At 35.9% G+C, this 58,193-nt stretch overlaps 2 protein-coding genes and 2 non-coding genes across 4 annotated transcripts; 3 read left to right on the top strand and 1 right to left on the bottom strand.

Annotated features, from left to right (window-relative positions):
* Positions 1–859: 859 nt before the first annotated feature.
* Positions 860–1,992, bottom strand: LOC133326716 (uncharacterized; the record flags this gene model as incomplete). The annotated part of the gene is made up of 3 exons (XM_061535333.1): positions 1,939–1,992; positions 986–1,858; positions 860–922 (listed from the first exon to the last, which is right to left on the bottom strand). Coding segments are annotated over exons 1-3 (990 nt in total), but the record flags the coding sequence as incomplete, so codon positions are not given.
* A 19,624-nt stretch (positions 1,993–21,616) lies between these two features.
* Positions 21,617–21,688, top strand: Trnag-ucc (transfer RNA glycine (anticodon UCC)). The gene has a single exon. It is a non-coding gene; the product is annotated as a tRNA-Gly (tRNA).
* Positions 21,689–22,004: 316 nt separating this feature from the next.
* Trnas-uga (transfer RNA serine (anticodon UGA)) lies at positions 22,005–22,086 on the top strand. Its single transcript has one exon. It is a non-coding gene; the product is annotated as a tRNA-Ser (tRNA).
* A 19,407-nt stretch (positions 22,087–41,493) lies between these two features.
* Positions 41,494–53,207, top strand: LOC133326710 (putative vitellogenin receptor). The gene is made up of 10 exons (XM_061535328.1): positions 41,494–41,788; positions 44,603–45,025; positions 45,240–45,884; positions 45,943–46,845; positions 48,583–48,727; positions 48,807–49,618; positions 49,683–49,952; positions 50,230–51,288; positions 51,696–52,789; positions 53,067–53,207. Exons 1-10 carry the CDS (start codon positions 41,494–41,496, stop codon positions 53,205–53,207), a joined length of 5,787 nt encoding a protein of 1,928 aa, XP_061391312.1.
* Positions 53,208–58,193: the final 4,986 nt, after the last annotated feature.

Genomic DNA, 58,193 nt, shown 5'->3' on the forward strand with positions numbered 1-58,193 from the left:
AAGCTCCGCTTACAGTTTGCAATGTTGGTGCCTTATACGAACCACTAGTTCCGCTTGAAGTTGAGGTGAATGTGGTTTTGGGTGCTGTATAGGATTGATAACTGTTATATGATTGGCCAGGGCCAGCTGAAGATTGTTGTTGGGCGCCACTGCTGGTGAAAGTGGTTTGTGGTGCTGAGTAGGCTTGTTGTGCCGATGTGGTGGTGTAGGTTTTCTGTACTGTGGGCGCTGAGTATGTTACCTTTTGGGTAGCCGGGGCGGTGTAGGATTGATAACTGTTATATGATTGACCAGGTCCTGCAATGGATTTTTGACCGTTACTGGAGCTGGTGAAGGTGGTTTGTTGTGCTGATGGAGCTGTGTAGGCTTGTTGGGTCGAGGTACTGGTATAGGTTTTCTGAATTGTGGGTGCTGAATATGTTACCTTTTGGGTAGCAGGTGCGGTGTAGGATTGATAACTGTTATATGATTGACCTGGTCCAGCAGAGGATTTTTGGCTGCTACTGGAGCTGCTGAAGGTGGTTTGTTGTGCTGCTGGAGCTGTGTAGGCTTGTTGTGTCGAGGTCGATGTATAGGTCTTTTGCACTGTGGGTGCTGTGTAGGTTACCTTTTGAGTGGCGGGTGCTGTATAGGATTGATAACTGTTGTAGGATTGACCAGGTCCAGCAATGGATTGTTGAGAGCCACTAGTATATGTAACCTTTTGGGTAGCAGGCGCTGTGTACGATTGGTAACTGTTATACGACTGACCAGGTGCCGAACTAGTTTTTTGGGAACTGCTGGTGTAGGTGACCTTTTGAGCGACAGGAGCTGTATACGACTGTTGCGATGAGGTGGATGTGTAGGTCTTTTGTACAGCTGGTGCTGTATAGGTTACCTTTTGTGGTGCCGGAGCAGTGTACGATTGATAACTGTTGTAAGACTGACCTGGACCAGCATTGGTTTGTTGGGAGTTACTAGTCGTATATGTAACCTTTTGGGTAGCTGGAGCAGTATAGGATTGATAGCTGTTATAGGATTTACCAGGTCCAGCAATGGTCTGTTGTGAGCTGCTACCTGATGTATAGGTGGTGGTCTTTTGTTGTATTACCGGTGCCGTATATGATTGGAAAGTCTTAGAGGCACCACCCGATGTTTGCTGAGAGCTAGTGTACGTAGTCTTCTGTGCAGCAGGAGCTGTATACGATTGATAGCTATTATATGATTGACCAGGTCCAGCTATAGTTTTCTGTACAGTTGGGGCAGTATAACTCTGCGATGTGGTTGTTGATTTATAGGTCTGCTGTTGGACAAGTGGAGCTAAATAGTTTTTGTCAACATTAGTAACGGATTTTTGAACACTAGAAGTGCTATAAGACTTTGGAGCGGTATAGGCTTGATAGCTGTTATATGATTTACCTGGAGCGGATATGGTTTGTTGGATGATGGGTGCTGCAGGGGCAGTGTAAGCCTGTTGAGCAGATTTACTCGAATAAGTTACAGTTTGTGCCGCTGGAGCTGTATAGGTTTTTTGATTTCCCGTCGATGAAGTATACGACTGATAACTATTATAAGATTTACCAGGTCCAGAAATGGTCTGTTGTACGCTGGGTGCTGTGTACGATTTTTGTGAACTGAACGTCTGTTGAACCACTGGGGCACTATAGGTCTTTTGCACAGTTTGTTTTACAACTGGAGCTGTAAATGTCTTTTGAACCACCGGAGCAGAGTAGGTTTGGGAAGTAAAAGTTTTTTGAACAGCTGGAGCACTATAGGCGGCCTGTTTAGTACCAGAAGAATAACCAGTATTACTATTATATGTTGTGGTAAACGATTGTTGAGCTGGGCCTGAACTGGATGAGGTGCCCGTTACTTGTTGCTGTTGTTGATAAGCACCTGAATTGTAACCTCGAGTAGCTGTAGAAGTAGAGTAGCCAGTATTTCCAGAGTTATAACCACGATTTGATGTTGATGTTGTGGTGGAGGAGGATGAGAAAGCAGTTTTGCCAGCATTCAAAGCACTGCCGCTTACTAAATTACCAGCCGTGTATCCAGATGATGGTGAAAATGAGACGGTACGCGATTGAGCTGATACCGAATGCGGTGGCAAATAAGTATTGCCGGCCAGGTGAGAGACATCAGCACTCACACAGGCAACCAAGGCGACTAGAGCTAGCACACATTTCTGTAAGAGAAAAGGAGGAATTTCAAAATTAGTACTAACAAAAGTTGATACAGAATACAATAAAAATTATAAAATATCGCTTCTTCCTCTTCAGATAACAAAGCCATACATTTGTATACCCTTCACCAACATGGCGAAATATTTGTCAACGGCCCCCGTAATTTATGGGTATTCTTGTTCAAGTTAAAATTCTACGTTGCCTTAGTCATGTCTGTTGATATCACGATAGAGATCGCAATATTTAAATTAAAGATTCACAATTCCGGAAATGAGATATATCGATCAACGTATTCCAATAGATCCCATAAATGGTCCCGCTCCATATCCGTTATTTTAGAGATTTTTATACATATTTCTTTGTGTATAATTTTCATTTCGATAAATATAAGTCCGCATTTTACCATAGCCACCACATCCACTGAAGTGGATGTAAATTGTCATTTAGGTCTTTTGGAGGATGATTAGGACTTCATTGAACTTCAAAATTTGTCTTTGATTCATCTTGCATTATAAAATATTTTTTGTAGCTGAGTATCTGCAGTTTGGTACTTAATTACCCCACTAGAATAGAAGACATAGTCCCAAACAAAAATGTCGACCCATTTAAGGGTACAAAAAATCGCCGTAATTAGAGTTAGGATCAAGAGCTACTTTTTATAAAAAAAAACTGTAAATTCTGTTGAATAGCGTGTGTAGGATTCCCAAAATAATTTGGCGGAAACGTATATATCGGTCGGACAATTCAATTCGGTTGAATAGCGTGTCTAAAATTACCAAATATGGCGGGATTACGGTCCACTAATTGGTGATTGGGACTTTCGAATGTATAATTTCTGTCAAAATGGTGTCGAAGAAATAAAAAAAATCGATTTCGATGCTTCAAAGGCGTTTATAGGATCATCAGTGGTCCCGAATCATGTACCTATACGTACGGTGATGAAACAAAACAACATTCTACCCGATAGGGTCTTCAAAGACGAGCCAAATCTTCGTCACCACAATTTGCTTGCCTGAGGTATTCAAAGCAATTCGAAAGACGAATAACTGAAGGTGAATCGCAGTACCACCCATAACAATGCGGGTTTTCACACATCGTCTCAAATCAGTACCTTTTTGGCCGGGCATAACATAGAATTGATGGGTTATCCGCAACACCAGTATTGACTCGACACATAATGATTTCTTTTCATTCCTCATCAGAAGATGGCGCTCTATCGTGATTTTACACGGACTCGAAATTATGAATAATATGTTTTACAAACATATTCTTAATTCGATTTTCTGCATGAAATTTTCTGGATGAAATTTGGCACAGCTCATTTGTTTGGCCCAAGGCCGAACCCTATTGAAAAATCCGTTCAGATTTAGATGTAGCTCCCATATATATTTTCGTCCGATTTTAGGTAAATGGTTTACCAAAGTCCGTATATATCTTTCGATTTGCACGAGATTTGGCACAACGTAATGAATTAGGTCTAGAATGATGTGTGTTAAGTTTCGTGAAAATCGGTTCAGATTTAGATATAGCTCCCATATATATTTTCATCCGATTTAAGGTAATTGGTGCACCAAAGACCCTATATATCTTTCGATTAGCACGAAATTTGGCATATTGTACTGAATTGTGGATATAATAAAGTGTGCTAAGTTTCATGAAAATCGGTTCAGATTTGGATATAGTTCTCGTATATAATTTCGCCTGTTTTTAGGTAAATGGTGCACCAAAGTCCCTGGAAATCATTCGATTTGCACGAAATTTGTCATAGCGTACAGAATTAAGGCTACAATGACATGTGCTAAGTTTCGTGAAAATCGGTTCAGATTTAGATATAGCTCCCATATTTATTTTTATCTGATTTTATGTAATTGGTACACCAAAGTCTCTGAAAATCATTCGATTTGCACGAAATTTGTCATAGCGTACAGAATTAAGGCTACAATAACATATGCCAAACGGTGGTGAAGGGTATCATATAGTCGGCCCAGTCCGACTTTACTACTTTCCTTACTGGTTTTTAAGATAGCGCTCTGACATTTTGCACAGTAGTCTTAGAAGTCTTAGGCCAATCGAAGTGGCTGGAATTCTCCCTACCAACAATTATTAATATTGACCCAAATTTCAGTGGATTCCTTATAAAACGATCCCCTCCCCAATATTGGTATTTCGACGTTTTTTTACAGTTTTTCCAAACGAATTGCCTTTAATTTGGTATTTCATTGTATACTACGTATCCGTACCAAACAATTACTAATATTAACACACGTTTCAGGATGTTCTCCATTTAACGATACATCCCCCCTTTCGGTATTCTGGGGATTTTGGACACGCTTTCCAACGAATTGGCTGTCATTTGGTATTTTGGGTTATCATTGGATGTCAAATCTCACTACCAAAAAATAGCAATATTGATCTCCGTCTTATTATAGCTTCATATAACGGTATCCCCATCTCATATTTTTCTCACGTATTCTTGCGAATGTTCAAGGTCCTATCATAACATGAGTTTTCTCTCAGGAGCCCCCATTAATTTTAGATGATTTGATTATCTCAAACTCCTTAAACCAAAAGGATCGATAGGCCGAGATTTTGCTGTCCCTGTGTGTACTGAACACCGAGATCAAGTCAGCATTTGCCCTTTTGCTCTATGTGTGGTTTCTGTCCGCACTGAGCTGGCCTAAATTTCCTAATCTTCTTGAACCGTATACAAGACGATGATTTTGACTTTCATGTCTGAACCTCACAGACATGAAATCGATATTTGAATGTTTTCATCGTCCTTTTCACTTTTACCCGATCATTGTCCTGAATACCTTTCAAATAAATTATTCCGTATCAAGAATTGTCGGAATCATCTGGATTGTTTACTATATATACTTCATTATACTAAACCCAGGGGATTTTCCAATACTTATCCAGATTTTTGTACAGGTTAAAATCAACCGATTAAACTTATCAATTGATATCTTTATTTTGTTCACCCCCTTTCCTGTGACCTCGCTTTTGTATTACAGTGTTATAGATCCGATTAGTGAAATGGATCAACTATTTTTTGTTTTTTAATTCCGGGAAGGCATGATTCGAAATAGTGGAAGTTATACTAAAATATTACAGTGGTCTGCATATTACTTTTTATCTAGCCATTAAATGTTAACCAGGCTCTCTAGAAATATCATCTTGGACAATGAAGGAGTAAAGTGGTTGAACACCTATGTATGCACTTTTAACATTATTTGAACACATTTTTAACATTTCATATAGTTATTATTTTAATCCACGGTAATTATATTTATCGGCATTCACATATTTTTGCCTTGATCCTTGTTACCACCACACACATAATTTATTCCATTTCATTAATAATTTTCTCACGTTTTTGCAAAACAAAAAACATAAATCCAAATAAAACATTTCCAAGGACACCAAAAACACATCATTTTGCCATATTCAAATTTATTATTCAACTTTAAGATTATTAATGTGGTCTGTGGCAATATTCGCGAGTGTCAAAAATATTTCGAAAAAAAATTTATAAAAATATATATTCACAAAACTACACTGACCATTTTGAATGGCACCTTTTGGTTTCCTCTGCTCCGTTTTTATGGTTAATAAATTGTTAGCTGAGATTTTTTCCGATTTCTTCACTTAATTCGCGTTTAATGTCGAGTTTTATTTCTTTTTTTCTTCTTTTGTAAATCTCAGGTAATTAACTACAAAAAATATGCAAATTAAACGAAACAACGAAGAAGATGAAGGTGTCGGAAATCCGCGCACAACTGTGGTTGCCGCTGGTACAATTAGAACTGTTTAGTGTTTGTCTGGCAGCGCACGCATTTATAGTTGAAACACAATTCAGAATAACTAGCCGAGCCATGGCAGATCGCAATTCAGTCAGACAGCCAGTCAGTCAATCGCCAAAAAGTTCACAGGCAAGATGCTCAAACGTTAGAAGATTATGACGTTAAAGCGTCAAAGAAGACAAAGAAGTAAGCCATACCGGCAAATGGGTTTGCGCTTCATTCCGCACCACACAACCCGTAATACCTTATTCGTAATGATAGACATATGTAAGACACAAAAATACCGGCTAGCCAAGTTCAGGCCAAAATAAACTGTCATACAACATGTATGTGTCGGCTGGCCAATAGATAGACGGGTGGAGTCTATACCCCCTCCACCCTCATGCCGCATTGCTGCTTCTTCTTAAGTGTTAAATCGACAAAAGCAATATTTTGATTATAAATCTGCGCCCACAATATTCAAGCAAAAAATAGCAGCAGCAACAGTAAATGAAATAGAAGTCTTCACAACCAGCACGGTAACACCGAGCTGGTTCGGAATAGTAAAAGACGCGATAATATCCATAAAATGGATGAGTTGTGCATGTAATCACTGACAAGCTCTATACATCTTTTCCATCATCATTACCCCTAGCCATTATCAAAGACATGAGTGTAAATGGCGTTGCCTCCATCACCCTAACCAATGCCACAATTTGACAACTAGAATTGCAATAGCATAGATTATTTACTTGTTGGATTATATTACACTTAGGATTGATTGATTCAACTTATTTAGGAATTTTAGAATTGTTGTTTGTCAGATTTCATGCACCGTACACTCAATCTGTCAGAAAATTGGAATATATCAAAAGTAAACTGGTTATCCCCTCAAGAACCCGAAGACCATATTACCCCTATATAAGGGCAGCGCCCCAAAATTGTCTACATAGATCCAAGTTAAATCTTAAACCGAATTTTTTATCGAAGTGTATATTATTTGGCTACTAAGATGAAAAACGCAGCGCATAGGGCAAATCTGCTAAGAGTAGCAACACGCAATGCAAGAGAGAATTATCGGGAGAAAAGGAGAGAGGTGAAACGTATTTTCAGAAAAAAAAGAAGAAAGAATAAGAAAAACGAGAGCGGGAGCATATCGAGATGTTTAGGAGTCTGAATAAGACCCGTAAATTTTATCAACGATTAAAACGCCAAACCGCAGGCTTTGGTGGCGGCACATCCTCCTGTAGATATGGAGATGGAAACCTGGTTACAGATGCAGATAGCGTGTTGAGGATTTGGAAGGAGCATTTTCCAAAGCTTCTAGTATCAAATAGTGTTGGTGAATAAGATACTCCAGAACCATTAAGAGATGGCGGTATAGATTATACACCACCTAGCCAAGATGAGGTCAGAATAACAATTAATCGGCTGAAGAACAATAAAGCAGCAGTTGCAGATGGATTACCAGCCGAACTATTCAACACTGGTCAGAAGAATGCACCAGCTGATTAGTGCAATTTGGCTAGATGAATGCATCCCGAATGATTGTAGCCTCAGCATTCTGTGGCCCGTGCACAACAAAGGAGACAAGACGATATGTGCCAACTATAGAGGTATAAGTCTCCCTTCCAGCGTACTGTGTGAACGACTGAAGCCAATGACATTATTTTACCCAACTAACGCCAGGCAAATCCACAATTTACCAGATTTTCACTCTGCGCCAAATCCTGGAAAATACCCACGAAAAACACATCGACGCATTTCACTCTTTCGTCGACTATAAACCAGTTCGGCATTCCTGCAAAATTAATACGGCTATACAGGATAGCTTTAACTGGAACAAGGTCAGCAGTTAAAATCGGAAAGGACCTCTTGAAACCCTTTAATGCCGAAAGACTGGCAGTAAATGGCAAAAAGATCAACCTGATGGTATCAACGCGCAAGACGTCCAATAGACTCGGACCAACTGTGAATCTTGAGAACTACAGCTTAGAGGTAGCCAATAATTTTATATACCTTGTTATCGCCATAAATAAAACTACCGACATCAATTTTGAAATTCGTAAAAGGATAGTTTTAGCCAACTGATGCTAATATGGTCTAAGTAAGCAATTTAAGAATACGGCCACCTCTCGCCAAACCAAACTCACACTCTACAAGACGCTGATACTATCCGTACTTTTGTATGGATCTGAAGCATGGGTACTAGCACAAGCAGATGAGGCAGCTCTTGGAGTGTTTGAAAGGAAAATGATCTGAAAGATTTAAAGGGCCTATCTGAGTCGAAGGTGAATATCGCCGTCGGATGAATCATAATATGTATCATATATTTTCGGACATCGGCATTGCCAGACGTATCGAGCTGCAGCGACTACATAGGCTAGGCCATGTTGTTAGAATGGATGAAGGTGCCCAACAGAAAAGGCATATAAAAACCAGTAAGGGAAGTAGTAAAGACGGACTGGGCTGACTATATGATACTCTTCACCGCTTTATGCATATTGTACATATGTATCCTAACAATTTCATGTCAATGTTCCCTCGAAGAAACATACACCTTTCTGCAACCTATGCTAAATTTAGTTTCAATCGGGCAGATTTATAATCGTTTGCGTACAATGGAACAAATTTATGGAAATCGATTGATACATGCTACTCAGTTTGCCGCACTGTTTAAAATATAGCCTCAATCAGACAAACGTTCGAAATATATATCGTATGTTGTGCAAAATTTCGTGTCAATACGACAAACAGGAATTTAGTGCACCATTTACTTAAAATCGGACGAAAATATGTATGTGGGACCTATATGTAAATGTGAACCGATATTCTCGAAACTAAACACACCTCATTCTAGACTCAATTCAGTACGCTATGCCAAATTTGATTGAAATCGAAAGATATATAGGGATGTTGGTGCAACATTTACATTAAATACGGCGAAAATATATTTGTGAGATATATCAAAATGTGAACCGATTTTCTGATTCATCATCATTCTATACTTAATTTAGTGCGCCGTGCCAAATTTCCTGAAAATCGAAAGAGGGCTTTGGTACACCATTTTCATTAAATCGGACAAAAATATATATGGGAGCTATTCCTAAATCTGAAGAGATTTTCTCGGAACTTAACTCACATCATTCCAGACTTAATTTAGTGCGCCATGCCAAATTTCGTGAAAATCGAAGAATATATAGGGACTTTGGAGCGATTTTCTGATTCATCATCATTCTATACTTAATTTAGTGCGCCGTGCCAAATTTCCTGAAAATCGAAAGAGGGCTTTGGTACACTATTTACATAAAATCGGACGAATATATATATGGGAGCTATATCTAACTTTAAACCGATTTTCACAAAACTTAGCACACAATATTCTGGACCTAATTCAGTACCCTATGCCGAATTTCGTGCAAATCGAAAGATATATGGGGACTTTGGTGGCCCATTTACCTTAAATGGGACGAAAATATATATGTGAGCTATATCTAAATCTGAACCGATTTTCTTTCTATATATGGGAGTTATATCTATATCTGAACCGATTTTCACGAAAATATATATGGGAGCTATATATATATATATCTGAACCGATTCTTACCAATTTCAATACCATTCGAAAATAACAGTTGAATAGAGTGCATACATTTTACAGAATGTAATAAAATAGCAAAGTTTATGATTTTTACAATATCGCGAGTGAAAGTTGTTTATGAAATTACTCTCCATAAGTTTACCCTTAATTAATGCCCAAAACAGACGAATAGATGAATCAATTGTTCTCAAGACTTGAAATATCTTAATCAATTTATTGCGTTGGTGTTAATTAGAATGAATACGTAATAAAAGCGATATAAATTGAAGTGGCGTAATAAATTATATAATAGTATGAGCGGAATAACTTCTTTCGTTGTATTTAAATAAATTATATTGTGTAAATATAAGGGATCGATATGTTATCTAAATATATTGTTCCTATATGTAATCTTTGATAGAGGTCAATGACCAGCTGCTGGTTTTTCATACATATATTTCAAAATTCAATTGAAATAGAATTCAAGTATACTTTTTTCGTCATTCTTAACATGTTAGGTATTGAAACCTGAGTGTACTGAAAATAACAATTTTATTATTACTTTATTTATCACAGATAATTAAGAATTTGCAAATATACGAATTCACATTTAAATGAAAAAAAATTAACAACCGAAATGCATAAAAACTAATGAGTAAAACACATGGCGATGACATAGATGGGTTGGGTCGCATCACAGGTACCCTTATCAATTTCATTATGAAATATTAATACTTATATTATACATGTGTTTATTATGAAATATTCATAACGAAGGTCAAGTGAAGAAGCTTTTTTATGAGGCCATTTTAAAGGGCATAACTCTAGTTCATCAAAAACGATCAGTTTTTCTGATTTTTTTTCTCCAGAGGTAGGTATTTTTAACCTAATTATGGGGATATATTTTCTTGGGGTCGTACCCTGTTACCCGGCTATTTGACCGGAAGTTCGGGTACGGGTACCCGGTTCCACGGATCCCTTTAATATAAAATTGATATAATTTTAAGGCTTATAAACATTCCTTTCCATTGAGTGATATGCAGGGGTTATCTCAAAGGGTCCACCCTACACTCAATCTGTCAGAAAATTTGACTATATCAAAAGTAAACATGTTATCCCTTCAAAAACCCGAAATACCATATTACCCATATAAAGGCAGCGCCCCAAAATTGTCTACATAGATCCAAGTTAAATCTTAAACCGAATTTTTCATCGAAGTGTATATTATTAGGCTACTAAGTTAAAAAACGCAGCGCATAGGGCAAACCTGCAAATAGTAGCAACACGCAAGAGAGAAACGGATAGAGGTGAAACGTATTTTCAGAAAAAAGAACAAGAAAAGAAAAAGAAAAACAAAGGGTCCATCATTAGAGTCAGGTTTGGAGAGGGCCATAATGGAACCAAATTCGACTCTTAGGGAGTTTTTAAAAAAATCGGGACCCAAACCCCAGTTTTTGAATGTATCTCCAAACAATTTAAGATAACAACTTCATATCACCACTCAATGGAAAGGTATTTTTATAAGCTGATAAAATGATAAATTTTATATTAACTGGATCCGTGGAACCGGGTATCTGTACCCTAACTTCCGGGTCAAATAACCGGGTAACCTGGTACGTCCCCCAAAAAATATATATCCCCATAAAAGGGTAAAAATACCTACCTGTAAAAAAATTCAAAAAATTCTGATCTTTTTAATTAAACTAGAGTTGTTCCGGGTTATATATGGGGCTATAATAAAACGGAGATCAATATTCATATTTTTCGGTAGTGATATTTGAAACAACCCTGAAACATGGGTCAATATTAATAATTTTTGGTGCGGATATGTGTTATTCAATGAGAACCCAAAATAGCAAAAATGTATATTTTTCAATCTCCTGACTGGTTTCTCATTTTCATCGAGCATTTATTTATCGGTTAATTAACGGGGGGATATACAAATTAGTCACGTCTGAATATATGTATCTTCAATTCATTATTTGTTCTAGTTCATGCAAATTATTTTCTTTCTACTTTTGGTTTATATGAACATTTGTGTTACCATTAATATAATATTATCGTTTTTTCTTCTAATGCATTTTATAACCATAACAAAAATGAAACAAAACAATTATCATTTACTCCGGCATCTATCAGCTACCACTGATGATGACAAATGTCTAGACATTGCTGAGTGATTGATTGATTATTTAATTAAGCGGAAGTCGTCACACAAAAAATATACTAAATATTTTAGTAGCTTCCGATTAATGTCTATTTAGTCGTATTTTGTTTAAACTGTTTTTCTTGAGTTATTTATAGCCTAAAGTTCATGGAGGTTATTGGCAGACTTTAAAACATACCAAGACATTAGGGGCTAATTTATCACAGTTCAGTTTTATGTGACAAATATGGGTGTATGTTGAAAAGAGGACCGATGTCTATGATTATTGGTAGGGATATTTATGGCAAGAAGACTTGCTACTCAAACTCGATTCTATGCGGTTGAAAAATGTGCTCAAAGTACCGAATATTTGGAGTAGACTATAACAAAGTGGGAACCAATATATCCCATTTTTAATACCAATGTAATAGTAGTTACAATGTATGTCCTTTTTGCAAAAAATTGTGATATCAACAAACGTATAGGGGCATCCGCGGAATGTTTTGGGATGTTGAATGACAAGTGACAAAAATAATTAGAATTGAAGAAATCTAATTTTATGTTGCACCATTATATTGGAACATTCCCAAAAGTGCCATAGCTCCATCTTTCAGTGAGTTTTTTTCCAATTCACACATAGTTCGAACTGTCAAATTAACTCTCAAGCATGATTTGTATACCCTCCACCATATGGTGGATCAGAAAAATCTTGTATGTCGATTTACAAATGTCCGTCTATAGAAATCACGATAGAGATCGCAATATTTAAGATAGAGCTTTGATATTTTGCACAGACATTACTAGTACTCCTAGTATGTTTTATATTGGTCAACGTTTTGTGGTAGCCCCATATAATTCCATTGGCTATCAAATCTCAATACCAAAAATATCAATATTAATCTTCGGTTTATTATGTCTCCACTTAACATTAGCCCCTCCATTAGATATTTTGAGAATTTCAATCATCTTTTTCTTACGCATTTTTATACCCTTCACCACTCTGTGGTACAGGGTATTATGTTTTCGTGCATATGTTTGTAACAGGCGAAAGGAATCGAGATAGACCCACGATTCCTTTTGAGAATGTACATAGAATCACTTTCTGAGTCGATTAATGCATGTCCGTCCATCTGTCCATGTATTCTTGTGAACAAAGTACAGGTCACTTATTTGGCCCATTGGACAAAATCGGTTCAGATTTAGATATAGCTCCTATATATAGTTCGGTCTAATTTTATGTAAAGGAGCTGTCAATATTGGTCCGATTGAGACAAAATTTTGCACAAAGTACTAAATTAGGTCTAGATTGATATATGCCAAGTTTAGTTGAAATCGATTCAAATTTAGATATAGCTCCCATATATAGTTTCATCCGATTTTATGTAAATGGAGCACCATACTGCCAATATTGGTCCGATTGAGACAAAGGTTGCACAGAGTTCTGACTTAGATCCAGTTTGAAATCGGTTCAGATGTAGATATAGCTCCCTTATATAGTTTCGTCCGATTTTATGTAAATGGTGCACCAAACAGCCAATATATAATTAGGTCGAGATTGATTTATGCGAAGTTTTGTTGGAATTAGTTCAGATTTAGATATAGCTTTCGTATATTGTTTCGTCCGTTTTAATGTAAATGGAGCACCAAAGGGTCAAACTTTGGCCGATTGGCACAAAATTTTTCACAGAGTACTGAACAAGGTCCATATAGATGTATGCGGAGTTTTGTTGGAATCGGTTCAGATGTAGATATTTTTCCCTTTTACATTTTTGTCCGATTTTATGCAAATAGTGGAAATGGAGGTGCCTATGTCTGTTCGCATTACATGAAATATTGCATAGGCGTTTCAGGTTCATTTTAGTCTTTGTGCATATGTTGGTAACAGGCAAAAGGAAACGAGATAGACACATGGTTCCTTTGAGAATATGCATAGGATAACTTTCTGAGTCGATTTACGCATGTCCGTCTGCCCGTCTGTCCATGTTAAATTGTAAAAACAGTACAGGTCGCATTTATGATCCGAATAGGATGAAATTTGGCATAGGTCACTTATTTGGCCCAAGGACGAACCCTATCGAAATTGAGAAAATCGGTTCAGATTTAGATAAAGCTCCCATGTATATTTTCGTCCGACTTAATGTAAATGGTGTACCAAGGTCCCTATATATCTTTCGATTTGCACGAAATTTGACACAGCGTACTGAATTAAGCCTAGAATGATGTGTGCTAAGTTTCAAGAAAATCGGTTCAGATTTATATATAGCTCCCATATATATTTTTGTCCGATTTAAGGTAAATGGTGCACCAATGTCCTTAAATATCTTTCGATTTGCACGAAATTTGGCACAGCGTACTGAATTAAGCCTAGAATGATGTGTGCTAAGTTTCGTAAAAATCGGTACAGATTTAGATACAGCTCCCATATATATTTAAGGTAAATAGTGCACCAAAGTCCCTAAATATCTTTCGATGTACACGAAATTTGGTATAGCGTACTGAATAAAGTCTAGAATGGTGTGTGTTAAGTTTCGTGAAAATCGGTTCCGATTTAGATATAGCCCCCATATATATTTTTGTCCGATTTTAGGTAAATGGTGAACCAGAGTCCCTATATATCTTTCGATTTACACGAAATTTGTCACAGCATAATGAATTGGGTCTAGAATGATGTTGTTTCCTGAAAATCGGTTCAGATTTAGATATAGCTCCCATATATATTTTCGTCCGATTAAGGAAAATGGTGTATCAGAGTCGCTATATATCTTTCGCTTTCCACGAAATTTGATACAGCGTACTGAGTGGAGTCTACAATGATGTGTGTTATGTTTCGTGAAAATCGGTTCAGATTTAGATATAGTTCCCATATATATTTAAATATAGTTCCCATATATATTTCGTCCGATTTAAGGTAAATGGTGCACCAAAGTCCCTAAATATCTTTCGATTTGCAAGAAATTTGACACAGCGTACTGAATTGAGCCTACAATTATATGTGCTATGTTTCGTAAAAATCGGATTTAGATATAGATATAAATGGTGCACCAAAGTGCACATATATATATTTCGTAATGAACTTAGTGTGACCTATAAATTAGATATAAATGCTGCATCTTATTCCCCAGGTGGGTCCGATTGGCACAAAATTTTGCACAACTTATTAAAGTTATTATGAGACGTTTTGTTAAATTGCTTCAGATTTAGATATAATTCCCAAATATAGTATCGTCTAATTTTAAGTTAAATGTGCACCAAAGACCCAGAGTTATATAGTTTATATAACCTTTATAAATGCGAAGTCTGTTAAGTTTCATCTGTTGAATATACCCAAAGTGGTGAAGGGTATCATATAGTCGGCCTCGTCCGACTTTAATACTTCCTTACTGGTTTTTGTATAGACTAGAATAGAATATCATCCTCCAAAAGCCGAAATACAAAACTTCGATGAGAAACTGAGCCTAAAACCTGAAGGAACATTTTGTTAAGCTTCTGGCATCAAATAGTAATGGTTAAAAAGATACACCATAATCAATAAGATATGACGGTATAGATTGTATACCACATAGCCAAGATGAGATCAGAATAGCAATTAATCGGCTGAAGAACAATAAAGCAACAGGTGCCGATAGATTACCAGCCGAACTATTCCAGATAAGAGGTCAGTCGCTGATCAGGAGCATGCACCAAATGATTATAATAATTTGGCTAGAGAAATTCATACCCAATTATTGGAACCTCAGCATCCTGTATCTCGTGCGAAAAAAGGAGACAGGACGATATGTGTCAACTATAGAGAAATTAATCTCCTTCCTGTCGCATAAAATTGCTATCCAGCGTGCTGTATGTACGACTGAAGCCAATGGTCAGTGATCTTATTGATCGTATCAATGCGGCTTCAGACCTTGTAAAACTTCGCCAGATCCTGGAAAAGACCTACCAAAAACACATTGACACATTTAATCTATTCGTCGACTATAAAGCCGCATTCGATAGCCCAATCCGCTCATAGGTGTTTAAAGTCTGCAGACTTAAGTTTAGAATAACTTTATCTGACACAAAGTCAGCAGTTAAAGTTTGGACATGAACTCTCCGAGCCCTTCAATACATCCTGCTGGAAAAGGTCATACGAGATGCAAATGTGAACAAAATGGTACACTGTACACCAAACAGCATATGTTACTCGCCCACGACATCGTCGTAATGGGTCGAACATTACGAGCGATAACAGCCACCATTGAACGAATTGAGAAGGAGTCTGCCAAAGTGGGACTGACAGTAAATACCGAGAAGATCATGTTGATGGTATCAACGCGTCCAGTAGACTCGGACCAATTGTAAAAACTACAGATTCGAGGTAGGTAGGTAACAAAACTAATAACATCAACTTTGAAATCCGGAGAAGTATAGTGTTGGCCAACATATGCTACCATGGTCTGAGTACGCAACTCTACAAGACGCTGATACTACCCGTGCTATTATAAGGATCTGAAGCCTACGAAACAGCTCTTGGGGTGTTCGAAAGAGAAATTCTTCGCCGATCTGGGTTGACGGTGAATATCACCATCGTATCAATCATGAATTGTACCATCTTTTCTCCGACATAGACATAGTCAGACGTATCGAGCTGCAGCGACAACCTTAGCTAGGTCATGTTGTGAGAATGGATGCGGATGCCCCAGCACAAAAGGCATATAAAAGCGAGCCAACTGATGGTTTACGCAGAAGAAGATGGTCGCGAATTCGATGGAAAGGTCAAGTGAAAGATAAAATTTCTAAAAACATGGTCTTTCAAATTGAAAGAGCTGAACAAAGGGCCGAGGTGCCTGGAAATCTATTTTAAGCTCGGCTTATGGAACAAATGTTCTGTTACAAGCCAAATTGGCAGTAATTTGTATTTTGGGTTCTCATAACGCTATCATCCCATCTCCGCACTAAAAATTATTAATATTGACACAAGACGGTATTTTTAAGGATTTTGGTCACGTTTTCCACCGAAATGGCTGCAATTTGGTGTTTTGTATTCTCACTGGCTGTCAAATCTCACTACCAAAAAAATATTAATATTGATCTTCGTTTTATTATAGCCCCATTAAAATATTTTACATTTGAGCCGATATTGTATTTTACAAATACAATCACTATGGCCTGCAGCAAATACAACCACATTACGCAGAAATGTATATTCATTCTCTCTTTAATTGTGACCCACAAGGCTCAGATTAACACTTATGTATGTATCAATTTGAAACATCTGCTACAACAATTAATCAAAATTCTTGGAATTATTTTAGCACTGGCCACGCATATTAAGAACACATGTTTTTTCTCGATTTTGGTTTTTGTTTTCAATGTCATTAATAAAACGTTCAGGCTAAAGGCGACGAAAACTGAAATTCCCGTTTCTATCTAGCCAAAAATTAATTATTTCCTTTTAACTCTCAAAATTAAAACCACATTTTTTATTTTATTAATTAATTAATCAACAAAATATTCCGGTCAATTTATTGAATTCTTTTTCAGTTATTTTCCTTAAGTAAAGTTATTAGTTCTATTCAGTTTGATGAACTTTTGTCATCACCATTTGAAGTTGATTGCATTAATTGGCAAATATTATAAATGTCTATTGCCATTTATTTTGAAATTTCAATAAAAATTATTTATTATTTAATAAGAGAAACACACATATAAAACAAGTTTTCGTTTATAATTTAATAACCCAAAACATAAAATGTGTAAAAATTGGCAATAAAATGATCGAATCCGTATTTCGTTTATTGTTCAACTAATAGTTGAAGACTAGAATACAATAAAAACGTTTGATGCGACTATATTGAAAATAAGAAGTGATTTTTATGTTTTGTATTATAGGAAAAAATAGTTGGCACATATAATCATAAATTTGATATACGATGAATAGAAGGCATATTAGTAGCCAAACAAGTCATAATATACAATTTTATTGCAGGTTCTTTTTATACCCTACACAACTATGTTGTCAGGGTATTATAGCTTTGTGCAGCCCCAAATGTTTGTAACGCCGCGAAATATTGGTCCTAGACCCACCTTTAAGTATACCGATCGTCATATCTCGACTAGCTGAGTCGATCTAGACATGTGTGTCCGTCCGTCCGTCTGTCCATTATAATTTGTAAACACGATACAGGCCACAGTTATGGACCAATCTTCACGAAATTTTGAATGTAGGATGGGTTCTGGCCAATGAAGACCCCTATTGTTTTTGGAAAAGATCGGTTAATATTTAGGGGATGAAATGGACCAAATACTAAATTTTTGTCGGTTTTTCTGGTCGCTCCAGAGGCCGTAATTATGGCCCAAACACCGCGAAATTTTGCATGGAGAAGGGGATCGGGCCAGAGAATAAGCATGCATGTTTTGATAAAGATCGGTCAATATTTAGCGGGTCAAATGGACACTGACTTTTGTGTGAAAAATGGCAAAATTTGTATTCTTTGGCATACATATTTACTCCTGGAGGATGTAGACCCCAGGAGTTGATAGCATATCCAAAAGGAGTGGTTGGCATTTAAATTGATACCAAATATAGTGATGTATCTACTCAGATGTGGGAGTTACAGTCAAATATTTACAGGTGCTTACGTATTCCGATATTATTTAGTAACCCATTACCACATTAGAGGGAGAAATATCGCGCTGATGGCTTTGAAATTTTTCATGAAGTTCCAGTTATAGTCAAGAACAACGTCTACAATTTTCGGTGATGATCAGGATACAATTTTGGGATGAAATGGACGGAAAACATAATTTTTTGTGTGTTTTCGAGTAGAGTATAATCCGAAAATAACAACACAACCCACCGTGAAGGTAATCTGGACAAGTAATTAGAAGGACTGTACTGAATATTCGAAAAAATTAAGAAAGAGGTGTTGTTGACCTCTAATCGGACAACAGGGGGCAAATATCACGAAATACTACTCAGACTCAGAATAAACATCCTCAGAAAGTTAGAGTTCGTGGTAGTTGTGTAGGGTATCGTATGGTCGGCCCCGTCCGACTATACTGCTCCGCTCACTGGTTTTATTTTGTATTGTTAGAAGTTATAAAATAATTTTAATTTTTTTTTTCTTTTAATAGTTCAATAATTACACTGTTCAACACAAAAAATAATTACCGGGAAATTCCAACAGATTACGAAAGAGGGGATAAAACCGGATAAAGTGATCTATACAATTAAATATACCTTAGGTATACGAAAAAAATTCAATCAGGGCGAACTGCCATGACTTAAGACCGATTTGCGAATTCTTATATAGTCTTTTATATGTCTGGTCACATTGACAACACAAATTATCTTCTGACGTCATTTGACAATTCTATTGGAAAGTTCGACATTTTCCAGTATAAACGTACTCCGTACAGTTTGACGTACGGCCATGTGTTGTGTTAGTTACAGTAATATGAAAAATGAATGTAAATTTACCAATAAACAATTCAGCCAATTCGTTTGCAAAATCTGTCCAAAATCTTCAAAAAAGACCGAGTATTGGGGTATACCGTTATATGGGGGCTGCCCTGAAACTTGGGTCTATAATAGTGTTTGGTACGGATATGTGCTATACAATGAGAACTCAAAATATCAAATTATAGCCCATTTGGTGGAAAAACGTTTCCAAAATCCCTAGAACGTCAAATATTTAGGGGTACTGTTGTGTGGAGGCAACCCTGTAACTTGGTTCAATACTAATAATTTTTATACCGATATGTGTTATTCAATGAGAACCCAAAATATCAAATTACAGCCAATTCAGTTGAAAGGGTGTCCAATATATCCAAAATACCGAATATTATAGGGGGGTACCGTTTAATGTGCGCTACCCTGCAACTTTGGTCAATATTAATAATTATACCCTCAGCCTTATGGCTAATGAGAGTATATATTTGATAGGGTGAAAATGTGCCTCATCGAAATATTGATTTTAAATCACATATTTCGTTGGGCCAAATCCGTTTCAGAAAATTTGGAGTCGGACGTGTATACCGTCCGTCCGTTGTCTGTCTGGCTGGTGCGCACAACAACTCTCGAAGGCAATAATCGATTTCATTCAAACTTTGCATATCTTAATATTTCTTCAAAGCATAGTTTAAGTTCGAAGATGGGGAATATCAGTCCACTCCTTGTGGTACCTTCCCCACAAAACGGTCAAAAATTTTCTAAAAATTAATTTTATAATAACATGCAAACGGACCATTCGATTTTAACGAAACTTTGTACAATCTATTATCTTTACAAAACCAAGAACAAGTAGGAAGATGTGACCCATTGGTCCACTCCTACTTGTACCTCCCCAAAAAAGAGTCAACATTTTCAATATTTATAAATTCAATATCAGGCTAATGGAGCGTCCGATTTGAATCAAACTTTATACAACATATTATGTTTATCAAGCCTAGATCAAGTCCGAAGATGGGACCCATCGGTCCACTCCTTCTCCCCCTCAAAGAGTCAAAATTTTTAATATTTATGAATCCAATATCCGGCGATTGGAATGTCCCATTTGAACCAAGTTTTTCAAAGCCTGTTATCTTTACCAACTCTAGATCAAGTCCGAAGATGGGACCACTCGTCCGAAAGCTGTTAAAATTTTTCCAGTGACACAAGCGCACAAAAGCATTTTGGTAAGAATTTTCCAAAAAAAAGTTATTCGTGATGGAACAGAAAGAAAATAGACTGAAAAGAGCTAAAGAGCATGGCCGAAAGTGGAGAACTGCCGAAGTTGATCGTGTTTACTTGCCAAAGAGGTCAGCTGAAAATGTGAACCTTCGGTTGGCGACCAGAACTCAAGCGCCGGCCATGGTGATGGTGTGGGCCGCCATAACAGCCGATGGTAGCTCTTCGCTCGTATTGATCGAATATCATCAGAATAAATGCTGAATATTATCGCGAAAATATTATGGAGGGTGTATTAAAGCCGTTGACCGCAGATCTTGGACATTCCAACAGGACCATCCTGAGTGGACGCGCCAACCAAGAATGGTTACAAAACGAGGTTCCTCTCTTCATTTCCAGCGCACAAAGGCGCCAAAATCTCCTGATATCCGTTGGACTATTGTGTCTGGAGTATTTTGGAAAGGAAGGTTGGAACTAAAAAAATGCCAAAGTGTCGATCATCTCAAGCAAGCGCTTCGCCGGGAATGCGCCAAAATACCGCAGAGCAACAATCGGGCAGCGTGTGATGATTTCATTGGCCGTTTGAAGGCCATAATTCGCTTCGAAGGTGACCAATTCGAACAAATCTAAACTTATTCTTAAGTTTTACGCTATTTCCGACATTTTTGCTTTCATTCAATAAAATTTAAAAAAAAGTGTAAAAATTATGGCGCTTGACTTTATTGCAGTTTTTTTATCTCTGTCGGCAACACCGACTGACACTTTTTTAATTGTTTTTAGTACAGATATGTGTTATTCAATGAGAACACAAAATACTAAATTACAGCCAATTTGGTTTGAAACCCTGTCCAAAATACAGGGTATTGGGGTGTACCGATATATGGGTCAATATTAATAATTTTTAGTACAGATATGTGTTATTCAATGAGAAACCAAAAACCAAATTACAGCCAATTCGGTTGGAACACCTGTCTAAAATCCCCAAAATATCGAATATTTGGGGGTGCCGTTATATGTGGGCTACACCATAATGTAGACCGATATATGCCATTTGCAATACCAAACATCCTTGGTGCACAAACAATGTCTGTGCAATCAAGAATAAATATTAGGGATGTTTACAAAAATCGCTGTAGGATTTTTTTGTGGCATCCTCTTTAAATTTAGAATTTTGTTCGATTTCGCATACTCAAAATCCAGTTAAGTTCGAACGTAAACCCTTGGTGAGATATGGGTCTATTAGTCCTATCCACTGTCACATTCCCTACATTGATTAAATTTTGAAAAGGGATATACACATAGGCGTCGGTGGTGTAATGGTCAGCATAGTTGCCTTCCAAGCAGTTGATCCGGGTTCGATTCCCGGCCGACGCACAATGTTTTGTTGTATTAAAATTATTTTTAAGAATAATTCTTTTAATTTAAATTAATATTTTAGTTTATTATTATTTATTTATTGTTTTATGTAAAAAAATTAATGCTGGCCTTTTGTTAAGGAACGGATTGTAATATTGTCGTTGTCTCACTAACAAGGATATGACACCATTTTATGAATACAAATTTAGCTTATTAATGGATTTTTAGTTAACTTTTAAGGGATGAATAGATTAAAGAGAGAGAGAGAGAGAGAGAGAGAAATAGAAAACGCATGAGGGTCTGCGTATTTAGATTTGTCACGCATAAGCCATCAGCTGCGGTGTCCGAGTGGTTAAGGAGATGGACTTGAAATCCATTGGGTTCTACCCGCACAGGTTCGAATCCTGTCCGCAGCGTAATTATTTTTGATTTATTTTATAGAAAAAAATACTTGAAGTGTGACGGAAATGTTGAAGAAAAACAAGTAATTCTTCAATTTATCGGCAATTAAATTCATTATTTCCCCACAAAATACAAATCTTGATCTAATAAATTAGAAGTAAGGTCGAGGGTTGTCATAGTCTTGTAAAATAATTTTTGAACGGATAAGTTAACGAGGACAACTCGCCAGCAATGAAAACAGCATATAATTTCGAGATTTATGATGATGATTCAAACAAACTACGTATCTACGATCAAAAACTATAGATGTCTTTCTTAATCCGAACCCACCCCTTTTATAAAAATACTACTTGTTCTTGAATTACAGTTCATAATAAAAGAAGAATGGGTCAAATTCCACACATTTAACGATCCCTATGGGTATAAAATATTAACATCAAATAATTTCTGATTTTATTAGATTAACTGTTTCTTTTTTTTAATTTACTGTAATTAAAAATCAAATTGTATTCAAGGTTTCCACTTTAGTTGGTGTTAATTACTTCAAACATATAATATTCAATATAAAAACAAAATTATAATACAATAGAAAATTATAAAAACTTCAAAATTGCCTATCAAAACAGCTTCCATATTGAACTGATACTCTCATAATTATTAAGTCATTAAATTTAATCTTCAAATTCACAATGCTATTATTTCTTTTTGTTATTTTTTGATTCAAAAAATCATCATCACCAAACTAAGAAAAAAAATAATATGAAGAAATCACAACAAACAATTTTTTTTTCAAAATAGGCATCTATTGTTGTAGGGTAAACATTAAAAACTAACCTAGCCCAAGCCATAAATAGTAAGCAAGACAAACAAGATCAAATTCATGAACAGTGGAGTGGAATGGAAAATATATTTGCACATGCTTTTTTTTTTGTAATTAAAATTATTCAAATATTCCATAGATGCGCCATAATGTACGTGTTCAAGTCCTTAAAATACCGAATATTAATGGGTAGCCTCCCAAAACTTGGGTCATTTTTAATAAGTATTAGCAATTTCAGAGCTTCAACTTAGATATTGCGATCTCTATCGTGATTTCAATAGGCGGACGGACAGACAGATCAATCCTACACCCCAACAATGATTCTAACTCAAATTTTTAAGATTTCAGCACTATAATTTCACCCAAAAATCAAATTGTACCAAAGTTAGTACCATTTAGTACCCATCAGTATGAATGAAAACTACATCCATACAACAATCCTACACTCCAATAGTAACGTAATTTCCACATTAGTACAATTTTCTAAAACTACCTTTATATCGCTACACTCCGACGTAATGTAACTTTTATTTCAAATTTTAAGAATCCAGCATGATCCGTTTCTATAAATTCAAATTGTACCAAATTTAGCACAGTTTAGTACTTTTCGTGTACATGAGTACACGTTTTCAAAACTAGTTCCTTATATCGATCCTACATCTCAACATTGATTCGTATTCCAAATTTCAAGTTTTTAGCTATATGCATTCACATGCTACGAAATTGCACTATCGGTTCATCCAAAAGTAAAATTGTACCGAAGTTAGTACCATTAGCACCCATAAGTATGAATATAACTACATCCATACACCAATCCAACACTGCAACTGTTCACCCAAAAACACATTTGGTACTATTTAGTTCACATTTGTAAAAATTTCTGAAACTACCTACACTCCGACGTTAATGTTAATTTCAAAATTCAGGATTTCAGCATCATCCGTTTCTCTAAATTCAAATTGCACCAAATTCAGTACCGTTTAGTACTTTTCGTATACATGAATACACGCTTTCAAAACGAACTCCTTATATCTACCCTATACCTCAACCGTGATTCGCATTTCAAATTTTAAGTTTTTAGCACTATCCTATTCACATACTACGAAATTGCACTATCGGCTCATCCAAATTGTACCAAAGTTAGTACCATTTAGTACCCATAAGTATGAATGAAAACTACATCCATACAACAATCTAGCTATCCGTGTCCGATACACTCTGAAGGTAATGTTAATTCCAAAGTTCAGCATCAACCGTTTCTACTTTTCGTATACATGAGTACATGTATTTTAATTCGCATTTCAAATGACTATCCGTTCATATGCTACGTAGTTGTAACAAATTTAGTACATTTTAATACTTTTCGGATACTTATAGTTAGAATTTCCAAAAACCCTTTGGTACATCTATCCTAGACTACATCAATGACTCTATATCCATATTTTGGAGCTCTAGCAGCACCGGTTCGCCAAATTCAGATTGTATAACATTTAGTACTTTTCGTGCCGTTCTAGTACGAATTTTCAAAAACCCAGACTTATCGGAACCTTTGGTCCAAGAGATAATAAGATGATAATCGCTTGTTGCCAAGTCCGTACTGTATGGCGGATGCATTAAAACTTCTGAACCAAGCTCCCGAAGTTTCTGGCGAGTCACCGTAGATAGCGTTGTTCTGGTGGAACATGACATCTCTGGCAAATTCCGAATTCAGAATTTAGCCTTTGGCGATATAGAAGCAACTCATAGTAAATAATCCACTTCCAGTCCAACCAAATGCATAGCAGAACCTTCCTGGACGTTAGTCCTGGTTTAGCCACCATTTGAGGTGCTTCACCACGATTGTTTTCAAACAAGGACGAACCCTATTGAAATTGGGAAAAATCGGTTCATATTTAGATATAGCTCCCATATATAGTTTCGTCCGATTTAAGGTAAACGTGCACCAAAGTCCTTATATATCATTCGATTTGCATGAAAATTGGAATAAAGTACTGAATTAGATCCATAATGATGTGTGTTAAGTTTCGTGAAAATCGGTTCAGATTTAGATATTCTTTTTCCCCAACCTAATACTACAAAGTCTCAATTCATGTATAACAATAATTTTGATTACTTTCTCCCACATTTTCTCCCCCGTTCCACTGTATCCAATATCATTTCGGGAAATACCTTGGCCCATGGTCTCTAAGTCATTCATTAAATGTCTACACTTACCCATGTTTAAAAAAATTAGTTTTGCGTGTCTGCCAAGCTACCAAAATAATGTTCAATTTTTATAAACATCACTTTTAACAACAAAGGTAAATAATAGCGGCTTACACATTCCCATCTTATGTGAGTACATACATATTACAAATGTTATCATCTTTCACACCATGACCGTCATAATAATTTTTACAACAACATCATCATCTTCCTCACTGTTGATGATTACCATCATCTCTATTCAGAACATCAATGACCCTTAGGCGCCGGTTTTGTTCGGACGTAAAGTATAATTAGTTTATAACCGACTTTTGTTGTTGTTTTTATTAACGCCCCACGCACAATCATTAATGATATGAAATATCATCATAATCGAAATGACCAGCATTTGTGGTGTGTGTGTTATGCGATTATGTTGAAATTCGAATTTCTTTGAATTTTATTATAAACAACACCAACTATATTTGGAATATATGCATATTGATTTATATTTTTTGTAGCACCTCCATCGATATGTCTGAAAAGAGGTTTAATATCTGTTCCATAATGTTGGATATTCGTTATATGTTCAATACTTGTTCCCATACTTGTTGGTAAAATAAGAGAAACCAGTAGGGATTTTTATTTTAACCTTATCGAAAATAGTTACAAACAAAATAGCAAGAACAAGAAAGTCGATTTAAATAATAATAATAAAAACTAAAATTAAAATTTTCTATATACAGAAAATTGCAAGGGGTCCTTCATATACGCCAATTTTACACCATGTGCCTATTTCGAATTAATCTTACAAAAATCGTTCTCAATCTACAGAAACCCGGAATGAGACATTACACACACTTCAGGGGAAAAACTTTCTATATACCGAAAATGAGCCGGAAACTTTATAATGGGCCTATTTCAAAACTTGCAAAAATGTTTTTCACCCTCCTAGAATAAACAAGAAAAATTCGGCTAAAACTTTTAAAATATCGAAATGGGGACGGGGACACTCATATGTGAGCAATGTTAAAACATCGATCTATATATAAAATTGTTTGCAAAAATATTTGTCACCCTCCATGAACCTGGATTGCTAAATGACTTGTAAAAAATGCGACTAAAGCCTTCAAAATACCGAATATAGGGCAAGTCCTTTATATGGGTGCGCTGAAATGTTACATTGGGTTCTTATTGGGTCTGGTTGCGCCCAAATAACGGTACACCCACGCTTTATTGACAGTAATTTGGTTCTTTCAGTTCTCATCACAAATTATAAATATAGGTCAATTTTTTTCGGGTAGCCCCCATATAAGCGGGGTAAAATTTTCGTGTGGTGTTAAGGTTCTTGAATGCGTTTTCAACTGAATTCGGTGTAATTTTGTAGTCCTATATGCAATCACATCTTCCTCCCAAAATTATTTATATTCACCCCCTTTTAGAAGTAGTTACCATCAGAGATGGCCTGTCAGAAACAGTGACGTAAATGACATACATTTCCGACGTATAATACATACGTCAGAAACGTCGGAAACCTACCAAAATCCATTAGGTTTTTGACAAAATGGCTATTTCCATTAATCAATTTGGAACTTACGCATGCTTTATCAAATCCATAAAAAATTTGAAAATTTTCTTCTCAAAAAAATTTAAAAGTTTTTATCAGTTCTAGCAAGGAATAGTCAGATATATGTAAAAATAATATATATTCTTGAAAATAACTTTATATGCTGATAATATTGAAATAAATGACGTTTACTACATTTATTACATTTTATACAGGTATATGAAGTTTTCGACGTTTACATTTTTTTGACAGTCGAAAACCTAAAAATTCGTCACACGGACCATCCCTGGTTCCCATATATCCGCATATAGTCGTATTCCTCCATAGTAGGGAGGATATTCTAGACTCGAAAGTGTGGAATTCTATGCCGATTTTGGTCATATGTTCTATTCATTCTACCTTCGGAGAATATCGAGATAAAAACAAGAACGCCACGTTCGAGAATGAAATATATTGAGGACTTATATAGCTCAATTGGGAACCAAACATTTTTGCATCAGAATACCTTTCTTCACGCTAAATATTAAAAATACCGAAAATAGGTAGGTATGGAGGGGCCTAAATGGATTTAGGATTTAGGCATAGAACTTGATATAATGATAACACCGACTGTTTGGGAATTCCTAAACGAAAATCTGAACCGATTTTCACTAAAATTAGCACACCTCATGATTTGAAATGAAATGAAAAAATGTTTGGCCCTGGGATGAACCAGGATTATTAACATCGGGAAGGATTGAATTATTGGGTTTTGAGTTAATAAAAATAATATATATTCTTGAAAATAACTTTATATGCTGATAATATTGAAATAAATGACGTTTACTACATTTATTACATTTTATACAGGTATATGACGTTTTCGACGTTTACATTTTTTGACAGTCGAAAACCTAAAAATTCGTCACACGGACCATCCCTGGTTCCCATATATCCGCATATAGTCGTATTCCTCCATAGTAGGGAGGATATTCTAGACTCGAAAGTGTGGAATTCTATGCCGATTTTGGTCATATGTTCTATTCATTCTACCTTCGGAGAATATCGAGATAAAAACAAGAACGCCACGTTCGAGAATGAAATATATTGAGGACTTATATAGCTCAATTGGGAACCAAACATTTTTGCATCAGAATACCTTTCTTCACGCTAAATATTAAAAATACCGAAAATAGGTAGGTATGGAGGGGCCTAAATGGATTTAGGATTTAGGCATAGAACTTGATATAATGATAACACCGACTGTTTGGGAATTCCTAAACGAAAATCTGAACCGATTTTCACTAAAATTAGCACACCTCATGATTTGAAATGAAATGAAAAAATGTTTGGCCCTGGGATGAACCAGGATTATTAACATCGGGAAGGATTGAATTATTGGGTTTTGAGTTAATAAAAATAATATATATTCTTGAAAATAACTTTATATGCTGATAATATTGAAATAAATGACGTTTACTACATTTATTACATTTTATACAGGTATATGACGTTTTCGACGTTTACATTTTTTGACAGTCGAAAACCTAAAAATTCGTCACACGGACCATCCCTGGTTCCCATATATCCGCATATAGTCGTATTCCTCCATAGTAGGGAGGATATTCTAGACTCGAAAGTGTGGAATTCTATGCCGATTTTGGTCATATGTTCTATTCATTCTACCTTCGGAGAATATCGAGATAAAAACAAGAACGCCACGTTCGAGAATGAAATATATTGAGGACTTATATAGCTCAATTGGGAACCAAACATTTTTGCATCAGAATACCTTTCTTCACGCTAAATATTAAAAATACCGAAAATAGGTAGGTATGGAGGGGCCTAAATGGATTTAGGATTTAGGCATAGAACTTGATATAATGATAACACCGACTGTTTGGGAATTCCTAAACGAAAATCTGAACCGATTTTCACTAAAATTAGCACACCTCATGATTTGAAATGAAATGAAAAAATGTTTGGCCCTGGGATGAACCAGGATTATTAACATCGGGAAGGATTGAATTATTGGGTTTTGAGTTAATATGCCCGCCATTCGCTAAAACCGTGTTTCGAGAAAAACGCCTCTATAGTAGCACCCCTGCCGTCACTTAAAGATAACACAAATAATAAATTTTTCCGAAACCGATCATTTTGTCATTCAAATATTCACTTCGGACCCCATAATGTATATACGTTCTTGATCATAATAAAATTCTATGTCGATTTGACATTGTCCATCTATCTGTTGAAATCGCGATAGAGCTCACCATAATTAAGATAGAGTTTTGAAATTTTGTAAATACATTGTTACTACTCCTAGGAAGGCCCCCACTTTTTGCAGCCTAATCAGCTATAATTTGGTATTTTAAAAAATCTTCCGAAGAAAAATTATCTACTATTTTGGGTAGTCCCCATATGTAGGGTACTGTTGTGTTAATATTGAGCATTGTTATATAATTTGGAAATGCGTAGCTCCCTGGTTGGGATTCCCAAAAATTACGGAAGTTCTCGTCTTCTTGATCGAGACGTAGGCGGAATATGAAGGGCGGAATATGAGGGTTACACAGGTAGCCACTTATTTTTGTCGCTTTTTATCTTGAAGTTTAAGTATTCGCCTTTTATTTGAAGGTTATGTCGACAATGTAGATGCATTTAAATATGATTAAAATTTTAAAAATTGGCCCAAACCTTTGTATGGAAACTATTTCAAAATATCGGCGCATACCCCAAAATTTTCCAGAAAAATTTCTTTATATGGGTCCATGCCGATCTTAAAAACGGCCAAATATTTCGTGATTTCAAAAATGGGCATTATTACGATATCGCGAAATACAGCTTAGAGTCATATCTGGTTATATTTTGGTAATGCCCTATTGGTCGGTATTGTAATTTTTTTCGGTGAGCGATCGGCTTTTGTATCTAATATTCACTTTTTTTTTAAATCTCGACCACTTTGAAAATATGTCTATACTGCATATTATAGAGTATCACAACACAATATTCAATCATCTTATTATTTCTGTCTGTTAAAAATTTTGTTCGGTTATGATTTTTTTTAATTAATCAGCCAATTGGCAATTCTTTGTCTAAGAAAATAAATCTGGTTTATATGTGCGATGATTTTTCTTCTAGATATTTTGCAAATATTTGTTGTTGCTTTCGGCCAGATTTTTTCGCTTTTTTGTCGAACACACATCAATTTCAATTTTATGACAACTGATTAATGTGAGAAGTTGTACGCTGCCATGGTGTTTGGCGCAAAGGCGTATTCTTTGTTATCAATGCTTTTGGTTAGCAGTGGCGGCCATGGAATTACCCAAAACCCAAACATCTTCTTCCAGAATAATAAACATAGTTCGTAATTTATAAGAACTGCTCACATAAAATTAAGATAAATAATGTTGCATTTCGGTTTTTATTTGAAAAATACAACCTGTACGTGATTTGGTTTCGGTGGTAATTAAGGTGTTGTTGTTGCTGCCAGTTGCCAACGAACAGCGTTTTGTTGCAATGTTGATGGAAATATCTTATTAAAGAATTATGTCATTTATTATGGAGCTTGAAAAAAATGTCTTGTATTTAATTTAAAAAACATATTTCATAATATTTGTTATTCTTTTTGATTAATTTCAAAATTATTAACCTTTAACGGTTTTAATAATCTCTTCAGATGTCTAAAGATTAATAACATATCAACAGCCAACAAGAAGAAAAAAAACCGGTAGACAGTTTACAATATTTGAGTATTTTGCTATTAAGATCGCTTACCAACAAAAGCAACAACTATTTGTTTAATTGAATGACTGATAATGTTTTTTTTTCGTCGAATCGAATGTCAAAAGGTTAACGTATATCAACTTACAATCTGCATACGAGCACATGATGATGATATTCCTGATGAAGGCTATCATTTGTAAGATTTGGCAATGAACTGCAAGTGTTAGAGTTCCAGAATGGTGATCGATGTGAAATACAAGAAAATAAATTTTAAACCAGTAAATAACGAACAGCGATAACCTATACCACTTTGGGTATTTACAAGAGCATTGCATGTCAATCGTACAAAAGTAAGGGGATTTGGTGCACTATTTAGATGAAAGCGGTCGAAATTATATATGGCAGCTATATCTAAATCTATCAAGAAAATAGATAGACGATATCAACAAAAATATATAGACGTTACGCTAGGCTCAATATCGGAATCTGTGTCGGCTCACGTATTTTGGGCAAGTTTTTCAACATAATTGCGCTCTAAGTGTGTATCAAGTCTTCCTGCCAAAAATTATCTATGTAGGGCTCGCAGGTTTTGATTAGGCCCTATATAACTGTGTCTCCCAAATTAGGTATTTTTAGATTCTCAGAGGATTAAACCCATACTTGCACACAATTTGCAACGGCCATTGCCCCATACAGTGATATCGTCCCCATTTTAATCAATATATTGCAATCGAAGTGATTTAGCATTTCGATTTTCAGAGGATAAATTCCAGTTTTTGGTGAGTAAAATTCTTCGCTGAAACTTTTCAATTTTCTATATTTATATATTTCCTATATTCTTCGCTGAATCTTTTCAAATTTCTATATTTTTCAGAAAACCCATTTTTCGTCACATCGAATGCCCTTGCCGAATTTTCCATATATATATATATAGTTTTGAACGGATTGTAATAGATTTTAATGTGGATTTTTATAGCCCCAGCTTAATGGATAATGAGGGTGTATAAACTTTGCTATCGCAAAAATGTGTTTAGACCAAATCTGTTTCATATAGTTTGGAATCGATTTACAAGTGTCCATCCGTCTGTCTGGCCGCCTGGTGCGTCCGATATCTATCAAAGGTAGAACCCGATTTCTTACAAACTTTGCACATCGTAATATTTATTCCAAACTTAAATTAAGTTCGAAGGTGGAGGATATCGATACACTCCTTCTGAAAATTAATGAAAATAAATTTGGAATATTATTTCAACTAAACTTTATTTTTCGCCAACCTAATATTAGGTTATTAGGATGGAAAAAAAATCCATTATTTTTTCGGCAGATGGCTGCACTGATAGATATCTCGTAAAGTATCGACTAAACAATTTCAGATTTATGCTCATTGGAAGGGTGAAATTTCGCATTAAAAAAATATTTTGTTTTGTGCATATGTTGTTTAAAATGGAAGCGAACAAAGAAAAAATAGGTATATTTTACAGTTTTTCTTTGACAAAGGCGAAAATGCAAGCCAAGCTGCTAAAATTGTAAATAGTGTTTATGGTTCCGATACTGTAACAGCAAATTATGTGCAATTTTGGTTTCAAAGATTCCGGGATTTTTTATGTTAAAGATGCACCTCGCACAGGTAGGCCGGTCGTCGAAAATGTCGAAGATGTGACCTGTCGGTCCAATTCTTCTAGTACCTCCCCCACAAAGGGTCAACATTTTGCCAAGATGTACCTCTTATATGAAGCAAATGGAATATTAAATTTCATAGAAACTTTGCTCCTCGTAATATGTTTGCCTTTGTCCGAAATCCGTCCTTCTTATACGCCCCCACAATATATAATATATATATATATATATATATATTCTGGATCAGCGTAAAATTCTATGACGATTTAAACACATCTGCCTATCTGTTCTAATCACTCTAGGCCATAAACGAATTGAGATAGATGGACAAAAGTTTGCCCAGAGTTGTTTTTTTTTTTTTTGTTTGCGCAGACAGATCAAGTTCGAAGATGGGCTATATCGGTCCACGTTACGGCATAGGATCCATATAATAGTACCTCCCAATTATCAGTATATTGGGGTTATTGAGAGCGACTTTCAACCGAATCCACTGAAATTTGATACATTGGGTTCTTATTGCATGCGAAATTTATCCACTAAAAATCATAAATATTGATCCACTTTTTCGGATAGCCTCCATATAACGGTATCCCCCAATTTACAGTATTATGATGGGCTTTGAGCGAATTATTCGACCTGATTGGCTGTAATTTAGTACTTTGAGTTCTTATTGGGTATCAAATCTCTTCACTTAAAATTATAAATATTCGTCAATTTTTTCGAGTAGCCCCCATATCAGATTAGAGAATGAACTATATCGCCCCCATATAATGACACCTATCGATTTTCGGCATTTTTAATATTTAGCGTGTAGAAAGGTAGTGTGGTGCAAATGTGTTAGCCATAGCACCTTAACTTCAAATGTTCGGTAATTTTTACACGATGTAATAAATATTGGTTCCGCTTTAGGTAGAGCCTCCTAATGATCATTTTGTATCATAAGCTTCCACCCCACCCCCGAAATAAAATCCTATGTACATTGGCGACAACATCATACAACTTTGCCCTCTAAATTGCAGTATTTTAAAGATTTTATTCACATGTTGTCAAAATCGATCCACATTTTGGGGTATTGCGATTTTTAGAAAAGTCTTCATTAAAATTTACTGAAATTTGTATTTGGTGTACATTATGGTTTACATAATCGCGCTGTACATTTATCGGTATAGGTATACTTAGGGATACATAGATCGACTTTTGACTAATTTTGTATTGTATTTCAATTCACAAAGTGTATATTCAAAGTGTATATTCAAATTGCTCAAAAATTACATATTCCAGAACTTTATTGTTTCTTTTGACAACAATTTATATAAAGAATCATTATTTTTTTCAAAAATCGAAAAATCTAAAAATCGACTTTTTGTTCAGAGGCAAAAGTCGAGTTGTCTAAAAGTCGAATTTTGGTATGTTCCCTATATTTTCATTTCAAGTAACTATCAGTATAATTATGGTGAAGGGTATCCAAAGTTTGACCGGTCGAACCTAACGACTTTTTCACTTGTTTAAAATTCTCGTTTCTGATATAATTTGTAAATTTAGATCATGAAATCATTTGTATACCCTTCACCACACTGTGGTACAGGGTATTATGTCTTTGTGCATATGTTTGTAACAGGCAAAAGGAAACGAGATAGACCCATAGTTCCTTTTGAGAATATACATAGAATCATTTTCTGAGTCAATTTATGCATGTCCGTCCGTCTGTCCGTCTATCCGTTCGTCTGTTGATGTTAAATTGTAAACAAAGTACAGGTCGCATTTATAATCCGATTTGGATGAAATTTGGCACAGCTCATTTGTTTGGCCCAAGGACGAACCCTATTGAAATTGTGAAAAATCGGTTCAGATTTAGATATAGCTGCCATATATATTTTCGTCCGATTTAAAGTAAATGGTGCACCAAAGACCCTATATATCTTTAGAATTGCACGAAATTTGGCATAAGGTACTGAATTGAGCCTAGAGTGATGTCTGCCAAGTTTCGAGAAAATCGGTCCAGATTTAGATATAGCTCCCATATATAGTTTCGTCCGATTTAAGGTAAATGGTGCACCAAAGTCCCTATATATCTTTAGAATTGCACGAAATTTGGCATAAGGTACTGAATTGAGCCTAGAGCGATGTCTGCCAAGTTTCGAGAAAATCGGTCCAGATTTAGATATAGCTCCCATATATACTTTCGTCCGATTTCATGTAAATGGTGCATTAAAGTCCACATATTTCTTTCGATTTGCACGAAATTTGGCAAAAAGTGCTGAATTGAGCCTAGAATGATGTCTGCCAAGTTTCGTGAAAATCTGTTGAGATTTAGATATAGCTCTCATATATAGTTTCGTCTGATTTCATGTGAATGGTGCACCAAAGTCCATATATATCTCTGGATTTGCACGAAATTTGGCATAGCGTACTGAATTTATTCCAGAATGATAAGTGTCAAGTTTCGTGAAAATCGGTTGAGATTTAGATATAGCCCCTTTATATTATAGATTAATTTTAAGTAATTGACACACCAAGGAATCAATATATGACTGATAGGAACAAAACGTACTGAAATTAGTATAACATAATCTGTGACAAGTTTCGTTGAATTCGGTTCATCGGTTCATAGCTTCAATATGTTTTCGCCCGATGTTAAGTAAATTGGGCATCAAACTCCTCATGTGTTATTCAGATTGACATCATATTTTGCACAACGTACAAAATTGAGCATAGAATTTCGTAGTTGCGTTTTCTAGAAGTACAGACATAGCCCAACGGATGATCTATTGATATTTGTTTGAAGTCGATTTACATACTTTTGTCCCATTGTAACAAACGAATGTCATGTTTATAGATAGATCTAGGTAGATTCACATTTAGATAAACATCACATATTTTTTTTTTCATCCTATTCCATGTTAATAGTTTAATATACCCATAGTGGAGAAGGGTATCATATAGTCGGCCCCGTCCGACTTTACTACTTTCCTTATAGGTTTTAATCTGCCATTCTGATAGTTTAAAAAAATCACACTATTAAAAACATCAAAATACACACTTCTTATGAGCCCATACTTCTTCTTCTTCTTCTATATTGGTAAATTTGATTTCCGAATATAAGCGACCAATACTATTTAGATGCAATTTAAAGTATTAAAGATTTCATTTTATAATTTTGTTAATACATCTGCAAATGCATCTCTGTCTCTCGCCAAACTTAAAAGGTTGATAGATCTCGGATACCAGTTCCATACAAATATAGTTAAACACTTTTCAATTGAGATAGACGCTTTTATCAGACACTAAAACGAACATTTTTTTTATTTTTGTTTCTGTTAGGCCCCTAACAATTTACTAAAAACACCCCGCTTCTGATAGACCCTTAAACAATTGTTTTAAAATTTCTTGTAACGTTTCTGATAGATATATATTATGCCAACCTTCTGATAAGCTCTTAAATGTCACTGAAATATATTCTTTAAAAAAATTTGACTTTCTGAAAGATTATTAAAATTGTCGTTTTAAAAATGGATATACCCTTCTAAATATTGTCTAAAAAATTGTGAATTTGTTTTAAAAGTCCTGATGGCATCTATATAACTTTAGCTATATCTTTATTCAGATCTAGGAACATTATATATTTCATCTCCAACCAAGATAAAAACACAATATTTATTTTATAACTGTCTTCATTAACCCGAACCTGTGTCAAAGCACAATTCGTTGAGTGGCATTGAAGCGTAACGACATTTTGTTGAGAATTCTCACAACTTTTGTTTTCATTTAAATCGGTGTTTAAATCGCATAATAACAAACGCTTAAGGTGATGGGACACTAATTAAAAAGTTTATGTTTTAGTTTGAAAACGAAAAATTTGAATGTTTGCTTCTATGGTCAGTGAATAATGCCGAAACATTTATTTCTTTAAATTCAAACACATAATTTTATTTATTTAAACTATTAAAAGAAGTTCCTAAGCTAATAGCTTGTTTTAAGAGTGTTTAACAAAGCAAAGCAACAAAACAAATGAAAATAGCTACATGGCCCCATACCTGGCAAAATAAAATTCTGAACATCATTTTGGGTAATTAGATTTTGAATTTGAACATGTTATAATTGTGACCTCACACAATTCTTTGGGAATTTGTCACACAAAAGATAACCTGCTGTAATTAAAAATATTTAAATAAATTATTTGCTAATGTTAAATCTTACAGAGGAAGATCTGTTTCTTTTTCCTACATCCGCAATTGTCAAGAAAAACACTTCTTGTGTTGTACAATGTCAACGAGGAAATTCCGACATTAATTATTTTTGTTATTTTTCTTAATTGTTGAAAATATTTTATGTTCATCAGTTGTTTCTAAGTGAGATTAACATACCAAATTAAAGAAGTTTACCAACTTCCTAACTAATTTGACCTAAACTTAACTTATTGTAATGTGAAACAATTAAAATCATGAACCATGACGACGGCTTTGTGTCACATTTTAACTTTTTTATATGAATGGCTTTTTGTGGCAACCAAGCCTAGACAATTTATCAATCTAGACCATACCATGATGCTTCCCATATACTGTCAATGATTTATATCTTAGGCGAACGATGAAGACATTGAACTAATCTCCAAACACCTACTGAGAACTCTCAATTGCAAGGTTAAGGGAACCCCCCCCCCCCATTCTCGATTTTTTATTTTTAAGATTTTAAATGGGCTGGTAAATGAATACCAATGCTTGTTAAGGTTTGTAACTTGGCACATATATATTTGAAGATTTAAAAAGGAAGAACAAAAATTTACCAAAATTTTTTGTTGTAGTTTTGTTGTTGTTTTTTGGGTTCAAAGAAAAGTCCTTATTTTCGATGGCGGGCATGATAACTCCTCACTGGAACATCGGAATCCGAAAAATCCAACAGTGTTAGAAAGAGGACATGTCTGGCTCTCGTATGAACTAGGATTATTGACTTCGCACAACAATTAACAAAATGGCGGAACTTTGAAAAATTTTTTTATGGAAAATCGCCTATTTTTTACCACAAACTAAGTTAAAAAATAAGGAAGATCTTCACCGATTGGCTTTATCCTAGTTCGTACGAGAGCTACACACTCCCAGAGAAACGTGTCAAAATTTGAAACCGATTGGATTACTAGTTTTTGAGTTATCGTGCCCGCCATTCGTTTTGAGAAAAACGCGTTTAAAGTTTGAGAAGTCCTTTAGCCGTCACTTGATGCTGACACAATAAATCGGCTATATCTTCAAGAGTTCCTGAGATTTTTACTTGAAATTTTGTAGGAACATTCTAGAATTAGAGTAGATTCGAATTAAATCAAAAAAATGTTGACACCGAGAATGGGGGGTCCCCTTAAGTTAGATTACAACAATGTGGCAATATAATAAAATCTATCATGTACCAAAACGCAAAAGGGAATTTTCTTTCTTTATTTTTTATAAATTTGGCATAGCGTACTGAATTAGGTCTAGAATGATGTGTGTTAAGTTTCCTGTAAATAGGTCCAGATTTAGATATAGCTCCCATATATATTTTCGTCCGATTTAATTTAAATATTGTACCAAAGTCCCTATATATCTTTCTATTTGCACGAAATTTGGAATAGTGTAATGAATTAAGTCTAGAATGATGTGTGTTAAGTTTCCTGAAAATCGGTCCAGATATAGATATAGCTCCCATATATATTTTCGTCCGATTTAATGTATATGGTGTACCAAAGTCCCTATATATCTTCCGATTTGGACGAAATTTGGCATAGCGCAATAAATTAGCTCTAAAATGATGTGTGTTAAGTTTCCTGAAAATCGGTCCAGATTTAGATATAGCTCCCATATATGTTTTCGTCCGATTTTCTGTAAATGGGACAAAATTTTGCAGAGCGCACTGAATCAGGTCCATGCTTATGTGTGCTTGTTGGAATCGGTTCAGATTTAGATATAGCTCCCATATATAATTTCGTCCGATTTTTGGTGAATGATACACCAAAATATTTGTCCGATTGGGACAAAATTTTGCACAGAGTACTGATTTAGGTCCAGACTAATGTATGGGAAGTTTTGTTGAAATCGTTTCAGATTTAGATATAGATCCCATATATAGTTTCGTTCGATTGGCACAAAATTGTGCATAGAGTACTGAATTAGGTTCAGACTAATGTATGCGAAGTTTTGTTGAAATCAGTTCAGATTTAGATATAGCTCCCATATATAGTTTCGTCCGATTTTATTTGAATGATGCACCAATTTCACAATATTTGTCCGATTGGGGCAAATTTCTACACAGAGTATTGAATTGAATAATTGAATTGAATAAAATCGGTTCAAATTTGGACATAGCTCCCATATATAGCTTCGTTCGATTTTTTGTGAATAATACACCAAATTCTAAAAATTTTTCCGATTGGGACAACATTTTGCACAGAGTACTACATTAGATCCAGATGGTACACCTAAGAATCCACGTCTATCCGTTTGGCATGCAATTTTTCATTGATTTCAGAAGGATATGTGTATGATTTTTTTTTCAATTGGTTCAAATATCTATCTGGCCCTCCAAAGATTCTATGTGTGTGATATCTACAGGATATTGTAGATATTAACATGTCTTGCATGTACCCAAAGTGGTGAAGGGTATCGTATAGTCGGCCCCGTCCGACTTTTGAACTTTCCTTACTGGTTTGTAGTGAAATTTTGTACCCAATAGGAACCCATTGTTCCAAATTTCAGCTAAATAGATTGAAATCCGCGGCCAAGAAACCCAATATGGGGGCTTTGCCCTAACGTGGACCTCTTCGAATTGACCTGCCTGCAGACAAAAGACAACTCTATTGAACATTTTAGCCATCTATCTCAATTCGTTTTGAGGCTAGAGTGATTACAACAGACAGACGGACAAGTTTAAATTGTCATAGAATGTATATACTTTATAGGGTCGGATATAATTATTTCGATAAGTTACAAACGGAAAAACAAACTTAATATTCCCTCCATACTATGGGGGAGGATATAAAAAGGAGGGCGAATATTAACATTTGTTTGAGGTGGGCATTTGTTACCATATGGGACTACAAAATACCAATTTACAGCGAATTCGGTTGAAAAACGAGCTCAGGAACCACAAAATACCGAAAATATGGGGCTACCCTTATATAGGTATCTTTATAATTTTTAGTGGAGATATTTGGAACCCAATAAGATTGCAATATGCTAAATTACAGCAAATTCGGTTGAAAAACGCACTCAAAACCTGTGGGTTTTGGCGGTCCCCTTATATGGGCTACCAGAAAATGTTGATCTGTATTTGTAATTTTTAGTGTAGAAATTTGGTATTCCATAAAAATACAATGAACCAAATTTCAGCGAATTTGGTTAAAAACCACTCTCAAGAACCCCAAACCCCTATATGGGAGCTATGCCTAAACGTGAACCGATATAGCCCATATTCGAACTTGACCTTGAGTGCTTTCCTTTTTTAGGTGCTTTGAGTTTTGTGAAGAGTGAAAAATTAGCGAAGGGCAGTATTACCGCCGAGACCAAAAAATCGTTTCCTTGAAAAGGTTATGACCTATCGTTATCGTTGACAATACTTAAAAGTTAAAACGGCCGATTAATGAAAATATCATCCGTAACCTCATTTTTTTCACTGATTCGATTTTTGCATCAGTTGTTGGCGTGCTCGGACTACCAGGATAACCATAGTCATTGTCATTGTCATCTTCCCGGTCTTATTTAAACTGGTTATAACACAATTGTGTACTGGGCATAGTAGATTCGTCAAATGCCACAATCAACATTTCAAATGTCTTTGCATATTTAATTTCATTTTTTATACAAACCTAAAACTTAAACATGGATCAATTAACTGTAATTGTATACACTTCTTCCTAATAGTAAACCAGAAGGGAATGTAGTAAAGTCGGACGCGGCCGACTATATTATACCCTTCACCACTTTGGGTATATTCAACAGATGCATGCTTCAGACGTCGCTTTTTTGAGGAATCATTATCAAGAAATTAGATGAACTAAAATATGTGCTCTTTATCATCCCATTTTGCAACATATACTATTTTTTTAATTTGGACATATATAAAGTCCTATGTTTACAATGGGACAAAATTATGTAAATCAATTGATTATTTGTAGAACAATAAACATGAAGTCCATCGAAAATACCAGTATAAAAGCTATATCCAAATTTGTGTAAAAGCTATATCCACATCTGAACCGATTTCAACAAAACTGAACACGTTAGACTACACTACGTTGTGCAAAATTTTGTGCCAATCGGCCGAACTTTGGGTCTTTGGTGCACCATTTACTTAACATCGGACGAAACAATATATGGGAGCTATATGTAAATCTGAAACGATTTTTGCCAATTTCAATAGGGTTCGTTCTTGGGCCAAACAAATGGGCTGTGCCAAATTTCATCCAATTCGGCATAAATGCGACCTGTACTTTGTTTACAATTTAAATCCACTCAGAAAGTTATTCTATGCATATTCTCAAAAGGAACCATGGGTCTATATCGTTTCGTTTTGCCTGTTACAAACATATGCACAAAGACATAATACCCTTTACCACAGTGCGGTGAAGGGTATACAAATTCAAGAGCACAAACGCCACCTTTCAATTTGAAGTACCCATTTGCACTGGTCCCAAAAGTTCGCCATGGTAGGAGTTGTGATAAGACCGACTCTAAAAATTATTATACTTACATTGGGACTGTATGTACATAATTGAAAATACAGTACATAATAATGTGTTTCAGGTTTGTGGCTTTACTACAATAACTATCCATTATTTTCTTAGCATACTTTTAGGCGCTATGAAATTAACTCTATTAACCCAACTTTTGGGAAATTAATTGTTTCTACTTACATATACCACTAATATTGTTATGACTTTTAAAGCAGAGACACAGTTTTGAAATATTTGTTTCAGTTTAATTAAAAAAACTTAGTAATAACTCAATTTTTTCATAAATATGTCCATCACTGAAGTAAAATAAAAAAAGAATATAACAATTTGTAGAAACACAAAGAAATATAGTAAAATAAAACTAAAGAAAACAAAATTAAAGACTAATAACAACAACAAAAATTCGAAAGGTAACTGTATATTTTCCGTTCGAATATGAAGAATTCCATGAATTGGCGCATCACACGATTGACAAAGATAGCAAGCAGACGGAGTTCATGTCGAGTTGTCTTATTTGGCAAATTTATTTTTTTAATTGATTGTTCAGTTGAAGTCAGGCTATTAGTGCATGCAAAAAAATATTTTTGCGCGCACTATACGGTTTGGCAAACAGAAGTGTATTTGTTATTGTAATTTAATTGTGGTGTAATACAACATTTTGTAAAATAAAGAATTAATCACATTTTTGTTAAATTATTATTTATTGTCAAGTAACTTGTTTGTTAATTTATTAAATTTCAAGTAAAAAACATTATATATTTAAGCGAATGTAAGTGAATAAATAATTGTGATACATAACCTTAAAAAAATAACTTTTGGATAACAAAAAAATCGAAATGTGTCTCATCCACAGGGCTTGGATTGTACAACGTCCGTTATACAATGTTCGCAAGAAATTTGTCAATGTTAATGAATTCCCTGCCGCCCGAAATGTTGGTAGCAAATTTGTATGTCATCGATCGTTGTGTATATTTGTCATGTGTGTACTTTTGCAATTGATTTCGAATGCTGATGCCAGAGGACCATGTGATGTTGATCAATTTGCCTGCAAAGATGGTCGTTGCATTCTAAAAACGAAAATGTGTGATGGCCGCTTTGATTGTTCCGATAATTCAGATGAAATTGATTGTGGTAAGTTGGAAATCGTTTTTAGGATGACATGTTTTTTTAGTTAAGAGTAGGGCCCGATCGCTGGTACTTGATTACACCAATATAATTTTATTATATATATATATATATATATATATATGGAGGTCAATTCATGTGGCTAGCAATGTGGTTATGGCCACTTGAAGTCATAATTACAACAATGTATTTATTTTTTGAAGGTATGGCTACCAAGATATGTGCTTCGGAAATGTCACCGGTACCCTGACATAAACTTTGTCCAATGAAAATATTTATAACAATATCGAAAAGTAAACGGGACCTGTGTATAGGAGCACTTAAAAACGGGGTCCTATATTGAAAATCTTCCGAAAAGACCCTTCGAAATATTGAAAATGAAGTAAAATGTCTATATACTTCACACCACACTGCGGTACAGGGTATTATGTATATGTTTGTAACGGGTAAAAGGATGCAAGATAGACCCATGGTTCCTTTTGAGAATACGCATAGAGTCACTTTCTGAGTTGATTTATGTATGTCCGTCTATCTGTCATGTATTCTTGTGAACAAAGTACGGGTCGCATTTAGGATCCGATTTGGATGAAATTTGGTACCCTAAAAAATTCAAGTTTGCCCGAAGTTATATGTGGCATGGAAGAATACGCCTATATGGGGACAACCCCAACACACGGAGCAAATCAGTTAACTATTTAGAATTATATAAAAAGGGGGTTATATGGGGACCAGCCCTAGAAGGGGGCGAATATTAATAATTTTTGACATAGAGATTTGTTACCACTTACGACTACAAAACAGCGCATTCGGTTGAAAAACGCGCCAAAGAACCCCAAAATACCAAAAACTGGGGTGTACCCTTATACCCGAAAAAATTGACCTATATTTATAATTTTTAGTGGAAATATTTTCTACCTAATAACAACTCAAAGTACTAAATTACAGTCAATTCAGTGGAAAAATGCGATCAAACCCCCCAAACCCCCAACCCCGTTATATGGGGCCTACAAGAAAAGGTAGACCTATACTTATAACTTTAAGTGGAAAAATGTGGTATCCAATAAGAACCCAATGCACCAAATTACAGTGAATTCGGTTGAAAAATGCGTTCTAGAACCCCAAAATACCAAAAATTGGAGGGTACCCTTATATGCCAAAACGTGGGCCGATACAGCCCACCTTCGACTTGATCTGCCTGCATACAAAATACATGTCTATGCACAATTTTGGGGAACTACAAACAAGGGGGCAGTCTCATGGAAATGTTTAAATCGTTTAACGCTGATCACGGATTTATATGCTTTATAGGGTCGGAAACAGTTATTTTGATGAGTTACAAACTTTATATAATTACTACCAAAACTGGGGTTTCATTGGTCAGAAAGGGTCCTACATGCAAAATTTCGTGATGCTTGGTCCATAAATGTGATCTGTATCGTGTTTACAAATTATAATAGATAGATGGACGGACAAACAACTCTAGATCGATTCAGCTAGTCGGGATATGTCGATGTTGTTGTACTGATCTGGTCATATAAGAAATTTACTTTACAATAATAAAATTAGTTTGATTATTTAATATTTTAAAAGAGTTTTAGGCAATATAGATATAGCACATGTGAATACGGGGAATGAAAGAGGGGGAAGCAGCAACTATTATTAATAAACGTAGTTCTATGTGGTACAAAAAGTCACCAAATTTTAAACAGCTGTGTCGTAATATACACAATTGTTTTTGTACTTGAAATTGAAAAACAGTCAAAATGGCCGCCTTCGGCAATCTAGTGTTAATAATATTTGGTAAGAGCTTGTGCTCAAAATACCAAATTGCCGCCAATTCTGTTCAAAAACCTATCCAAAATAGCAAAGATTGAGGTATACCGTTATATGGGGGCTACCCTGAAACTTGGGTCAATATTAAAGATTTTTGGCACGGATATGTGTCTTCCAGGAGAACCCAAAATTCCAAATTACAAAAGTACAGAATAATTTGGGTACCGCTATATGGGTGCTACGCCAAAACGTGGACCGATATACCATATACCATTTGCAATACCAAACATCGTAGGAGTACTAGCAATGCCTGTGCAAAATTTCAGAGCTCTATCTTAAATATTGCCATCTCTATCGTGATTTCAACAGACGAACATACGGAAATCGACATTGAATGTTATTCTGATCAAGAATATATAACTTTGTTGGGGTCTCCACTGAATATTTCGAGGTGTTGCAAATGAAATGACAATATATACACTCCACCTTTTGGTGGAGGGTAAAAAAATTGACGGTACCTTTAATAGCCCCACATAAGATGTTACAATAAATTTAACCGCATTTTAGGGCTGGATCGAACATTTTATACCCTCCGCCAAAGGAATTTCCCAATGGAATTTCAAACCCCACTTGGGAATATGCCATAGTTATGCGAATGCAAAAAAATATATCTACAATATGTTTTAAATGAAGATTTTATAGATCATTTCTGTTCGGACCTTTTTTCTCAAATCTGAAAAATTCTAAAAAAAATACCAAAAATTGAGGGTACTGTATATCGCATTACAGACAATTTTGTGAGAAGGTCTCTAAATACTAAAACCCAACAATTATTGGATCAATTCGATCGCAAAATTTTAGCCATATTTACCGTTGCAGTACTTTATTATTGTTAGAAGAGGGGTTCTCAATTTACTCAGAAATAAATTCATTATCTAAACAGCCGTTCCACCACGATCTACCATCTACCACCTTACAAAATGCATTAATTAATCATGAATATAAATTTTCCAATTTATTTTCTCCACATTCTTCCAATTTTTACAGATTATAAAATGTGCCGTAAACCCAATTGGTTCCAATGCAAGCTGCCGAACGGCCCCTGCCTGTCGTCCGATCTTCTCTGCAATGATGTTGAAAATTGTCCCGGCGGTGAAGATGAACAACATTGTGCACATAATGAACGTAGCGGTGCATCCGATTTTGGTATCGGTGGTTGGTTAACCCTACATCGAAATTGTACACAATTCGAATACACTTGTAAATCGGATAAATTATGTATTCCGTATAATTTTATGTGTGATGGTAAGGCGGATTGTGTTGATGATTCGGATGAAGTGGATGGTTGTATTCGTGCTCAGGCAAGTTGTACGGGTTTCTTTTGTGCAAATAAACGCTGCCTGGAACGAAAGAAATGGATCTGTGATGGCATTGATGATTGTGGCGACGGCAGTGATGAGAAAAATTGTGGTAAGTTGTGGCATTGCGGATTCATGAAACATTCGATATTTTTCAAGATTTAACGTGTTTGTCTCAATTTGACACTTTGGATTCCTTCTGAATAAAAAAATTTTTCCCGAACATTTTATATAAAGTTTTTTTTTTATTGGACCTCATATATAGGTCCCTCTAATATCCTGCAGTCCCTTGTCAAGTCGTTCATATTTTTTAATCTCGTTTTCAGCCGAAAATTGCACTCCCGAAATGGATAAGTTTTTGTGCAGCAATAATATCACCTGCATACCCCTGGAAAAGGCCTGTAATGGTGACATAGATTGTCCCGATCGTACCGATGAATCATTCCGTTGCAATCAAACAGCCAACAATTGTGCGACCAAAAAATGTCCACCGGCAGCTACGTGTAAAATGATGCCACAAACGGGAGCCACATGCGTATGTCCCAAAGGTTTTAAACATTCTCTGGCGCAGGATATTTGTGTAGATGTGGATGAGTGTGTCGAACAATTTGGTGTTTGTAGTCAAATGTGTGTCAACACCTTGGGTAGTTATCGTTGCCAATGTGATGAAGGTTATGCTCTAAAGGAGGACAATCGAACCTGCGAAGCTATCGGTGAAGAGGCTTTACTATTGTATACGACACAAGTGACCGTGATGGGTGTTAATTTGCGTTCGCGACGTGTCTATACAGTGGCTAAGAATCTGACTAAAGTGATTGGTGTGTCATACAATGGTGAGCATATCTACTGGACCAATATACAAAATGAAGGTGAAAGTATTGTCAAGGCAAATTCGGATGGTAGTCAGCAGGAGGTGCTACTGACATCCGGTTTAGATGCTCCCGAAGATTTGGCAGTAGACTGGTTAACTGGTAAGTAGAGGAGGTCACTTTTTTATAAGGGGATGACTTAAATTATTTGGAATTCCAGGCAACATTTATTTCTCGGATAATGTTATGCATCACATTGCTGTCTGCTCAAATGATGGCCGCTACTGCACTGTCCTGGTCACCGATGATGTTCATCAACCGCGTGGCGTAGCCTTGTGGCCACAACGCTCCCAAATCTTTTGGTCCGATTGGGGTGTAATACCAATGATCGCTCGTGCCTCCATGGATGGCAGAAATTCCATACGCCTAGTAACCGATAAAATCCATTGGCCCAATGGTGTCGCCTTGGACATGTACAATGACCGAGTGTATTGGGTGGATGCCAAGCTGGCGACCATTGAAAGTGTACGCTCAGATGGTCAAGATCGTCGCACCGTGTTAGAAGACATCTTAAAACACCCCTATGGTTTGGCCATATTTGAAGATAAACTTTATTGGTCCGACTGGGGTACCAAGTCCATACACTCATGTAATAAATTCACCGGCAAAGAACATTCAATTATTACCAAAGATCGTACCATTTATGCCGTTCACATTTATCATTCGTCGAAGCAGAAGAAAATCGCCCATGCCTGTGAACAGGCTCGATGCTCTCATTTATGCCTGCTGGCGGAAAAGAATAGCTACAGTTGTGCTTGTCCCGACGGCATGCAATTGGGACCGGATCGTATGCGTTGCATTAAGACCCATAAGAAACAGAGGCTATTTTTAGGTGTTCGTAATAATCTCGTCGAAATGGAGCACACAACATTTGGTCGGCACACGGTATCGGCTACACATCATTTGGATTTTTTTATACATGAAATGGCCTATAATCATATAAATAATACGGTCTTCATTGCCGATAATTATCAGCACGTAATCGGTGAATTTAATATACAGGGTCAATATTTATCGAAATTGGTGCGAGCGAATTTGGGAAATATTACCGGTTTGGCATTTGGTAAGTTATTATACGCTTCACGACACTGTGGTACAGGGTATTATGTCCTTGTGCATATGTTTGTAACAGGCGAAAGCAATCGAGATAGACCCATGGTTCCTTTTGAGAATATGCATAGAATCACATTCTGAGTCGATCTGTTCATGTATTTTTGTGAACAACGTGCAGATCGCATTTATGATCCAATATGGATGAAATTTGGCATATGTCACTTATTTGGCCCAAGGAGGAACCCTATTAATATTGGACCAAATCGGTTCAGATTTAGATATAGCTCAAATATATAGTTTCGTCCAATTTTATGTCAATGGAACACCATACTGTCAATATTGGTCCGATTGAGACAAAATTTTGCACAGGGTACTGAATTAGGTCTAGATTGATATATGTCAAGTTTTGTTGTAATCGGTTCCGATTTACATATACCTCCCACATATATAGTTTCGTCCGATTTAATGTAAATGGTGCGCCAAAGTTTCTATATATCTTTCGATTTGCACGAAATTTTGCATAGTGTACTGAATTGAGTCTAGATTGACGTGTGTCAAGTTTCGAGAAAATCGGTTCCGATTTAGATATAGCTCCCATATATATTTTCTTCCGATTTAATGTAAATGGTGCACCAAAGTCCCTATATATCTATCTATCGATTTGCACGAAATATGGCACAGAGTACTGAAGTAAGTCTAGAGTGACGTATGTTAAGTTTCGTGAAAATCGGATCAGATATAGATATAGATCCTATATATAATTTCGTCCGATTTTATGTAAATGGTGCACCAAAGTCCCTAAATTCCATTCGATTTGCACGATTTTTGGCATAGAGTGCTGGATTAGGTCCAGAATGATGTGTTTCGTGAAAATCGGTTCAGATATAGGTATAGCTCCAATATATATTGTCGTCTGATTTTATGTAAATGATGCACCAAAGACCCTATATACCATTCGATTTGCACGATTTTTGGCATAGGGTGCTGAATTAGGTCCAGAATGATGTGTGCTAAGTTTCGTGAAAATCGGTTCAGATATAAGTATAACTCCAATATATATTTTCGTCTCATTTTATGTAAAAGGTGCACCAAAGTCCCTATATGTCTTTCGATTTGCACGAAATTTTGCATAGTGTACTGAATTGAGTCTAGAATGACGTGTGTCAAGTTTCGAGAAAATCGGGTCAGATTTCGATATAGCTCCCATATATATTTTCGTCCGATTTCAGGTAAATGGGGCATCAAAATCCCTATATATCTTTCGATTTGCACGAATTTTGGTATAGCGCACTGAATTAAGTGTAGAATGATGTGTGCTAAGTTTCGTGAAAATTGGTTCAGATTTAGATATAGCTCCCATATGTAAATAGTGTACCAAAGCCACTATATTTACTTCAATTTGAAGGAAATTTGCTATAGCGCACTGAACTGAGTCTAGAATTACGGTTCAGCTTTACATATACATTCGCCTGATTTTAGGTAAATGCTGCACTAAAGACACATAGCTAGGCCTTTTGACACAACCTACAGACATGCATATAAATTAATCTCTGACAAGTTTCCTTGAAATCGGTTCAGATTTAGATATAGCATAGCTTCCATATATAATTACGACCTATTCATTCAATTTCATGACAATGTTCGTTCGAAAAGGCACGTCTGTTAGGATACATATGTAGAATATACCCAAAGTGGTGAAGGCCCAGTCCGACTTTACTACTTTCCTTACTGGTTTCTAATATTACAGATCACCTGTCTTATTGCTTATACTGGAGTGATTCGGAGAGACATGTTGTTGAAGTTTTCTCTCTGCAAACCAAACAACGAGCCATTGTATCATTTTTCTCGGGCATAGAGGTACCCATTGGTCTGGCGGTAATACCAGATGATGGGTAAGTACATCTGAAACAAAAATTGGATCTACATACATGCCAAAATAATTCGATCTTCATTATATTCTATCTTCAATAGCATCATGTTTATTGCGTTAAGATCCCGGCGGCATGTTCATATCGATCAAAAATCTCTTAGCGGTCAAGGCGAACACACCCATGCCTTCGAAGATGAATTGGGTGATGATGATATACGATTTGCAACAGATTTTGAGACAAAAACCCTCTATTGGTCCGACAGTGATTTCGGACGCATTTCATTTTCGGATTATCGTAATTTAAGGGCCTACACTTTTCGTGGTCGGCTTAAACGTCCCTATTCGATAGCCATCGTTGATGAAGATCTTTTCTGGACAGAATTAAATTCAAATATTATCCATTGGACACATAAGAGTAATATGGGTCCATTGAAACGATTCGATATCGAAGTTAATCGAGAATTGTATAGTACCGTTTCCCTGCCCGTGAGAATACCCATTTTGGCAAGTTCATCGCCAATTGTTGTCGATCATCCATGTCAACATTGGAATGGTGGTTGTTCCCACATCTGTGTGACATTGGGGAAATTTGCCTCGGGTTGTCTTTGTCCTGCCGGTTTGGTATTTCGTGATGCCACCAATCGGACGTGCATTGAAGCTTTGGATTGTGAATTCCGTTGTAAATCGGGTGAATGTTTGACAATGTCGAGAAAATGTAATGGCCGCAAAGATTGTCCCGATGGTTCGGACGAAGAGAATTGTGAAAATGGCAAGGGGCATAAACCGCAAGTTATTTGTTCCATAGGAGAGTTTAGATGCCACAATGGAGAGCAGTGTGTGGAAGGTGATCAGCGTTGTGATGGCAAAAAACAATGTTCGGATGGTTCCGATGAGGAGCATTGTGAGAAATTTGGTAAGATTGTCAGGGTTTTGGATTTTTGTTTTAGATTTGGAAATTAATATTTGATTTTTTTTAGATAAATCCAAATTCTGTCACCGCCACCAACATGTCTGCGACAATGGCAACTGCGTTGACTTCAGTGTCATGTGTGACGGCTTCAACGATTGTGGCGATAATTCAGATGAGGCAGATTGCCGACTGGCCCGTGGCAAAGATGTTACCAGTCCAAGGCGCATTTGTGGCCCCGATATGTTCCAATGCAATTCCGGCACTTGTTTGGCGAAAAGTTGGGAATGCGATGGAAAAATTGATTGTAAAGATGGTTCCGACGAACATGACAAATGTGGTAAGTGGAGAAGAGGCTAAAAATCGCCTACGTATTTGAATGACAATGTCGCGACCACTTCTAAAAATGTTGCCTCTCGATTGGGCATTTAAAAGGCAATACAATTGGACAGATTTCAAGGGTATAAGAGACATGAATTTTGTCGTACCTTTTGCAACAGTTTCAGTCGGATTTTCCAATCGATGTAGCCATAAAATTTCGACCTGACCCAAATTCACATCGCTTTTCTTGTCTTTTAATATTTTCAGCTATTGAAATTATTCTTATTTTCTTGCAGGCATTCGAGAATGTCCCCCGAACATGCACAAATGCCTTTTGGGCCAGTGTATCGATCGTCGTCTGGTCTGTGATGGCAACAATGATTGTGGCGATACTTCGGACGAAATGAATTGTGATATGTCGGCGGGTAAAAAACGTAAAATGTCTTGCGGTGATGATCGCGTTCCCATGTTTGAGTGTCCTAGTGATCCCAATATTTGCCTTGATATGTCAGCCAAATGCAATGGTTCTGCCGAATGTCCACGCGGAGAAGACGAAGTTGATTGTGGTAATATTTGCAGTATTTACGAATTCCATTGTAAAACTTCGAAAGAATGCATTCGCAACGAATTCCGTTGTGATCATGAGAAAGATTGTGCCGATGGTTCCGACGAGGAGAATTGTGAGCATCGTGGGGCGTGGAATCACACCACCAATGCCAAACATACCCATGAAATGGCTTGTGGTCCGAAAATGTTCGATTGTAAAGATGGCCAATGTGTTGATGAGTCCAGGGTCTGTAATGGTTTTGAAGATTGTGATACGGGTGCCGATGAAGGCCCACTGTGCAAAACGGCCTGTGATCCTCAAGCTGGTCATCCGGTTTGTCAAAATAAATGCCGACCCACACCATCGGGTGCGGTTTGTTCCTGTTTCAGTGGCTATAAACTTGATGCTGATCATCGCACCTGTGTCGATATCAATGAATGTGAAGATTTGGATCCATGCGCCCAGCTGTGTGAAAACACTATGGGTTCGTATCGTTGTTCATGTTTTCCTGATTTTATGATGCGTCCTGATAAGACTTCATGTAAATCGATTGAAAGTGAGAGGTCATTACTATTCACCACCTTTGATGAGGTACGCAGCATGACGGAACAGCCAATTGTTTTAAAGGTAGCCTGGAAAGCGAATGATTCGAAAGTTACGGGATTTGATATAAATATACGTACACGCAATGGATATTTCACCACTGAGGGTGAAAATGTCCTATATATGGTGGATATTGATAGTGGTGCGATCAAGGCGGCCTTGGAAGTTCAGATGCCAAGTAAAGTTGCTGTCGATTGGATAACGGGTGAGTAATCACAAATTCTCAAAGTAGAATTGAAATAGATGTGTTGTAGATATATTTGAAGTTCTAAAATTTCTTCTATCTATAGAATAGGACTTTTATCTTCAGAAGAGGTCTTCTATCTGTAAAAGAGGTATTCTATATGTAGAAAATGTCTTCTATATGTAGAAGAGGTCTTCTATCTGTAGAAGAGGTCTTCTATCTGTAGAAGAGGTCTTCTATATGTAGAAGAGGTCTTCTATATGTAGAAGAGGTATTCTATATGTAGAAGAGGTCTTCTATATGTAGAAGAGGTCTTCTATCTATCTGTAGAAGAAATATTCCATCTATAGAAGAGATTTTACATCTATAGTCTTCGTTTTCTAAGCTATACACTCGAATTTATAACCCTTTCATCCTTTCATATGCAGGCAATGTTTATGTCATCAGTCGCACGGCACAATATCAAATAGAAGTTTGTTCGTTCGCGGCGAAAATGTGCGGTGCCGTAATTAAAGTTCAGCCCAGGGAAACAATAAAAACCCTCACCGTAGATGCCTACAATCGGAGAATGTTCTTTGTCATAATGCAGGGACAAGCCTTTGGCAGTCATCGATCACGCATTGCCAGCACAAGTTTAGATGGCGGTGGTAAACGTGATTATCTGCTCAATAAAGAGATGACCTTTGTTACCACACTGGCCTGTGATCCCTACAAGAAAATTCTCTACTTCACCGAATCATTAAGTAAAACTCTACAGGCTATTAACTATGGATCGGGTTCTAGCCGTACCCCCATAACCCTAATACAAAAGGGAAATGTGGTTATGCATCCATCCGGCTTGACATGGTATGAAAATCAGGTGTTCATTGTAAATATGGGTGCCCGTGAGGCGGTACGCTGTTATGTGTATGGATCGAAATCGTGCAAGGCATTCAACTTGAATATTCTCAATGCCGAGGATATTTTGGTGGATGGCATCTCCAGGCAACCGATGAATAGAAATCCTTGCAGCATGGCCAAATGTCGTGGCATGTGTGTCCAAACGGAATTCAGCTATGAATGTATGTGCGGTGATTCCATAGTCAGTGAGAGTAAATATTGCGAATCGAGTAATGAAATTTCTTCAAGTGCTCTGCTAAGAAATCGTTCCTCCGCAATGGATGAAGATGAGAGTTCCTCACATGTTGTACTCTTTGTTGTGCTTATGCTGCTGGCAGCTGCATTAACAGTTTGTGGTTTGGGGTATTTGTATTATCGTCGCAAACAGCAGGGTCAACGTGATTTTATTCGTAACCTGCAATTCCAGAATCCTTTGTCGTCACTGTTGCCACATCAGCGAAGTGCCAAGACCTCGACCTTGGACAGTGGGCTCATCAGCAGCGGAACGGGAAGTTCGACGGGAACGACAACAGCATCGTTCGATGAGGACAATGACCGGATGTACTTTGCGTCGCAAATTCAGAAATTTCTACGCGGATCATCGTCCAACAATAATACGGAAATTCTCTTGGAAACGGCCAAGGTAGGTGGGGTAACTTCAGCATGGGAGGTGGAATGGCTACCAGATATGGGGAACATTTTCAATAATTGGTTTTATTGTGAATTTTTTTTATTGCTTATCAATATTTAAGTAGGCTTTTTAGTGGTAGTGTTATAGGTCAAACGTGTTTTTGGAAATCATAAATACCATCTACCTTTTTCGACAGCCAACTGGCTTCCTTTATTATACACCATTTCCAAAATCATAATATCAAAAAAACAACAACAGGAACCTTTATTAACAAATTTCACTTTTACAGCCTCAGGAAATTTGCACCATGGAAAAGAGTAGACAACCCCTCGCCCTTGTACCAAATATCATGGTTGAAGAGCCCGACAATGATATCACCCGAACAGTGGGAGATTATGACAATGATGCGAGAGCCAGGCTGGTACCCTAGATGAATATAAATTTAATTTATTATTGTTAAATGCAATGTTTTATTTGTCACAAGTGAAAACAAATTATGTTATACGCATGTAAAATATTTGTATATTTTTTTTAATTATTTTGTATAATATGTATATTTTTTATTTGTATATCCTGCATGTTAAAGTTAAGGTATTTAAAAGTTGTTCTCCTATTTTGAGCCCCTATATTTTTTCTTCCAATAAATTATTCATTTATTTATTAAAAAAGTTAAGATCGGGTGTTTTCATTCATAATGAAGAGGGACCGTTAGCAATGAACAGGTAAAAATGCTGTTAAGTTCAAAATTTTAATAATCATGATGTTCATATTTAAAAATCGATAGAGACTTTTATACAGGATATACGCCATGATAAATTGCTGTTACTAGAAAACGAAATACCAAACAATTGACACTAAAATTGGAAAATTTGGATAAGACCCTGAATATAACGAATATGACGGAGGATCTTTGTATAAGCTCCCATACAAAGAAATATGGACTTCTTTTGACAGCCCATGAATAGATCCAACTCAGTGTAAAACATATGCCAGAAATGGGGAAATGCCTTATCATTGGTAATTTTTAATAAGAAATTAGTCATGGCAGGATCTTGAATATACCGAAAAAGAGGTGAGAAAAATACGGTTGAAATTCTGAAAATATATATTAGGGGGTAACGGTAGCCCCCTGGGCTATGGGGCTAAATTAAAACAGAGATCAATATAGATATTTTTTGGCAGTGAAATTTATTACATCCAATTTGGTTGGAAACGTGTTCAAAATGCTTAAAATACCGACTTGGGTCAATATTAAGAATGTTTAGTTCGGGTATGAGGTGATACCGTTAAAAAACCCAAAATACCAAATTACAAATCCCATATTGAGGGGCACCATATTATGGGGGCTATCCTTAAACGTGGGTCAATATTAAACGATTTAAGTACGGAAATGTGCTACACAATGAGAACCCAAAAAACAAAATTAAATCCAATTCGGTTGAAAAACGTGTCTAAAATATAGGCTACTGGGGTTACAGTTATAAGGGGGCTATTCTGAAACTTGAGTCACTACTAATAATTTTTGGTACGGAGATTTGCTATACGATCAGAACCAAAAATGCCAAATTGCAGCCAGTTTGATTGGGAAACGTGTCAAAAATATTGAGTATTGGGGGGTACCATTATATGGGGGATACCCTAAAACTTGTATCAATTTGTATAATTTTTGGTACGGAGATGAGTTATACACTGAGAACCCAAAATACCAAATAACACCAAATTCGTTTGAAAACGTTTCCAAAGTCCCAAAAATACCGCATTTCGGGGGTACCGTTATATGGGGAGTAACCTGAAACTTGGGTCAATGTTAATCATTTTTGGTACGGATATGTGTTATTCAATGATAACCCAAATCGCTGTCCAAAATACCGAATATTGGGGGTTCCGATATACGGGGGCTATACTGAAACATGAGTCAATAGTCATCTCCCAAAATACCGAATTACATCGTATTCGGTTGGAAAACACGTTCAGGAACCCCAAAATACCGAAAATTTGGAGGTACCCTTATATAGGGGGTAACCGACAAAATTGACCTACATTTCTAATTTTTAGTGAAGATAAAAAACTCAAAGTACTGAATTATAGAAACTTCAGTAAAACGTATTCAAAACCCTCAAAATACTGAAAATTTAAGGTACCGTTATATGGGGGCTAACAGAAAAACTGGACCTATATTAATAATTTTTAGTGGAGAAATTTTGGTACCCAATAAGAACTTTATGAAAAACGAGCTCAAGAACCTCAAAATACAGACGGACGGACATGTTTTGTCATATTATTTTACACTATCATAGAATTTTGCCCTAATCAAGTATATATATACACATATATATATATATATATATATATTCGGAAATTATTATTTCGATTAGTTACAAACGGAAAAACAAACTTAATATTCTCTCCATACTATGGTGGAGGGTATAAAAAATTTCGACACATTGATTACACAAGCCATATAATTTCAGTCAATTTAATTGAAAAATGCTGTATTTTGGAGGAAATTAAATCGCAGCCAATTCGATTAAAATAAACCAGTAAGAAAAGTAGTAAGGTCGGACGGGGCCGACTATATGATACCCTTCACCACTTTGGGTATATTTAACAGATGGAATCCTAACAGACGTCACATTTTTGAAGGACCATTAACATTAAATTAAACATTTCATTCCGCAACCTATACTAAATATTGGTCAGCTTTTAAAGCAAAATATCGAAATCTAACCGATTTCATCGAAATTTGTCACTTGTTAGGTTACACATTATTCAGTATTTTTTTTTTTTGTTTTTTTTTTTTTTTTGGTATTCGGTCACATTTTGAACTCTTCATTTACTTATAAATCCAAATTTCGTGCAAATTGAAGGATATATAGAGACTTTGGTGCACTATTTACCTAATATCGGACGAAAATATATATGGGAGTTATATCAAAATCTCAACCGATTTTCAGGAAGTTTAACACACTTCGTTCTAGGCTTAATTCAGAATGATATGCCAAATTACGTGCAAATCGAAGGATATATAGGGACTTTGGTTCACTATTTACCTAAAATGGGGTGAAAATATATATGGAAGCTATATCTAAATTTGAACCGATTTTCACGAAATTTAACACACATCGTTCTAGAATTAATTCTGTATGCTGTGCCAAATTTCATGCAAATTGAAAGATTTTCAGGGACTTTGGTGCACCATTTACCTTAAATCGGACGAAACTATATATGGGAGCTATATCTAAATCTGAACCGATTTTCTCGAAACTTGGCACACATCATTCTGGACCTAATTCAGTACTCTATGCCAAATTTCAATCAAATCGAAAGATATAGAGGGACTTTGGAGCCACATTTACCTTAAATCGGACGAAACTATATATGGGAGCTATATCTAAATCTGAACCGATTTTTCCCAATTTCAATAGGGTTCGTCCTTGGGCCAAATAAATGAGCTGTGCCAAATTTCAGCCAAATCGGATTATAAATGCGACCTGTACTTTGTTAACAAAAATACATGGACGGACAGGCGGACATGTATAAATCGACTTAAAAAGTGATTCTATGCATATTCTCAAAAGGAACCTTGTGTCTATCTCGATTCCTTTTGCCTGTTACAAACATATGCACAAAGACATAATACCCTGTACAACAGTGTGGTGAAGGGTATAAAAATCGATAGAGACTTTTATACAGGATATACGCCATGATAAATTGCTGTTACTAGAAAACGAAATACCAAACAATTGACACTAAAATTGGAAAATTTGAATATAACGAATATGACGGAGGATCTTTGTATAAGCTCCCATACAAAGAAATATGGACTTCTTTTGACAGCCCATGAATAGATCCAACTCAGTGTATAACATATGCCAGAAATGGAGAAATGCCTTATTTTTAATAAGAAATTAGTCAGGACAGGATCTTGAATATACCGAAAAAGAGGTGATTGAAATTCTGAAAATAACTATTAGGGGGTAGCGATAGCCCCTGGGCTATAGGGCTAAATTAAAACAGAGATCAATGTTGATATTTTTTGGCAGTGAAATTTATTACGGCCAATTTGGTTGGAAAACGTGTTCAAAATGCTTAAAATACAAACTTGGATCAATATTAATATTTTTAGTTAGGGTATGTGGTGATACCGTTAGATACCCAACGGGATACCCAAAATACCAAATTACAACTAATGAAAAACGTGTCAAAAATCCCCATATTGGGGGGCATCATATTTTGGGGGTTATCCTCAAACGAGGGTTAATATTAAACAATTTTAGTACGGAACTGTGCTACACAATGAGAAATCAAAAACAAAATTGAAGCCAATTCGGTTGAAAACGTATCCAAAATATAGGATACTGGGGTCACAGTTATATGGGAACCCACAATATCAAATAACAGCCAGTTCGATTGGAAAATTTGTCCAAAATACCGAATATTGGGAGGTACCGTTATATGGGAGCTACCCTGAAACTTGGGTCAATATTAATAATTTTTTGTACGGAGACTTGCTATACAATGAGAACCCAAAATTACAGCCAATTCTGTTGTAAAAAGTGTCCAAAATACCGTTAGGGATATAACGGCATATGGGGACTGCACCAAAACAAAAGCGATCTGATCAATATACTGAATATGAGGCTAGTACTTTTCTATATGGGGGCTATGGCCAATACACCTATATCGACAATTTTATTCTAAAATGTGTTTACCTTCCACGAAGTCAGATTGATCGGAAATTGTTTACAGCTGTATTTCTCATTCTCCAAAAATTTTTAATACCAAATTTCAGCCATTTTATGGATAAAGATAACAAAAACCTTACAAATATTGAAAATTATACTGGACTTTGTCAAATTTTGGAACCAAGACTCCGAAATGCTAAATTCCAACCACTTTGGTTTGTGAATGCGGCAATATTGTTCATCCTCTCAGAATGCGGAATTTTAAATTTCTGCCAGTTCGGTGCACTTCGGAGGGAACTTCAAAAAAAGTTTATGTCGAAATCTAAGCCTATATCGATCATTTTCTGAACAAATTTTGTTCTTCACGCTCCAAAAATCCGGAATACGAAATTCCAGTCTCTTCAGTTGAAAAATGCGACTAAGATCTTCAAACTACCGAAAATTGGCCGATTTTTTATATGGAAGTTACGTCTGAACATGGAACTATGTCGACTATTTTGTGTAAAAATGTTTTTCAGCCTTTGAAAACCTAGAATTCCAATTTTCATCCACTTCGATGGCCAAATTGGCATAAACCTTCAAAATAGCATATAGTCGATAATCCAAATCATGGACCTTTGCTCCATTCGTTTGGTAATATTGTCTGTATAAGTCCACTTCTCAAACTCATTCCATAAAGTATAGTTCTAGGTGGGATTGGAAAATTCATTTCAAGTAACTGTCAGTATAGC

This window comes from Musca vetustissima, unplaced genomic scaffold (assembly GCF_032173495.1).
Source record: "Musca vetustissima isolate MV318-11 ecotype Yass unplaced genomic scaffold, APGP_CSIRO_Mvet_v1 utg24930, whole genome shotgun sequence".
NCBI lineage: Eukaryota > Metazoa > Arthropoda > Insecta > Diptera > Muscidae > Musca > Musca vetustissima.

Excerpts from the sequence above, each read along its gene's own strand:
- LOC133326710 (XM_061535328.1), top strand. The coding sequence starts at position 41,494 with ATGTGTCTCATCCACAGGGCTTGGATTGTACAACGTCCGTTATACAAT. Across the intron at positions 45,026-45,239 it reads CAGTGATGAGAAAAATTGTG|CCGAAAATTGCACTCCCGAA; the intron begins GTAAGTTGTGGC and ends TCTCGTTTTCAG. Across the intron at positions 52,790-53,066 it reads TTCTCTTGGAAACGGCCAAG|CCTCAGGAAATTTGCACCAT; the intron begins GTAGGTGGGGTA and ends TCACTTTTACAG.